Raw genomic sequence first — 72,089 nt, 5'->3', positions numbered from 1 at the left:
CAAAAAATGGAGAAAAAAGAGTGACTACATTAACAAAAGATAGATAAAACGACAAACAACTTTTATACTTAGCTAGTTTAAGATTCTGCCCCTAATTTGGAAAGGAAAAAAAAATAACAATAACAAATACCAACATGCTGAAGACCGAATGAGTAACCAGCTACATTTTCGAAAAACTCTAAGGTAGTAAAGAACAGAAAAAAGACATACTATATAGCTAAAACCAGCAGACCCATTAATCCATTTGAAACCTTTAAAGACACTCAAAGATGAATAACAGTCTCAATCAAGTTAAAACTTTCAATAAACTCGCAAAGAAGATTTAAAATTACCAACCATCACACTCAGAATACAGAGAATGTAGACATGGTGATCGAACTAACATCAAATATGATATTTCAATCATCCTAACAGGTATCAAACTAAACGAGAATGAAGAACGATAAGGAAACGAGCTACTGGGCATTATAACAGAAAGGGGAATCAAACTATTAATCCAAGGCATTCGAGGCATGAACCGCACATAAAGACATATTCTAAAGCTTCAACAGCTACAATAAACCAACTCGAGCCAAAATGACTGATCACTAAGTATCAATAGCAAACCAAATAAGAAGAGAAGCATTCGAGCAAGGAAAAACAAGAGGTAACAGTACACTTCAGTTTACAAACAAACGCCGGCTAAAACGAGTTAAGATTGTACATAATGGCAAACTATTAATTCAAATTAAATGGTATAATCACACTTTGATTTAATTGTGCCCTATAGCAAATTGTTTGCCAGTCGCCTCTCTCCCTCAAACTCTTGCTCGCCACTCTCCCTCTCTCGCTCGCTCTCTTTGTCGCTCGTCTCTCTCGCTTTATACAACATAAATGTATAAATTGTGTTTCTGTTTGTATAAAGCGAGAGAAAATTGTATATACACATGCAAATACATATATATTCGTCTTATACACTTATAATTATACAATAAAAATATTCCCCTGCCCAGTTCTCTTTTGCCTTTCTCTCTTTCTCGTTTTATACAAACACAGATTATACAAATATAATGTATAATTTATGTTTGCACAATGTATAATTTATGTTTGTATAAAACGAAAGAGAGAGCGATTTTTGATATACAAATATTTTTGTCAACGATTTATACAAACGAGAGGCTAACAACAATTTATACAAATGGCCTGCCAGCAAAATTATACAAATCTGAAGAGGAGCCAACGAATTATACAATTGCTTTTTTTTTGTATATATGTATAGCGAAATAGACATAGCTTTCAATTGTATATGTATAGCGAATTATACATATATATGTTTGCTATGGAGCGCAATTATGCAAATTTTGCTATAGCATACAAATATGATTTGTTTTATTTGCTATATGTGAAAGTTGCTCTTTGTTGAATTGGGCTATTGGGCCAAATTTCTCTTCAAAATTGATCCAAAAAGTGATTAGACAGGACACGATGCAACTCCAGATTACCGAACACATGACATTCGATGGGAGGTTGTGGAAATGGCGTATTAGGATTAAGGTTAGTAGGTATGGAATGTTGTCTTGATTTTTGAGGGATTTAACCGTTTTCTTAGAATGTTTTGCTTTTGATTCCACCATCACTTGTTGTTGATTGCATTTAGGTTATCGCATTATTTTGTGGTTGCTACTTGTTCCCTTATAATTAGTTCCTTTGTTTCTCCACTGTCATTTTCCTTTTTTCATTATTCTGATATGTTATACTCGAGTCGAGGGTCCTTCAAAAATAGTCTCTTACCAACTCCATGATGTAAGAGTATGATATGCGTACAATCTTCCGACCCATTTGTGAAATTTCACTGGGCCTAGTATCTTCAACTTCATCAAGCATATTTGATTGTGCTTGTTATAAGCTTGTATTAAATCTTCATTTGTCATCTAATTTATAATTCATACGCAATGTCAATTGGTTTAAAATACTTAGGGATCTACTACAATTAAGAACTAATAATTTTAATATTGCTAGTTTGTATTTTAATTTCAATCTATGTTTTTTAATTAAATAAAAAAAAATCACTTTGCCACAGTCATTTCACTTTTTCCTACCTGAAATATCATCATTCATACTAAAACACACATTAACTAACATTAACTATCAGTTGTTTATTTTTCTACTTGAATTATCACTATCAATCAAATAGGGAAACGGAATAATTGATATAAAGTTTATATGTGTTTTAATACCTACTAGATGACTATTGCTCACATGAAGAAAAAAAATGAACTACTGATGGTTAAAATATGAAACTTACGAAGAAATGATAATTCAAATGTGTTTTTTTATCGGAAAAGAGTGTTTGGTTGGCGGCTAAAGGAACTATATGTACGTAATATAATTGAAAAAGTTGAAATTCATCACAAGAAATTAGTGTAACCAGTCTTTTCCTCTTTAATAATAATTACATGCATGTAAATGGCCTTTGATTTGCCCTTCATCATCTAACTTGCACGTACAATAAACATAATAATTAATTAATCAATTATAAAGTTTCCAAAAATGAATGAATATTGATTTGACTTGTAGCTCCCTCAACGGTCTGCTCTTGATGTGACTTTATACAAAGTGTATTTATTTTCTCAATATGACAAAAAATATATATGTGATACTTTCTTTGTTCTAATTTATATGGTACAATTGAAAGTTTACAATTCAAATTTTCAAATGTGAGCCATATTAAAATTAATCATAGCATTACCCTTGTAATTGCTTTTATTCTTTGAGTTCGATTATTATATATGTGGTTTCTTTTACATTTTATATCGTTTTCTCTGTAATGATTATTGTTTAGAATGATTTGTTAGGTTGTATATGGTATTTTATCAAACTAATTACTTCATTTTAGTTATTTCTTCCCGTATATTGCTTTGGACTATCCCATATTATATGAAACAGTTTATCTATCTCTAAGATAATGATAAGATTTGCATACACTTTATCCTTCTCAAATTCCACTTGTGAAATTTTCCATGAGATGTTGTTGTTATTATTGTTACTATCTAAAGAAATTGATATATAAAAATAAAATTGACTCTTAAATTTTAATTATGTGCTACGTATAAATTGAGACGAAGGGAGTGAATATTAATTTGTCAATTGTCATGCTACAATAATTTGCTCAGTGCAAGTTGGTAGGTACTAGATGTAGGTCACGTTGCAATTTATTGTAGGCGTGATGATATCAATATTATTAAAACGTATATCATACATGGAATTATCATAGTAGAAAATAAATTAAAAATATAAATTCAGTCGTTTGATTCGAGAGATAAAATTGGACCTTTCTTTCGAAGAATTCAGACACATGATAATCCACCTATTACACATTACAACTTGGTTAATGGCAAGGATAAATACGAGATAATTTGCTATTTGCAAGAGTATGGTCATGGATGAATCAAAAGCTAAACGTTGGGTAAGACTAAACAATTTCTTGTGGTACGAGAGAAATTTTTACATTTTAAGGGCAAAGATATACTAGATTATTTGCTATACATTGACAAGAATATGAATGAATCAAAAGCTAAACATTGGGCAAAACTGAACAATTTTTAGCAATACTCGAGAATTTTTACATTTTAAGATCAAAGATATACTAGATTATTTGTTACTGACAAGTGTATGAATGAATCAAAAGCTAAATATTGAGTAAAAGTGAACAATTTCTAGTAGTACGAGAGAAATTTTAACATTTTAAGCCAAAGATATACTAGATTATTTGTTATTGACAGGAGTACTATGAATGAACTAAAAGCCAAGCGTTAGGCAAAACTGAACAATTTTTAATAGTATGAGAGAAATTTTGATATTTAATTTCAAGGCCAAAGATATAGTAGATTGTTTGCTATAAAGGCCAAACGTTAGGCAAAACTGAACAATTTCGAATAGTACTGGAGAAATTTTGACATCTTTGACCTACCATTAAAATGAGATTAAACCATGTCTTTTCTGTAAATAGTAAAACAACCTTAATTAAGTCCTAGTATACCTTGCAAATTTATTTCTTATTTCTTATTTCTATTCCTTTACAATGTAAAATTTGCCTAAGGTATTATATATATTCATTGATTTCTTTGAAAAATTATGCTTATCTCGATTTATATGATATCTTTTCGAATTTTGAGATATAAATAATTTTTTTAAGTATCTATTATTATGACTTACTCCCTCCGTTCCATATTATGTGGCACCATTTTCTTTTTTATCAGTCCCAAAAGGAATGTCACATTTCCTTATATGGTAAGTATTTAAAGGTACAATTCATCTTTTATCCTTGTAGGTCCCACTTAATCTTATAGATAGTATTCCAATATATTTATGAGGAGAGAGAAAAGTGAGTCTACTAAATATTTAGTCTTCATTTATTTTTTGAACTCCGTGCCCGATCAAATATTGCCACATAAAATAGAACGGAGAAAGTATAATACTTTTATGTGATTTTCAAATATATTAATTTTATTTTTAAAAACTTAAAAATTTCATATTCTAATTTACATATTATTTTCAAGTGACAATTTAATTGGTCAAATAACAACTAAAATCATTACCCCGCCCTAAAAATATCCTCTTGATTAATTTTTTAAAAGGATTTAAAGATTTGTACTATATTGCAACTACTTAACATAAGTAGAGTGGCAAGTTGGCAACTATAGTAAGAAAGGTCAAATGTGACTCTATACTATTTGAAGTTTCCTTCAAACTTGAAAAATTATATTGGGTATGTTATTTAAAAATTTTGATATACATAATACTCCTGTCATTTTAAAACAGTTTTCACATTTCGCTTCTTGAAAGTTAATGTAATTAAATTTTGTAAGATAATTTTGATCAGATTAATTTTATATTTAAAAATTAAAATTTAAATATTTTAAAAACTACTTGAAAAGTACTATAAGTTACAATTTTTCTCATATTTATATGGTGGAAAAAATGCATCAAAATACATTGGTTAAAATTTAAATAGTTCGACTCTCGAAAAATGAAAAATAACTAGTCAAAAGTATCATTTTTGTCACTAATCCCCTAATGGAGCTCCAATTAATAAATAAAAGTAGTAGTAATTTTACTATAGTCAAAAGTTTAGAACTACTAAGTTAAAATTGAACTTTTTTATCTCAAAAAAAATAGATACATTGATTTTATCCGTTACAATTTGAAGTTCCCTTAATAAAAAGGGTAAATATTAGATTGTTTTATTAACGATAAGAGTATGAACGAATCAAAAGCTGAATATTGGATAAAATTAAATTGTTATATTAACAATAAGAATATGAATGAACCAAGAACATTAAGCGAAATTAAACCATATCCAACCATACAAGAGAAATTTTGACATTTTTACTACAATTAGTTCCATCAACTTTGTGTACTGAATTTGTGGTCCTAGAACTAACTCACACCTATAAAATTTATTTATTTATTTATTTTTCAAAAAAAAAAAAGCAAGAATATATAATCAGTAGAAAAAAGTTGGAAAAAGTTGTCATCTTTGGCCTACCATTAATAAAATGAAATGAAGCCATGTCTTTTCTATGTTTAGTTTAATTATTTGTGTGTCAGAAGTTTGTTTTTTAGGAGTTCTATTACTTCAGTGTTACATAAATTGTCCGTTTTATTTCAATAGATATTACTGATTTATCTTCAATGTTATGTTATATTAAGATCAAAATAGTGTATATATATTATGCTTATTTTTCTGATCCTTTGCGACATAGAATTTGCTTAAGATTTCATATTTGTTCATTCTTCAGAAATTTTGCTAGTCGAAAAATTAAGTATATTAGTCATTTTCTTTGATCTGTCACAATCAATCCTTTTTTATTCATGGACATATAGACACCCTCATAGAGACCCAACGCCCCTCACTGAGATTTGCATCATCATTGTTCAGTCCTAATAGATTGATCGGTCTCTTGAGTTATGTCACAACAAATACAAAGGTGAATAACCATATTAACATATGTTTTGACTTTTTTTCTCTTTTTCTAATATGAAATTCATGTGCATGTACTCCTAATTTTTTTTTAATCATAATTTAAAACAATTACTGTCATATTGGAGTTTCATTAGTGGTTAAGAGCAAAAAAAGAAAAAAGAAAAAGACTATCGGAAGTAATATTAGACTCAAAGTTTAATGATGCCAAATTAAGTAATTTCGAATAGTCTAAACTCTAAAAGCAAATTTGATCCTTTTTCATTTTTATCGACAAAAACATGTCTTTTTGGAATATAGAGAAAAAGAAATGTTCCATTTCCACTTTTTTTAAAGAAAAATTAATTAATGAATCAATTAGTAGATATAACAACTTCATTTATATATCTCTTTCTTATAAACAAAAAAGAGGATTCCCATTTATCAATGGCAAAGAGAAATGCAAGGCTAATTTAAAGTATGGTCCATTATTATTTATGTTTCCATCTTACTTAACGTAGAAGGGTAGATCGTCTACGTCATAGTTTTCAAAGTATTATTTTTCTTCGAATTTTATTGATACAAAATACTGTACATCAAACTATTTAATTATTTAATTTTTTTTAATGTTGAAACATTATTTAGGACAAATTTTAGCCGCGAAACAACATACTAGGATGCCACATTTTGGTGATGCAATTAATGAAGAAATTAAATAAAAATTGGACAAAAACTAAAAAAGCATGTTATTATTGTAGATTTAAAGACACCACATGGGATGTAATTAATAAATTAAACACACTTAATTGTACGATAAGTACTCAAAAATCAAACCTTTTAAATTAATTACCTCCCTGTCCTTTGGAGATGATTAATTCCCATATCTAAACGTAACAATCTATAAATAAATCTGGTTTTGGTCCTTGTAATATTTTTCTAAGCTCAATTAACTTTTATTTAATTAAAATGTGTGCTTTTGCACCCCTTTATATAAGAATCATGTCATATTTAGCACTTTTTTGTATTATATCAGTATAAAAAATGGAGTAACAATACAAATTTAATACACTGCGTCAATAATTGAATGATAACACTTAATAATTCATTGAATTAGCGAATATTCATGTAGTTTGAACGATCAATATTAGTGCACCTATCAATTGATTGAAGGTGAAATTTGCTTAATTGGAAATTACAAGGACTGAAATTGAAATTTATCGATATTTAAAGAGTTAAAAGTGCTAATATTCCTTCGTTCTTATACACTTTAATCGGGTGATTTTGGTCCTTGTGATTTTTGGTTAAACATATTACACCTTCGTTATGCATTCTAAATCCCTCTATGTATGGATTTTCACAAATTTAATGAATTCTTAAGTGCTAATCATTCAATTATCAATATAATTACCCTAAACAATTACTATAAATTTGTATTATTACACCATATTTGAGGGTAGTATAATTCTAAAAATAATCTAAATTTCATATACTTCCTACATATAGCTAGGGACCAAAAACTACACCTTTTAGTTAATTAAATGTTAAATGTGCTTCATAATATATTATGAAGATCAAGTTAGAACTAATCCATAATTGAGGGCCAGAAGTGTAATGGTCCCTTCCATTAATATATGAAGTGACAAAGCCTAGTGAATTTTTCTAAAGATGCATTTTAATTTGATTGAAATGTTTCAACTAATTTACTGCCTAAAACAAAAAAAAAAAACTTGCTAATTTTTTTTTATAGAGTTAGACTTTGAATATCACCAAATTTTTGCACTATAAGACTCAATGAAAATATATCTATTTTGGGGCTCGACTAATTTGAAATAGCATAAAAAAGTTTTATCTTAAGATAAAACAATCTCTATCAAAGACGATTTTATACTTTGAATTTAAATCCAAAATCTCTAATTAAAAATAGAAAAGTATACTTACAATTTTATCACAACATGTAATAGTTAATTAATGTAATATATATCACTTTTTTCTCTTTTCTTTTATCACATAAAGTACTCCCTCTAATGAACTTAATAATTTAGTCTATGTTATGAATATGAAGCTTTATAGTTGAAAATAAATGTTGTACCAAAAATCTTAAATTCTTGATAAATCAATATTGTCTTTTTCTTTTGGTACAAATTCTAAGCTTATTAATTGTTATCTCAAGTGTTATACTCCTTTTATTTACCCTTTTATAGCTATTTAATATTCAAATGTACTTTTTTTTCCCAACCAATCATTTTTTTTTGTACTTTTCATTTTCACTTTTACCGATCGTACTTCAGTCTATGCGATAGATTTTCTCTTTTAAATTTGTCGCAAAAAGATCGAAGCATTTTATATTTAGAAACAGTTTAATTTTAACTTTTCATTTAGATGTTATACATTCATAAAATTTAGGTCATATAACTCGCATGATATGTTTAAAATTGTATGTTTCAAAAGTTTTATTTTTAAATTTCTGACTTATTAAACAGGTTCACATATGTCTGAAATGAATTGAGTACTCTCTCCGTCTCAAAATAAATATTTTTTTTTCCTTTTTAAGAGTTAATTTTGGTTAACATTTGAAGCTTAAATTGGATAGATTTTGAAGATCAAAATTTAGTCATTCAAAAGCTATACGAAATAATATATTGTATATAAGTTCAATTCTACTCACGTCAATATAATTTAACAAGTACATTTTAAACTATTGGTCATCTTTTCATATAATTTGAATTTTATGAAACAAAAAACGATAGATAATTTGAGACGGAGGAAATAATTAAAAAACATAAATCATTAATAAACAAACACATAAAAGTCTTGGGTAGTTGCATTATTTGTTATCTTGAGCCTCATTTTCTAACCATTAATTGCTAGTCAAAAAGTAAAACATATTGAACTAGAATATAGTAATTATTTTTAGAGTTTGTCAAAACCTAGTCAAAAGGCTATTACTAGAAGAGTGCTATTTTTTGTTACTTTTATTTTTGTAAATTATGAAAAAATAATTACTTTAATTAAGTGATTGTCTATCATTGTTAGCATTTATTTTCATAGTCACCAAATTTTCAAAATTGAACTGTATTTTTGAACTAATACATAAGTACATTTACTTTTACTAAAGAAAGAAAATAGAGACTTACTTGTTATTGGATAAAAGTATGCAACTTACTTGTCCTTGGAAGTTAGGAAGTCATTTTCTATAGAAAATATTGTTATGAAATCGATGAACTGAAAAGAAAATCAAAGAGAGAATAAATGATAATGTACTCACCGCTACAAATAGGAATTGATGATGGATAAATCCCGTAACTAAATAAGTATATTTGTTGTTAATTTTATTTAGTGATGAATTATCATTAAATTTTGTTAGTATTAATAGCTTTTGTTGAAATTTTATATATTCATAAAATATTTATTAAATATATACAAATTCTTTGACAATAAATTCAGTTATTATATATTTAATTTTAGTTCGTTATATGAACTCGTAAACTTTAAATATTAATTTTGTCTCTTATTATATATCAATAGTTTTCGAAAATAGTAATTGCTAGTCAAAGAACAAAACATTGTACTAGATATATTATTTAGACCATGTCAAAAGCCTACTCAAGGGCTATATCTAAAGAGTGAATATTTTTGGTTACTTTTAATTTGTAAAAAATAACTATATAAGTGATGATGATCATATTATTACTTGTGCTAAAAGTATATGAAACTTAATTATCCCTAATAATATGTGTTCTATAAATTTATATTGTTACTTCATGTTTGACGATAATTATATATATGATTCTAAAATAGTCTAAAAGAATTAAAAATATATATTTAAATTATTTAAAGATTAAATATGCTTAATTAGACATCTTTAACATAAAATTATTATTATATATCCCTAAAAAAAATACACAACTTCCATCATACCAAACACACATTCGAATGATAGAATCAACATATATATTCAAATTGAGAACAATACAAAACCGTGCAAAGCTTGTGTACATGAGCAGATCTAGCTAGCCTTTGATTGAATTAGTTACGATTTACGTGAACTCAAATTTTTTTGCTAAAACTCTATATATTATTATATAACGATATCGAACTAAAATTTTCAAAAATTTCTTTATTAATATGTCACTAAATTGCTCGTATCCAACGTACTTTTTTATAATCCTTTGTTAATATGTGTTGAATAAGATCAGCGATAAAGATTATTGTTTAGCCACAAAAAAATTTTTGCCGCAAACATATATACATATTTAAATGTGAATTTTCATTCATTATTACATATTAACTTTATATAGAAAATCATAAACTTCAAATCTCAAATTTAACTTTATATAGAAAATCATAAACTTCAAATCTCAAATTCATATCCGTGCAATAGTTTTTAGGTGATGCTGTTAATTGCTCTAGTACAAAATTAGTTCACCGACATAAAGTGTATGGTTTAAAACAATTGGCTATATATATTTATGTGGACATTTGTAGTTTTGCACAAAGTCATATCATATCATATTAATTCATTAGCAACAAATTTTTACATTTTATTTATATATCTTTTTTCTTCTTCTTCTTCTTCTTTACTTCACCAAAAATTCTTCAATCAATTCAATTATAATTTATTTTTAAAAAAAAAAATGGTACACTCAAAGAAGTTTAGAGGTGTGAGGCAACGCCATTGGGGTTCTTGGGTTTCTGAAATTAGACACCCCTTGTTGTAAGTTAATTCTTTCATGAATACTATTTTTCTTATTAACGAATCATAGTGAATCTCAATAAATTGTGACAGCAAGATCACTCTTATATGAATACATTTTTCATATAGATATACAACATCTCTCTTTTTCAATTTCCTTGCTCTTATCTAACTTAACTTATCAATGTTACAATGTTGGTATTGGGGGATGGGATGGGAGATTAGCCATTTATTTGTATACACTATCAGAAATCAATCAATTTTCGTTGAAAATAGCTTCATTGAGTGCTATGCTTTTTCCGATGGACGACTGATCATTTTTATAGTATATCTACTCATAACAATTACTTTGAATATGATAAAAGTCATTTTCTGACGTAAAATTTTATTTTGTAGGGCCGTTATAACTCTTTGTCAGACCTTTTAGTTATTTGTGTTTTTTTATCTAGTCACTTTAACATCATAGAAAATAACTTTTTTGACTTTACTGTTATAGTGAATAAATATCAACAATCAAGCTTGATTTTAACCCAAACTATGTTTTTTTTTTCTTTTCTAATTATGATATATATGTGTTATAGGAAAAGAAGGGTATGGTTAGGGACATTTGATACCGCTGAAGAAGCAGCAAGAGCATATGATGAAGCAGCAATATTAATGAGTGGAAGAAATGCAAAAACTAATTTTCCAATAACACAAGATTTGGATAATAATAAAGATGTAAAGGCTAAAGATCAAGAATCATCATCATCATTTTCATCACCAAAAGCTTTATCTGAAATACTTCATGCCAAGTTGAGGAAATGTAGCAAGGTGAGCACCCCCACCCCACCCCCCACACCTCCAAATTCTGGAGGGATATGACTTACATGAAAATGTCTATCGAAAAAACGTGTTTCAAGTAGTGATTAGTCCATTTTTTGTGATACTATTTTCTTGTTAGCATATTTTAAAAAGAATAATAACCTTTCTATTTCTAGAAATAATTTAACTTCAACTTTTTTATCCTACCTTTAATCACATGACTTTGTAGTCACACAAATATTGCATATTTTGATTACAAGTTTCAAAAAGTTTTTATTGAAAACTATATATTATTCCTTTGTTTCAAATGATATATGTGTCATACTAATTTCCTTTCTAATTAGTATGTTTCAAAAAATAGTATCGACCACTTTGTATAATTAGTAACTCTTTAATGTCAATATCTATTCCACATGGTTTATAGCAGTCACTACTAAAAATTCACTAAACGAATTTGGCTCATCGATAACATTTTCAAGAGGTAATTTTACATGGAAAATCACTTACTGATCCATATACTTCAAACATATTATTTTCATATAAAGATATTTCTAGTGAAATTAATTAATTTTTGTTTTTTTTAATCATATAGGTACCATCACCATCTCTCACTTGTTTAAGATTGGATATTGAAAATTCACACATAGGAGTTTGGCAAAAACGTGCTGGCCCTTCTTCTGATTCAAAATGGGTAATGACAGTTGAACTTCAAAAGAAAAATAATCCCAAAAATATTAATGTTCATGAAGGAGAATTAAATAATAATAATAATAATTCCAAGAATAAGTGTGGTGAAATAGTTGAAGGTATAAGTATTAGAAGTGAAATGGATGAAGAAGAAAGAATTGCTTTGCAAATGATTGAAGAATTGCTTCAAATATGATAAAAAGGAAACAAAATCGCGATGGGCAATTTCTGTTGCTAAACAACAAAAATCTGTTGATGCTGATCCTATTTAACGATGGATTATCTAACGGTGGATTTCAAAGCTAATTTCTATTTCTATAGTAGATAACTATCATTGTCTAATGTTTGCTTAATTATCATGTAATGTGTGATTAATTTTATGTTATTAGTTTGATTTCTAATAATAATTTGGGCAAGAAAAGGGCCTATGTAAGTAGTATTTTTATTTTTTTTTATAGAAAGAGACAAGTTACTAAAGTTGTATATCCTTTGTGTAGACAAAGTAAATCAACAATATTGTCATCTTCTTAAAAAAATAATTAAAAAGAAGTTTGATAAATAAAATATCTTGATTGTATATCATTTATCTTAGTATTATTTTTTGTATTTTATTGGTGCTTGTAGTGTGGATTGTATTGCTCTTAATTTCAATCAAATATTTCCCCTCTTGATTTTTAAATAAATCAACATAAAAAGTACTATTTATTAATTTTTCTTATAACAAGTTCTGTACAATTTCTAAAGGTTACTATATTAGAATTAATATATATTTACGTATCATTAATTGGGAATGCAAAATATTCTATTGAAAAAAGAATTTTAATAATGTACCGGTCAGAATGACAAAATGAACCTCTAGGAACAAAATGAAACAGAATAAATCATAAACTTCTTCTTTTTTTTCAAAATTTTATTTAATATTTTATACTTATATTAATGTTTCGACTAATTTGGATTCATTTAATTACTTAAGGTTTATTTAAAAGGAAAGATTGGTAGGTTAATCTCATTAATGTATAATGTGACATTGATATAATTGCTATTTAATCATTAATTAAATATTGATTGTACCTTTCATGGTTGTCAAAATCTGTCAAAACAATTTCTCTAATTAATTATCAATTAATTATTATTTAGGTACGTCATCCTATCTCCCCCCCCCCCCTCCCCACTATTTTAGAGCCGGTTTGATATTACGGCTAAAAATAACTTATTTTTATAAACACTTTTTCAAATGACTTTTTAAAAAATGCTTTTGAAAAAAAATAATTTGTGTTTAGCTAATTCATTTGAAAAATGTTTTTCATAAGCAAATTACGTTTGGATGATCTTTTTAAAAAAAGTGCTTTTGAGAATCAAATTACAAAAAAAAAACTTTAAGAATTATATTGTTCTTTTAATGATATTGTATAATAATGATAATGATTTTTCTTTTCACGTGTAGAAATTATAACGCTGAAAGGATCATTATATTTTGGTATAAACTTTATACATTTTGGAAATAGAAATTCACCTATGCCCTAAATTCAGATAATTTACACCAGAAAATCGGTCTTATATTGGAGTAAATTACTTTCTAACCAATATGACTTTGTACTTGAGAAAATTTGAAAAAATTAAGAAAGTGAACTAGCTAAGTAGGTTTATTTAATTATATCTACAATAAAAAAAAATTCTAAGTCAAATCCTTAAACACATAATTAATATAATTGTCTATGTTATGTGCAATATAATTTCTAACTACTATAGTTGAAAGTGAACTAGGTAGGTTTAATATTTTATTTTTATGCTCTACATTTGCTCTTTAATTATCAAAGACTAAGGGATGCATTAATTTTATTTTTTTTAAAAAGACCTTAGCTTACAATGCAATGAAATATCACCATCGTTATTCATTACTAATTCATTATTGAGCCTGTATGTAGAATATGCTAGGAATTGTCAATAATTAGTCTCAATCTTATTGAAAAGTCATAAAAAATAAAGTACAATTTTTGTATGAAAAGTCATCAATCATAAAAGAAAACTTTAATGTACATGTGTGAAAATAATATAATTACCTTAAAAAATAATATGCATACTTGATTTCATTTATTTATTTGAGTCGAGGGTTTATTGGAAATAATTTATCTACCTTCATACGATAGAGGTAAGGTTGCGTACATTCCATCATATTCAAACTCACTGATGAAATTACACAGGATATATGATATTATTATTTTTGTTAAAAATAATATGCATATATACAATAAATAAAAAGAGAGGTATGAAAAGTATATATCGATTTGGACCACAAAATAAAGCTTTAATAAAGCCACTATAATAATTTTAGAGCTAAATCTGCGATTTAAAAAAGTAAATTGTGACTATAGATCGATACTATTTAAACACGTCATGGATATGACACGTGTGGTACATAATTTATGTTTTGGCTTAAATATTTAGGACCATTTACAGGGGAGCGTAGGACCAATTTATTTTATGAGTAATGAAGATATAATTAAAGAATTAATTTTGGGGACACCAATTTTAGTTTTACCATTTACAATATATTATACTAATAATTTTTATGGTCCCTCTATTTATTTCTGCACTAATTGGAAAACCTCTTTTTTCTTTTTAGTTTTCCACTCACCTTTGGTATTGGAGTATAGTTTATGAAAAAGGTAAAGCATTCTCTATAAAAAAGAATATCATATTTCGAATTTCAAACATGAAACCTTTGATCAAAGATGAAAATACTACTATATAATTACCACTCATCACAATTCGTATTGGTTGGGAAAACCTCTTAAGTCTACTAGTACAAGCATTTTATGAAAAATATATCTTAGGTATATTTAATCGAAATCAACCCTTAAATTTCAAGTACTCATATGGTTTGTTGACTTTATGTATAAATAGATTCATAGTACCCGAAGCCGTAGGATGATCCAATAGTTGTGAATTGATGTAAAAGTTTCTAGCTAGAGACAGTTCCAAAATTTCAACTCGATGAATTTTCAATCTTAAACGTTTTTTACATTGGAATTATTGTACTTTTGAAATTTTGCGCACTACGCTCACCTCATACATATTTTCAGAGCTAACACATGTAAGTTCCCCGAACATCGATCGTGAGTAAATGGGCCGAAGTTAGCCCGAAAATTGGAATTAGATAGTACAAGCCCATTATATTTCATAATAGTAATTTGTTCATTAGATGCAAGAGAGGCCCAATTTACAAAAATCCAGCCCAATACATGTAGAAAATGGGGGCCCAAATATTGTTGGAGACCCAATTGAAGTTTGGGAGTTTACCTTTTTTTTTCTTTTCCAAATAATAATTTTTTGTTTCTAGACAATTGGTTACAAAGACATGACAAGTTTATATTTTATTTTTGGTAAGAGCATGACATGACAAGTTTATTGATTATATATATAATGTAATTTAACTGGTTATAATAGCGAGTTATTACTTTATTCCCAAAGTTATCGTATCAAATTTGATATAGTTGTCTTTGTGTGACATATAACTTACGGATTTAAGCCATAAAAGAAGCCACTAATGTTTGCATTACATTAGATTGTCTATCTCACGCCTCTGGAGGTGTTGAGATCATTCTCCGGACCCTGCTAACGTGGAGCCATGGAAGTAGTCACTAATACTTGTATTAGAATAGATTGTCTACATCATACTCCTTAGGGCAGCCTAATGCTTAAATTATCCCGCGTAAGAAGGATCACACCTTAAGGAGTGTAATGTAGACAACCTAATAAGCATTATTGACTGTTTCTACAACTCGAACTCGTGATTTGTATATCAAAATAATATAGAATTTGTTGTCTTTTTCAATAAACTCTTGGCTTTTTTCTTGAGAAAAGACTGAATAAACTGTTGGAAAATCATCAGTTGGTAGTTGAAACTTGAAAGGTCGTAATTGCAATTTGCAACCAAAAAGAGAAGTGAAGAAAAAAAAAACATAAATGTTAGATAAGTTGATAACAAAGAATAATAATAAAACAATATGGTCCATTCTTACTTTCTCTTTTGGCATAGTATCCTAATAGGGATAATTACATATTTTGATCCCTAAATTATTAGTAAATTTTAATATTAGTCCTTGAGATATTTCAATAAGCATATAATCTTATACTATTAAATAAAATGTACATGTTTAGTCCCTTAATTATATATTTACTATGGTCGTCTAGTACTATATTACATATTTCGTTGTGTTATATGTCGTCTTTACAGCCGCCAAAAGCTTACCCTTGTTTGGATATTGAATGGATTGACCCGAAGAGATCTAGTTATCAAATAATTGAGCAAATCGACAATAATATATTTACTTGCAGTACTCAATTGCCATTCTTAAAATAATAGTCTAGTAAATTATGATAAGTTCAATCGATCATATTTAGCAGAAATTAATATTCCTTGTCAAATGACAAATATCATGAGAATCAAAATAAAAATTTGTATATATTATAGGGACTAAAATTGCAAAATTCCCCTCCAATAATAATAAATAAAACCAGGACACTATCTCAAAGAATATGAAAATTTTAAAAGTGGCTTATTTCTTGGTTTTCTCTAGTGGGGGTAAAGCTCACAATTTTTTATCAAACAAAAAAAAAATAGAAACAAAGGGAATTAATTAAGATTATATCAAAGAATATGCTTTGTGGCTTCTTTTATTTTCCATCACTATTTAATTCTCATCCTATTAAACTTATGCACGTTATATTTTAAAGAAAGTTCCATGAGGATCTTTAGAGAACATGACAAATGGATAAAGCATAGAATTTCATTAATCTAATCCAACTTGTTTTTTTCATAGATATGGTGTTACAAGATTTTTTTTAAAAAAAAAATACAAATTTTAATAAGGTGTAACAACTTCAATTTCATAATAAAAACATTCAAATATTATAATTACTATACTCGAAGTTACAACGGAAAATGGAACTAACAAACAAAATTATTGTAGAAGATAACTTAGAAGGGAGATGAGAAACATTGACTCAAAGAAAGGGGATGAGAGGACTAGACATTTTTCTCAACAACTTGCATTTGCATAATCCCTAAATCACATATCACTACCCTTTTTGATGGAACGTTTCATGCCCACTACTCAATCCGAATCCCAAATTAACCTGGCCCTATTGCTCGTTCTCGACCCAATAACTCTTGTCAGCCCAATAACAACTTGTATGACATTAGTATCTACATTGGGCTGGACTTGGTTCATAACAAAGGCGATTCAGTAGTTGACTTGACTCGAGTAGTCACATCACAATTTACACGACATTTTTGTAGTTCTTTAAAAAAAGAATGACATAATTTTTAAATTAAGAAATAATTGACTTTATATTTCTTATTTTACTTCATGCAAATAATATGATAGGTTCAAGATCACATATTTCAAAAGTCATATAGCCATACAAATATTATGATATAATTTAAAAACTTCAAAAACATTCAATTTTTTTCTTAAATTTCTTGTTAATTCAATCTATATCGCATAAGTTGAAAAAGAGGAAGTATTTATAAGCTTTTGGAATTCATGATGATTTATTTTTTGAAAAGATTTTAAGTTAGTCTTAGTTATCATTTGAGTGGAGTTAATTAATCCTCACTTAACTAGTTAAATATCATTACTACAATTTACAAGATCATGCCCTTTTAACATCAATATGATTGTCTATCCCCCCACCCTCACCCCAACCCCACCCACCCCTTTCTTTTTGTTTTTTGTTGTCTTAACTTATCAAGTTTGATGATGTTGAAGCATAGAAATACTGCATTAATACAACAATCCAAGTTTTTGTATATTTAGTTCTATAAAATGTATCTGTCTAGAGATAGCTCTATATATGTTTTTATGATCTAGTGACATTTTTTAAGTCACATTCATAAGTGTTTTTTTTCATGGGTGTGCTATTCGTTTTAGAGCTCAATTAATTCAATTTCGTAATAAAAAATCTCACTTTAAAAACAAAATACTTCCTATCAAAGGTAATTTCATACATAAAACTCAACGCAGAATCATTAATTAAATATAATAAAGTAATTATATACCACTCCAACGCGACCATTGATCAGGATCACATTCATAAGAGTCAAACAAAGTATTTAGTGTCTCTAGCATGAGTCAACATATACTAAAAAAACTGCATCTCATTTGATAATTGAATTTGAAGGGTCGTTTGGTTGTGGGCCTTGGCCCTTGTGGCACTATATAGTAGTTAACATAAAATAATACAATATTTAATTGACAATACAAAAAAACAAGTAATTCATATGTAATAATCCATTCAATATTAAGGAAATAAGCCATCAATCTCTATGAGGAGAAGAAATTTCTAATTATTCGATCAGAATAGCAAGTTTTCTTCTAGTGATGATTAATTATTCTAACCAGACAAAATTATCGACTATTATGAATGACATACCTTGAAGACCATTAAAAAATATTTGGATAATAATTTTTTCATTATTAATTACATCATAAATATTCGTGGTACAACTAGTAATTGAACCAAAAAAAGAATATATATAACCTTTATTAAAGGGGAGAATTTTATAATAGTACCAAAACAATGAATTATGCTTCTTTTTTTAAGCATATACTCTAACTAGATACGAATCCTATCTTTTCTTGGGAATTGCCACAATGTCAAAGAAGAATAGTCAATAACATCAATTAATAACTAATGAAAAAACAAATCACAATTATTATGATAAGATAAATAGAATTGTTTCATTATTTTTAATCAAAAAGTCCAAGTTCAAATATTGAATATGAATAAAATCTTATTAGAGAATGTTTCCTCCTTATATATACTTACTACTGCTTGAATTTGAATTAGTCAAAGCAATAATATACTGAAAAAAATTTAATGCAAAAATTAATTGTTACGTAGAATTCTAATTTTACCCTTTAAAATAGAAAATTTGGTCTATTGTTGAATTTTTTTATTTGTCCTTTTGTGGATTTTTTTTTTAATAAAAGCTATACGCATATTCCTCAAGCTTTGGAATTATACCATTCTTCTTAATTACAAAATAAATTTGTGGAGGATATTTAATCGGCTCGGCTTCAGCAGCTGCTTTTAATTTGAGCCATGCTTTTTTAGTTATTATTATATTTAGATTAAAATAATCACACCTCAAACGTTCACTATCGTATGAGACTTGAAGTTTAATATATTGCAGTAGAATTCGAACAAACCATCACACTATTAGTATAAAGGGTATATATGTTCTAGATTTTTTACGACAGAGACATCAATATCCCAAAATATTGACGGAGGGTATATGCATACTATTTATGATAATTCGAGGAAATATTTATATTTTTATCTTTAAATAATAACAACAATATATCCAGTGAAATTTTATAAATGGATTTGAGATATATATATATATATATATATATATATATATATCTTACTTCTACTATTTCCGATACATTCTCAACTCGCAGTAACTTATTTAAATAAAAAACATGGTGAATTTTAAATTATTTTTCATTTTTTTAATAATTGAAATGGATAGGACTATATAAGACAGAGTATGATAAGCTATATAGCTCACCAGCTTCAACTATTAACTAACCGCCACGTCACGGTTGCCCAAATCAAAAGGGCCCCACCAACAGCCTACTTGTTAAAACAAAAAGGAATAAAGCATAAACCCAAAGATATCCTCTTATAGATATTTTTTTAAAAATAAAATGGCACCATAAAAGAATATTCCCAACTATACCCCTTTAACCCCCCCCCCCCCAAACCCCACGCCATTTTTCAATTTTTTTATTCGACGTTAGCTTATACTAAAGTTTGATTAGTTTGAATTTATACATTTCAAGATTCATTCTCCAGCGAATACGCTTCTAACAAGACATGCTTCTATATTCGAGATTCGAATTTAAATTTTTTAATCACAAATAAAAAATTTCAACTCCATCACGAGATCCGTATTGATCCTCACTCTCACCTTCCACTTTCACTCATAATATTCTCTGTCCAATTTCCTTACTCCACACATTTCACCTTTATATTAAAAGGGCCAAAAATATTCTATTTTTTTACTAATAGATATATCAAGAGTTATATTTGATTCTTTTAATTGCTCAATAATATATTTATATTGATAAAATAAAATATAACATTGGCCTTTTATGACTAGATAAGTTAACAAAAAAAATATTAAAAAAAGGCTAATAACAAACGGCTTATTTGGATAATTATTACATATCATTTCTTCTATTATTTCAATAAATATAATATTTAGATAAATTTTATCCTAAAATAAGATTAACAAACAAGAAATTTTCAAAATAAAAAATTATAATGTGATCGCACCAAATTGATTATATATAAAAGACAAAACGGTCAAAAACACGCTTAAATCATCTCAATTTTTTAAGTTTCAAATTTGATCTATTATGTGTGTGAGTTTCCTATCTATATTATCATCAACTATTTATTAAAAACGCATCTTAACTTATCAATTGTTCAATTTTCTTATATGAACAATGATAATATTTCAGATAGTAAACTCACAACAACTAAAAGTTTAAATATGAAAATTAAAAATCAAAATACTTAAATATGTTTTTATTATTAACTCGATATAATTTATTTTTTTTAAATGATGAATTTAGCATACTATAATAAATTTAAAATAAATAGTGAAAAGAGCACAAGAAGAGAATATTCCCAATTATACCCCCAGCTCACTCTTCATATTCTCTCACTTTTTCTTCACTCCACACACTTAATTTTACCATTATATCAACCTTTCAATTCCTTCATTTTTCTCTCATTTCTTCTCTAAAATTTGTACACTTCACATTTTCTGTGTGTGAATTTCTTCATCGGAGTTATGAAGTTCGGAAAAAGTTTGAGCAATCAAATCGAAGAAACGTTACCGGAATGGAGAGACAAGTTTTTATCATACAAGGATTTGAAGAAAAAGTTGAAGTTGATTGAACCGAAGAGATCGCTGAGTTCCGGTGATGGAGACGATGTTAGGGCTTCTAAGAGGATGAAAATGGCTGCCGGAGGTTTTGATAAGGTGCCGGAGAAGGAACCGATGACTGATGCGGAAGTTGAGTTTGTGAATTTGTTGGAAGATGAGCTTGAGAAATTCAATTCGTTCTTCGTTGAGAAAGAAGAAGAATATATCATTCGATTAAAGGTAAAAAACAATCAAATTCTGGTGCCTTGTGAGTTTTTTTTTTTTTAGGATTTTAGAAAAAAATTAGGAAAATACAGTTCTCGTCGTAAACCTTGTTTAAATTCCAAATTGTTTGGTTATACTTGCATGAACATTCCTAAAAATATTTTTTTTGGGCTAATTAAGCTTGAAGCAGAGGAGGATATTTGAAAAAAATAAATTAAATGATGTATTTGCCTTTAAATTCTGGATTTGTCTCTGTCTGGAAACTTCTGGAAGCTGATTTTTCTCTGATTAATGCATTGTTGTTTCGATTTTGGTGATATACAGGCTACAGCTCATTTGTGAAACTTGTTGATATGTATTTTCTTATGTTTTGTTGTTTAACAGACATTAAGCTCCCGTTTGGTCATAGATTTTTGATGTTATGGATTTTGAAACTTGAAGTTGTGTTTGGACATTCATTTTACGTGCGAGTAAACATCCAGTTTTTGGAACTTGAAATGTTTCAACGACAAAATTCTAGCTAAGAGATACCTATAATATTGATTTCTAGTGTATTACTCCAGCTGTATGCTGAAGGAAGAAAATAAAGTAATGGAATAATTTGCTTTTGACACTGTACTAATTAGAACCAAACACAGTGATGCAGGAATGCATATAATACTAATTGTGTAATTAAAGAACAAACATAAAGGAAAAGAATCCCACGAATCAATTATGTAATTCCTCCTGTGAATAGAGGCAGAGTAGTGAAAAGATGCTGGCTTTGTTGGATTGATGTAGAAGTATGCTTAGTGCTTACAAAGTCGGATCCAAAATCTGAAGTTCATGACTTTCTAGGATGACCTAAAGTTACAACAACAACAACAACAGACCCAGTGAAATTCCACTAGGATGACCTCATGTTACAACAACAACAACATACCCAGTGAAATCCCATTAGGATGACCTCAAGTTGATGTACAATGATAAATGGGTTCACAGTCAAGTGTAGTAATCTTTTTAATATATACATGGGAACCTCTAGACACCCACATAATTGAATAAGATTCCATGAAGTTCAATGAAAATATAACAATTCTCATAGGGATGACAACTGGGGCAGGATAGGGTGGGGCGGGGCAAAACAAGCTCTTAACTGGGCAAGGCATGGTGGGTTGAGTTTGTTGTAGGGCAAGACTTCACCCGCCCCACCCTATTGCCAATCCTATATTCTCTTAGTGAAGAGGTCCCCTGTTCTTGCCGAATTGTGTGTATATGCTTTATACAAGCATCATCTATTGTGCTAGGTATTTGCTAGTTATTTTTCAGGTTTGCGCTTTTGAGTATGAATTTGTAATAACAGGGCTAAACAGAAGTTTTTATCTGCATCCATGATTTGAATGTAGACATGCCATAGTGCATAATAAGTACAATCTCATTCTAACTTATTTCATTTTGTGACCCAAAGATCCTATAATTTGATTAGAAGCAGAATCTTGATGCCATAGTTGTGCTGGGATACAAAGAAATCATTGGTACTAGATGTAGTTCACACTAATTATTGGTTATGCATCTAGTTGTTTCCAAGAAGAAGAAAACAATCATTACCTCTCGATAAATAAAAAATGATTATGCAAGGTCTTGTTAGATTTTGATCCTGTATTTGACATGTTTCGTAAATTGGTAACAGGAGTTGCAAGACAGAGTGGCAAAGGCAAAAGATCGTAATGATGAGATTCTAAAGATTCGCAGGGAGATAGTAGACTTCCACGGGGAGATGGTTTTGCTGGAAAATTATAGTGCCCTCAACTATACTGGTAAATCCAATCTTTCTTTGGATGTATGAAATTAATTGTACCTCAGAATTTTAAGGGTACCTGTGAGAAGTCTTTGTAAATGTGCAAGAGTTGATACTCGGGCATGTGCTATATATTTGCATCTACACTCATTGTCTGATTGGTGTGCACTGAGATTTCGGTGTCTGCAAAGCTAGAAATGGTGCAGGAACAAATTGAGATAGGATATAAGTCACCTGTATTGTCTCATGAGCAGTGGCGGATGTAGCTCTTAGGCAACGGGTTCATCCGAAGTATATATGTGAAAACCAACTAAACTCTCAACAAATATTGAACCTGTACCCATAAAAAGTGCAAGTTCAGTGCTAAAAATCTTAAAAGGTTGAACCTATCAAGTTTAAATCCTGGATCTGCTTCCGGTGATGAGCCATTCTGATCTATTCCTGTTTTTGCTTATAGGGCTCGTGAAGATACTCAAGAAATATGATAAAAGGACTGGTGCTCTTCTTCGCTTGCCCTTCATTCAGAGGGTCTTGCAGCAGCCTTTCTTCACCACTGATTTGCTATACAAGCTTGTAAAGGAATGTGAGAATTTGATCGACCGCCTATTCCCCATCATTGACACCTCATGTATTACCGCGGAAGCCGATGGAAATGAAACTTCAACTAGCGGCAACAACAAAAATGATGGTCTACTTAGAGCCCCAAAGGAGCTGACAGAGATTGAGTATATCGAAAGCTTATACATGAAGAGCACCATATCTGCTTTACGAGCTTTAAAAGAGATTCGGAGCAAGAGCTCAACGGTTAGTGCTTTCTCGTTGCCTCCATTGCAAATTACTGGACCGGAAGATACTTGGAATAAAATTCCAATCTTAGAACAAGCAGCCAAGTAGTCTTAACTATATCGGGACAGTTGTTTGATGCCCCCTTGAATGTGTTCTCTTTTTATACACCAAGTAGTATTTATCTTTTTTCCTTTTTTGGTTCTGATAATTCACATGTTTTGCATGTATTAGATACTAACACACATGTAAAATACACAAATTTTAATCTCAAAAGTGTGTGTGATGAACTCCTCTCGTTCATCTCTTAAACTGATTATTCTGCTAGTATGTATCTTGTTTGCCTTTAAATGCCTTTTATCTTTGCTATGCACGCTATTGAATACTGTCTGCTTCGAGCCTGCCTCTGCCTAACTTGTTGACCTCACGGCGGTGAAGACAGTCATTATTTGTGTTACATCTTTGAAGTGAGGGCTTATCATAGGCATTGAAGCAACCGAGAGAAAGTAAGTTAACTATTGCACATTCCCCTACTTGGCATCATTAGGTCACTGTGGCTGGCTGTCGTCCTTGCTCGACTGGTGAGTTTTGTATTCAAGCTCCCTTCTGCTTTTGTACTCGAGAGTGTTAATATTCATCTGACTCGAGGAGAAACCTCTGTTCATTACCATTCGAGACTTTTATGCCTCTAGAAACTGTCTACCTGAGAATGTCCCTGAGCCAATATGTGTTGGTGACTTGGTTCTATCAGAAAACAGATTACCTGTTTAGTTGGTGTCAAAGAGAAACCCAACCCTCTTCCCAACATTCAGTGATCATAAAACTATTATTCTCACGAGTTTAACTTCTATGTACCGACAATTTTCAGCTTTAAGATTTACCTAAAGCTAGCAGCTATAGCCTATATAGGTAATCGACCGTAAAATGGATTCGTAACCTGAAAAATAAGGCAAGTTTTTGCTACAAGCAAATGTCTGGAAAGATGAAGATTTCTGAAGGCTAAAGTGGAAAATGCAGAACAAAACTGCTATAGAGGATTACCATAGAGGGACCAAATTAGACTAGAAACTGGAATTTCATTAATAACATTTAAGATTAACACTTTGCTACCATTGAAGGATGGCAAACAACAACATAATACCTAACATAGTTGATAGTACTTCCACAAGTCGGGGTTGGGAGGGTGAAGTGTACGTAAACCGTACCCTACCTTTGTGGGGTAGAGATGTTTCTGATAGACCCTTGGCGCTTAAGAAAATCGTTTTTCTGAACGGATTTGAAAGAAATGCTAGTGTAAAAAGTTGTGATGAAACTATTGAAGAAAGAAAGTACCGACAGTCAAAATCTAATCTTTCAATTCAGAACACACTACGTCTAAATTTTGACTCTGTTCATGCTTGTAATGTTATCGACATGGTAACAAACTAGCTAGAAGTAAGTCACAAGAGCACAATCACATTATTGTTTTTAGCTAATTTAATCATGAATAAACAAACTCCTTAATTACCTTTTTGAATTTGTCAATAAAATACGGGATTTGATATTTATGGGTTTGGACAACAATCTCAAGTCTATATATAATAACTGGATTTACAATCAAGTATTATGTGTGTTGAATATAATTATCTTTTAAACGTTTCTCAACATATGTTTTCTTCACTTGACAAAATTAGGGGTGAGTTCTATCCATGTCTCACTAAAATACCACCAAGTAGTGTTGAGGACAGGGTATACATAGGTCGATTTGATTTGATTATTTCAACAAGATTAATTAGTATCTACTGCATTTTCCTTTTCTAAAAACATTTATTTTTTCTAGTACTACATCCAATTCCTTCTACATTTTGCTTTGATCTTTTTAGTTTTTCGACGTCCTGCAAATACTATTATTGGATTTAAATTAAGAAGATAAATATAGCTTATAAGTTAAAAAAAAAAAGTCTTTACTAATATATGAAGGCACTTATCCAGACATTAAATACTTATGTCCTTAATATATTTGTCATTTTTTTAAAACTTTAGAGCAATGTTTTTTCTTATACTCATAGAAAAAAGATTTTAGTTACTCGACGTTAAATTCTTATGTTCTACCTTAATTTTCTTATATGATTTACGGATATGTGGATCCTTCGGAACATATTTTTAGTAAATATTTAACAAATGGAATAACAACTTATTTATCTAGGACATATTTTTTTCCCCCAATTAATTTAGTAACTTATTTTATAAATGGGCTAATAACTTATTTAATACATGGGTTAATGTATTTTTTTCCCAATAAATGGTCTAATAGATTTAATTGAAAAGAATATGTCCCATAAATCACATAACAAATTAAGGTGGAACATGAGGATTAATGTTGTCGTGATTAATATGACCCTTTTTTAGAGTATCAGGATAAATATGACTTAAAGTTACAAGAAAAGAAAAGGATAAATGTATTGAGGACACGAGCATTTAACGTCGTAGGGGTAAATATGACCCTTTCTGAGAGTATAAGAACAAATATGACTTTAAAATTAAATGAAAATAGCAAATATGTTGAAAAAGTATAACAAAGGCCAAATATAACATATTTATGGGAGTATAAGAATAAATATGATTCTTTTCTATATTGTAAAACTATTTTTTTTTCTCTGTTATTAAATAAACTCAATAAAAACCTGACTAAGTCTGAACTTACACCGAAAATTTCTAGAGTAAAGTGCTCCCTAATTTCAGTAAGCCATGTAAGTGTCCAAATTGCCTCAATTATTTTGTGTCCAAATTGCCTTATAATACTATTTTCTTATTTATATTTAAATATTGAAAGATGAAAATAATTGAGAATCTTAGCTTTTTGACAGTGGATGTTAGTTAATTTTATTTATTTATTTTTCAAATTAAATTATTTATGTCGATTTTTTAAATATATAGATCAAAACAGTTAACATTGATTTTTTTATTTCGATTTTTCTCGATTTGATTTTCTTAATCATAATGATCCATTTTTTTTTAAACATCAAATCAAAGTACCAATCAATTTCTTTCTTCATTTGATTTGATTTCTTTTTAACTCCCCTAATCTAAAATGATTGAAGTCTATCTACTTTTAATAGAAGATTTTGAATTAAAGAAAATAAATAATATTTTGATAAGAAGCATTTTATGATTTTATTATATTCGAGCTAACCAATTACTATAAAGTAATTTTATAGAATGCTTTGAATATCGATCTGTTAAATCGAAAAGGAAAATATCACACTAAAATAATTGTTTTTCAATTCTTCCCATGCTTGTACCTTGTTGTTATCCTCATTATTATTGGTACATTTTTGTTCTTCTTTATAAAATAATAAAAATAAAAATCAATCATATCTTTACTTAATATTATATTCATCGACTTATTCAAGATTTTGTAAATAGCAATTCTCGATCACATGCACAAATTTATTGAAGTTATGAACCACCAATAAAAACCTTTAAATATATAGTTACATGGCCATATGCAATATAAATCATTAAAAATCGAATCAGATGGAGATTTGTTGTACCAAGATTTGATTATCATATCATATTGAAATTTGAAATAACGAATTGAATATTAAACACCATTCAATCATAATGAATTATTTATTATATATATGAGTAAGATTAATAAATGATTTGAATATCTGATTGACTATGTCGATAAATCCACAACTCAAAATTTAAAAGTGGAGGTAATCTAACTTCTTTACATGATTTCTCTAAAAGCTAACATGTACCGTTGGACAAATTATGAACATATCTTTTTCTTCAATACGTAATTACAAAATCAAAGTTTGATTACCTTACCCGAGTTTAATTTGCTAAACTAAATATTTTAAGAGTTCACTATTTGATATTTACTTTGAGTTACGAATTATCAAATACTAAACACTAATTACTCTGTACTCATACAAGCAACAGGAAAATATTAAAGAGTTATTTTATGAAATAATGAAACTTGAATAAGAGATATTATAATTTTGTTTTACTAAAAGATGAACAGATTTTAATTTCATCAAACTATTATATATTTATATATATATATATCCCAAAGTCAAATTAGCAGTTAATCGTTAACCAAAACTTAAGTCTTACTAAAAGTTATGTCAACTTGGAATATTAAATTTTACTTTAACGTTAAGTATAAGAAAATAAAATAAAATAAAATAAAATTACAAGTTGACTTCTGGGTAGAAAATATAGATTTACTTTATATTCCTTCTTTTTATGTTAATAATAATAAATAATTAAATATTATAGCAGTAATTCGTGTTTGTCAAAGTTTTAAAATAATAATAAATTATTTATTTTTCTTAAAATTTGATCACAAGCTCTCTAAAGTCTAAACTAATCATTTTTCCCCTTCAAAAGAATAAATACTTATGACTTTCCAAAAAATTATAAAGCATGCTATTAATTATTTTCCCTTAACAAATATAATATCAGTGAAATACCAATGTGATTTATAAGTGAAATCTGAAGAGAATGATATATATAATTTTCGATAGATACTTGCCTCTTTTTCTTTAACAAATAACCAAAATAATTTTTACTATTTTTTTGGTTCCTAAGAATACTTATTAATGGCACTAGGAATTCCATGTCACCCTTTTTTCATATATATATATATATATATATATTTTTATTTTTTATTTATTTATTTATTTTTTTTATTTTTTTTTTTAGGAACTTATTAATAGGGCCACACAATAAGAATCAAGAAAACGTAAAGGACTTAAACGACGTCGTATTCATCAAATTCCTTTACTGTTACGAAATCATTTCTCAATTATAAAACAATAATTTCAGCTGTAAGAAACCCAACATTCAGTGATCATATAAAACTATTATTCTCACGAGTTTAACTTCTATGTACTGACAATTTTCAGCTGTAAGATTTACCTAAAGCTAGCAGCTATAGCCTATATAGGTAATCGACCATAAAATGGATTCGTAACCTGAAAAATAAGGCAAGTTTTTGCTACAAGCAAATGTCTGGAAAGATAAAGATTTCTGAAGGCAAAAGTGAAAAATGCAGAACAAAACTGCTATAGAGGATTGCCATAGAGGGACCAAATTAGACTAGAGATTGGAACTCCATTAATAACATTTAAGATTAACACTTCGCTACCATTGGAGGAAGGCAAACAACATAATACCTAACATAGTACTCCTACAAGTCGCGGTTGGGAGGATGCAATGTACACAAACCTTATCCTACTTTTGTAGGGTGGAGATGTTTCTGATAGACCTTTGGATTAAGAAAATCGTTTTTCTGAACGGATTTGAAAGAAATGCTAGAGTAAAAAGTTGTGATGAAACTATTGAAGAAAGGAACTACCAACAGTAAAAATCTACTCTTTCAATTCAGAACACACCACGTCTAAATTTTGACTTTGTTCATGCTTGTTATGTTATCGACATGGTAACAAACTAGCTAGAAGTAAGTCACAAGAGCAACAATCACATTATTGTTTTGAGCTAAATTAATCAATGAATAAACAACTCCTTAATTACCTTTTTGAATTTGACAATAAAATATAAGATTTGAAATTTATGGGTTTTGATAACAATCTCAGGTCAATGTACAATAACTGGATTTACAATCAAGAATTACGTGAAGTTTCTTCATACATATATAGATTTGAGTAAAAGCTATTGAGTTCCGTGAACTCGCAAATAACTCTCATATCCACTATTGAATATAATAATCTTTGAGACGTTTCTCAACGAATGTTTTCTTCACTTAGACAAAATTAGGGGTGAGTTCTACCATGCCTCACTAAAATACCATCGAGGAGGAGTGTACATAGGCCGATTTGATTATTTCAATGAGATTAACTAGTATCCGCGGCATTTTCTAAACACGTTTATTTTTCTAGTACTACATCCAATTCCTTCTGCATTTTGGTTTGATCTTCTTAGTTTTTCGACATCATGCAAATATCATTATTGGATTTAAATTAAGAAGATAAATTTAACTTATAAGTGCAAAATTGTTATTCTTTACTTTACTAATATATTGAACTTGTCTAATTTATTGAAAAAGTTTTAAAAATATTCTCTATAGCATTATCATTATACCACGTCCACTAAACTTTTTTTTAATGAGCTAATTGATGAGAGAAAACACTCTAATATGACCTTTTTTTAGAGTATCACGACAAATATGACTCTTAAGTTAGAAGAAAAGGACAAATGTATTACAAACATGAGTATTTAATGTCGTAAGAATAAATATGACCTCTTTAAGAGTATAAGAGCAAATATGAATCTAAAATTGAATGAAAATAGTAGATATGTTGAAAAAGTATAACGAATGACAAATATGACCTATTTGTGGAAGTACAAGGGCAAATATAACTCCTTTTTGTGTTGTAAAACTATTTTTTTATCCTATATTAAATACCCTCGTTAAAAACCTGACTATATCTGAATTTACGTACGCAAATTTCTAGAGTAAACCCCTCCCTAATTTCAGTGAGCCATGTTACCATGTCATACCCCGTAGAAAATAATTAATTAGTGTCCAAATTGCCTTAATTATTTTGTGCCCAAATTGCCTTATAACACTATTTTCTTATTTATATTTAAATATTGAAAGATGAAAATAATTGAGAATCTTAGCTTTTTGACAGTAGATGTTAGTTAATTTTATTTATTTTTTTATTTTTTAAATTAAATTATTTATGTTGATTATTTAAATATAAAGATCAAAACAGTTAACATTGATTTTTTTATTTCGATTTTTCTCGATTTGATTTTGATTTGATTTTCTTAATCATAATGATCCATTTTTTTCAACATCAAATTAAAGTACTAATCTGTTTCTTTCTTCATTTGATTTGATTTCATTTTATCACACCTAATTGTAAATGATTGAAGTCTATCTACTTTTAATAGAAGATCTTGAATAAAAGAAAATAAATAATATTTTGATAAGAAGCATTTTACGATTTTATTATATTCGAGCTAAGCAAATACTATAAATTAATTTTGTGGAATGTTTTGAATATCGAACTGTTAAATCGAAAAAGGAAATGTCACACTAAAATAAATGTTTTTAATTCTTCCCATGCTTGTACCTTGTTCTTATCTTCATCATTATTGGTACCATACACTATTGTTCTTCTTTATAAAATAAAAATAAAAATCGATCATATCATTACTTAATATTATATTCATCGACTTATGCAAGATTTTGTAAATAGCAATTCTCGATCACATGCACAAATTTATTGAAGTTATGAACCACCACCAAAAACCTTTAAATATATAGTTACATAAGCAATATAAATCATCAAAAAATGAATCAGCTTGAGATTTGTTGCATCTAATCATATCGAAGTGTGAAAATATGAATTGAATATTAAACACTACTCAATCATAATAAATTATTTATTATATCTATGAGTAGGATTAATAGATGATTTGGATATCTTAATTGACTATGCCGATAAATATAAAAGTGGAGGTAATCTAATTTGATTTCTCTAAAAGCTAACATGTACCATTGGACAAATTATGAACATATCTTTTCTTCAATACGTAATTACAAAATCAAAATTTGATTACCTTACCTGAGTTTGATTTACTAAACTAAATATTTTAAGAGTTCAATATTTGATATTTACTTTCAGTTAAGAATTATTGAATACCAACTCCTACAAGCAACCATCTATATGAAAATATTAAAATGTTATTTTATGAAACAATGAAATTTGAATAAGATATTATGATTTTTCCCTCTAAAAGATGAATAAAGTGACATATTTTATTTCCCGAAGACAAATTAGTAGTTAATCGTTAGCCAAAACTTAAGTCTTAATATGTCAACTTGGAATATTAAAAGTTGGATTTTACTTTAACGTTAAGTATAAGAAGAAAATAAAATAAAATAAAATTACAAGTTGACTTTTGGGTTGAAAATATAGATTTACTTTATATCCCTTATTTTTATGTCAATAATAATAAAATAATTAAATATTATAGCAGTAATTCGTGTTTGTCAAAATTTAAAAATAATAATAAATTATTTATTTTTCTTAAAATTGGATCACAAACTCTCTAAACTAATCACTTTTTTTCCCTTTAAAAAAACAAACACTTATGACTTTCCAACAAATTATAAAGCTGCCTATTAATTATTTTCCTTTAGCAAATATAATGACAATGACATATCTGATTTTTTAAGCGAAATCTGAAGAGAATGATAATATATATAATTTTCAATAGATACTCATCTCTTTTTCTTTAACAAATAACCAAAATAATTTTTATTTTTTTGGTTCCTAAGAAAACTTATTAATGGCACTAGGAATTCCATGTCAGCCTTTTTGCATATCACAATAATATATATATATATAATATTTTTTTTTGTAATAGGAACTTATTAATAGGGCCACACAATAAGAATCAAGAAAACGTACAGTACTCAAACGACGTACTCATCCAATTCCTTTACTGTTACGAAATCATTTCTCAATAAAAAAACAAATAATTTCACCGTTATTCTTTACTTGTTCATATTTGATTTGACATATTTATTTAAACACAATAAATAAAAAACAATTTTGTTATATCACTTCTGCGAAGTATAAATAAATTTAGATACAAAATAATAAATTATAATTTATTTTTATTTTGAATAAATAAAATTACTTTTATTCAAAATTACTTACTATTTTTAATATACTAAACAAAGACGGAGAGAATAGTATTGAAACCTATCCATGGAAGGACTCCAAGAACTTTTAGCCATTGCACTGTAAACACCATTGAAAATTGAAAAACTTCCCATACCTTCCATTAAAAAAATCATTTTTATATTCATTTTTCTACATATATATCATCATATAGATACACTGATTGTTGTATCTATAGCGTTTGCTTCTAAGAAACCCTTATACACATTAAAGAATACTAAAAGATTCAATTTGTTTTGCAATCATCACTTCTTTCTTGTTCCAATCCATTCAAGAAGAAGGTTAATCTGTCCTTTTCACTTCATTTTTTCAAATACCCTTCATCAAGACTCTTCCTTTAAGATGGCTTCTATAACACCCTTATCTCAATCTCAACCCCTTTTGGAGAAAACTCAGTTTACAGTTTTGAATAAGCCTCAAAATCAGTTTTGTTCAATACCCTTTTCAAGATTCACTCAAAGTTCTAATCTTTCTTTGAAAAAATCAAGGATGGTGGTAGTTTCAGCAACAACTGCTGCTGAGAAATCTAATAAGAGGTATCCTGGTGAGGCTAAGGGGTTTGTGGAGGAAATGAGGTTTGTGGCTATGAAATTGCATACTAAGGACCAGGCTAAGGAAGGGGAAAAAGAGCCTGTAGATCAGCCTTTGGCTAAGTGGGAGCCTAGTGTTGAAGGGTACTTGAAGTTCTTGGTGGATAGCAAATTGGTTTATGATACTTTGGAAAGAATTGTGGAAAAGGCTCCTTTTCCTGAGTGTGAGTTTTTCTTAACTTATGTGCATCTGTTAGAGTTCTAATATGTTGTTTTGTTTGGTTCATGGTATTGACAATTGAAAAACTTGACTGATTGGTTCTGCTGTGTGGGGGGGAGGGGGGTAGTATGTTATACTCTTTGAACTTTGGAAACTATGTGATTTTGAGATGAGTTTTTCAATTCTGTTGGTACCTATGCTGCTTTTTGGTAATTGATTCTTTGATATCCATTAAGGGTCTAATATATTGTTTTGTTTGGTTCATGATATTGATAATTGAAAAAGCTTGATGGATTTCTCCTTTTGTGGGAATATATTATACTTTTTAATCAGTTGAGGAGTAGTCTCCGAACCCTCATTTTCTTTTGTTGTAAACAGAAAGTTCCCAGTTGTATAGAAAATCATGTTTTGTAGATTCTTTACTTTTTGGTATATTCCATGTATATGGCCAGTTTGACCATGTTTATGAAGGAATATACTAATACTTGCACTTGATCAAAAATAATTTGCACTCTTTAAACTTTGGAGATCATTGTGGAAAAGGTTTTTTTGGTTTCTATTGGTATTTCGGAGCAACATGATAGAGCAAGGAATTGTTGATAGGTGATGGTTTTATTCAATGGGAGGACCGAGTGTTACCTTTTCTTTTCTTTATCTTTCTCTTTGGAGAAATTTTTCTATCAAGTTAACCTATGAAGAGAACATTGCATTTTGAGTGCCTTTTAATAACGCGAAAGAAGTTTTCTTTTCAAAATTGTATGTTATGCTTAGATGGCCCAAGAAGGATAGCCAAACCTCTGATTTGGGATCGAATAATAGTTAACATCGAGCTGCTGTGACTCATTATTTGTTTTCTGGATAATAGAGAAGCTAAGTTGTGAGTGAAGTACTGAATTTGCTGATGTTTTTATAACCAATCGGTGGCATTTCAGTTTTAACTAATGACCCCAGGGCTGGTCTTCCATGCTTCCTGTTTCTTTTGCTTTGGTTGCTTCAGCTTTATGTTTAGCAATGCTTTTTCACGAATGGAGTTTGCAACATAAATTAGTTTAACTTGCTCTACATACAAAATACTTACGGCAAAGACAACTGATCCGTGCCTTACAATTTCCAAGCACACACTCTCCACATAGATGCATAAATTAATGACTTGGTAGAAAACCAGAATCTTAGTGCTATTTCATTTGACTGCAGATGCTGAGTTCAGGAACACAGGATTAGAAAGGTCTGAGGTTCTAGCAAAGGATTTGGAATGGTTTAGGCAGCAAGGTCATGCCATCCCGGAACCGTCAACTCCTGGTGTCACCTATGCTCGTTACTTAGAGGAGCTATCAGAAAAGGATCCTCACGCATTTATTTGCCATTTTTACAACACCTACTTTGCTCATTCAGCTGGAGGCCGCATGATAGGGAGAAAGGTCAGTGATCTCTTCTTTTAAGTTTTTACTTTTTAGTATTATTCCGCATTGTTAGTCTGATACACGGTATATAAAGCTAGAATTTTATCATAGAAATATGGAATGAACAAAAGCTTAGATGGTTCTAAGTCATAATGAAGGGTATCCTCCGATGACACCCAAAGATGTGACTTTGACACTTAGTTGGTCAATGAGGTGGGAGGAGAACCATGAGGTATCAGGTTCAAATTCTAGCAGAGTAGAGACAAAATATTAGGACCATTTAAGCTTTAGTGGGCAGAGTTACCCAGTACTGTGCTAGTGGGAGGTAGCAGGTACTCGGTGGAATAGCCGAGGTGCTCGCAAGTTGGACCCGACTTCACCGCCATAAAAGGTTTTCTTTTTTTGAAGGGCATCTGAGGCAACTCAGGTGAAGAAGACATTATTTTTGGTTCTCAATAAACTCAAGTCATTACACCCGTGTATAGATTCATATCTTTTCCCCTCTTCGTATTCTGTTTTCTGTTTGCCACTTGAGTTGCCTTTCATAGGCCTTAAAATTTTCTTAATTACGTTTTTCTCTGTTTACCATACTTCCATTCATCCACTCATTCATCCACTCATTAGTACTTCAAATTTGATGGATAGTTGAAATGTGATAAGTTCCTATCTTTATCATCGCTTAGTCTCAAAATGGCAAAATCAACTTAAGTCTGTTGAAATTATGATTACAGTAACAACTAAACTAAACAATGCTGTAAAGATGAAAATTTGAGCTTTCATCAGTGTTAAAAATGCTCGGCAGATGATATATTCAGATTAGAAGAACTGTAAAAATGGAGGTAATCCTATACTGTGGATACAAATTCCTATGTTAGACTAGTACTGCGGTAGAGGTTGTTGTCTCCTTATTGCATAGTTTTTATTCCTTTCCTTCTTCCGTCCTTAGATCTATGAATGTTGCAAGGAAAAAGGCAGTTACTTGTCGACAATCATGCTTCTTCTTTCTTTATAGGTAGCTGAAAAGGTACTCGACAAGAAAGAGCTGGAGTTCTACAAATGGGACGGCGACCTTTCTCAGCTGCTGCAGAATGTTAGGGATAAGCTGAACAAAGTTGCAGAAGTAAAATCCTTAGCCTCCCTCTTGCCTAGTTTTCAACTTTTTAAAACAATAATCATTCTTTCATCTTACTCGTTTTCATTGATGGGGTTAACGACTTAACATGATCCATTTTCGATTCTTTTGCTCAGAACTGGACTAGAGAGGAGAAGAACCATTGCCTGGAAGAGACAGAGAAGTCATTCAAGTTCTCCGGGGCCATTCTCCGTTTGATATTCTCTTGATGCACAACTTTTCGCTTTGTTTCCTTGTTTTAACTTGTACGTTGGATGGTCGAAAGGTCAAATTTATGTGAATATTTGTTTTTCTTTTCGCTTTCATTCTGTCTATGGTGTATAAGAACTTGATTATAATTCAAGTATTACATCATTATTCAACTCTCAAAGTTGCTGCTGCTCAACAATATGGGGCTATCCAACCCATAGAAACTTGGTTGAAGGTATGAAAGTAGAAAATCTACATTTTCTATTTTCTCTATTAAAATGTGGTGCTTGTGTATTGTATTTGACCTAAGAAGCATCGGATAGGTTGGAGTTCTTACCTTCTTGGTGACTCGTTTTTTCAAGAAATATCGTCTTATTTATATGATCGAGTGACATAATATTGATATATTAAAGTACAAAATTAATTTTTAGCTTACATTGATGGGATGAAATTTCACATCTACATATGAGAACATAAATTAACAGAGTTAGCTAAAAAAATAGGATTTATTTTGCCCAAACCACCCAGATGAGCTATATGTTTGAGGCCAATTTGGCCTAATGCAAAATCATTTCATGCTTTATTTCGATGATGACAACAACATAGTTGGTGTAACCCCACAAGTGGATCTGAGAATGTGGTGTATATGCACTCTTATCTTACCAAATGAAGGTAGAGATGGTGTATATGTTGTCTTATATTACGAAGGTAGAGAGACTGTTTCTAGCGGACTCTCGGCTGGCTGACAAAAAATGGCTCTAATTTAATGATTTAAAATTGTTAACTTTCTGACCATTTGATGAAGAGCCACTTCTTGATTCAACTATAGATCAAAAGGCTTGTTGAAAAACTTATATTCCTATTAATGTTGTTTGACTGATTTTGACTTGACATGAAACTTAAAAATTAAAGAAGACTTTTGAATTATGTAATTCTATAATAAAAATACGTAGAATCTACAAAAATGTCTTTTTATCTTGTAGTCTTAAATATACCATCAGTCATATGGAAAGTTTAAATAAGAAGTTGCCCAAAAAAGGAAATAGACATTCTTTTTGGGACTAACAAAAAATGTAGAGTAAGAAAAACAAATTGAAATGGTGATCAGCTTGTGATGTTCAGATCAGCTTGTGTATATCTCGACTACTTCTCCTCGATCTCATATCTCACTGATAATGCCTTAGCAACAGTTAATGTTGGTCTGCAATTGCCCCAATGTTCATTCAGATAAACTCCAATTATGGAATAAGATAAGCAAATGATCAACAAATCAAAAGTCTGAAAGTCTTCAATCCTTAGCTAACATCAGTCTGAATCAGAATCACTTCCACTTAGTTCACATTCAGCTGTAGCAAAAAGAACATAAATGGTCAACTATACATTTGATATACACAAAGTTGAATCGATTTTGGTTCGTGTTTAGTATAGACGGAAGGGTCATAAACACACCTTAAATATTTGGTTTTTCGAATTTCATATCTGAACTATTCAGGTGTGTGAGTTTCCTATCTAAACTATCAGTTGTTCCCGTTTCCTACCTGAATGATGGGGATGTTTCATATAGGAAAAGAGAACAACGGATAGTTAAGGTGTGTGTTTTGATAAATAGTTGGTGATAGTTCAGGTAGGAAACTCACATATCTGATAGTTCATATATGAAACTCGAAAAATGGGGATACTTTAGGTGCATTTTTGACCATCAACTCTTTAATATATAACTTCAAAATTGTTTTAAGTTTCGAAGGAAATTATTGTACTAACCTGGATCGTTGTAAGAACGAACGTCCACAGCTTTGCTTCCTAGGGATTCTTGCTCTTCTTGAATAAGCACAGTAGAAGCCAAGAGTTTTGCAGTACAGTTCTGTAACTCGATTAGTTGTAGCGAGTAAATATCAGCAAACTCAATAGGGATCTCCTCCAAATGAAAGCAATGCCTGATCACTAGATGCTCAAGAGCAGGGAAATGATCATTTGTGGCTTTCCAACATTTCAGATTTGTACCTTCAATTAGCAAAAACTTCAACTGTGGAAATCTTCCTTCAATTGGACGCCATTCTAGGCCATGACAAGCATTTGGTTTCAGCTTCAACACCTCAAGGTTAGGCCATTGCCCTATGATGTTCAACTCCTCCCATGATAGACAAGTTCCGACCAGTTTTAACTTCTTCAACTTTATTGGAAAATGTAAAACAGGCGATTTATGGAATCTTGAACTCCCGTGACTTACCTGATAACGATCAACTTTAACACTCAATGTTTCTAGCTGATGCAGATCAACAAGATGACGGAGGTCCATATCTTCTTCGTGCACTCCATAGTCATACACGTACCCCCGAATACATAATTTCTTAATGTTTTGAAATCTTGAAAGGATCTTCTTAGTGCAACAATAAGGAATCAAGCCCGAAACAGACTGTATGTTTGGCCAAAACAAGTTCGTCTCTCCATCAATGGATGAACTTGGAGGATCTGGCAAATAAAAGTTCCTGAGTTTCAGGTGCCTTAATTGTGTTGTTTCCCAAATTAGTTCCGGGAACTTAATAAATGAGATAACTGGCCCTCGAACGATGAATGTTTGTAGATTCAGTAATCTGCAAAGTCCTCCAGGTATGCCAAAAGAATTACGAGTCGAAAAGGATAGGTACCTCAACAAAAAGAGAGTAAGTATCTGCAGGGGAAAGCTTGAGAAGTACATTGAACTCAAGTCCAAGACTCTGATTAAATTCAAATGACCAAGCTTTAAATTGGAATTGTTACTGAAAGAAGGTGCAGCAAACAGGAAAATTGATCGAATTCTTCTCAAGGGACTCTTATCATCATCGGTAGGCGTCCTAATCAACCAGCAAAGTTTATGTGTAAGGGACCTAAACCAATGCTCATCCTGAAACTCAACATCAGTTTGTTGACTTTTCTGTATGCTAATCCATTGACATCCCACACGAGGAACGGATTCTGTTTTATCATTTCTGATAAACAAAAAGTTTTGGCTTTGTGCTTCTCTCAAGCATAACTCATGGACCAGATCATGAATCCTACATGTCTTTATTTTTCTTCCATCTGCACTTCTTTTGCTAACTAAAACTAGACATCTATCCACGAGATCCTGCAAACGGTTTTTAGCCTCTTCTTCCAAGTCACCCTCCAGCTTCAAGAATCCCTCAGCAATCCATAATCTCACCAATCTCTTCACTGAAATTTCACTGTCTTCTGGAAATATTCCAAAATACAGAAGGCATGCTTTTAAGTCATTAGGCAAGTAGTTGTAACTCAATCCGAGCACATGTAGACATTGTTCATCAGGATCTTTCGTTACAAACGACTTAATATTCTCAGCAACATTCTCCCATTCTTCTTTTGTTCTCTTTGATTTGGAGAGAAGACCAGCAACCACGACAATCGTTAGTGGTAACCCTTGACATTTGCTTGCAATTTTCTCACCTATGGTCTGTAGTTCAGGCGGGAAGCTTTCATTTACAAACGCCTTGCTCTTAAAAAGGTTCCAACTCTCATCTGAATTCATGAGATTCATCTTTAAAAGAAGATTACTTGATCTAGCATAAATAGCTACCTCAGTATGACGGGTAGTCAACAATATTCGACTTCCATTATTATCAATTGGAAAACATTGTTTTGTGTCATCCCATGCTTTATTGCTCCATATGTCATCTATGACAATAAGATACCTCCTACATTTCAATTTTTTCTGTAGTAGGTCTGCTAGCTCATCCTCATCTCTGCTGTAGACTTTGTCATCGATATTGATTATCGACTGAAGAAGACTTAGCAGGATTTCTTTCACATTGTATTCTTTAGATATAGTAGCCCAAGCACGAACATCAAAACGAGACTTAATCGAAGGATGGTTGAAGACTTGTTTTGCTAAAGTTGTCTTACCAATGCCACCCATCCCAACAATTGGGATGACTTTTAGTTCATCTTTAGAGACTCGTCTGAGTTCTTCAAGCATCCTTTTCTTTTCCTTGTCACGTCCCACCATATTGTTCGAAACTTCCAGATTAGGTAATTTTTCTGAGCTACTTGTATCTCGTAACAGGGACAACGTCGATGCTTGGCTACCTTTATGATGTTGAATCTTTTTCGACTCTTTTTGAACACGGTCAATGTCCTTTGCTACTCGTTGCAAGCTCTCACGAAGTTCCTCATGTGCTTTTCCTCTCTGCATTTCATCCTCTGCTATCATAGCTTCTCTTAGTCCATATTCAATTTTGTCTTCTGCGACATTTGCAAATCCCTTTATCCGCGCTTCCAGCTCTGTCATTGCCCTATAATCACTGATTTGTTTCTCAGAGTTCTTGAGAAATGCTTCTATAGAACTGACTTTTTTATGAAGCTCTATGATTTCTTCTCTGTGGTCAAAAGTAAGGGATAACATTGGTGAATCGGACGTCAACAGCAGTTCCATTGTTCTTATAAGGGATGCTATACTTGCATAGGCCATAGGACTTGAAAGCTGCAAGTTGTAGGACAGTAGTGTTACAATAACACGATTTGCGAAGTTGTGAAAAGAACAATAACAACAACAACAACAACATACACAGTGTAATCCTACAAAGTGGGGTTTGGGGAGAATAAAGTGTACGTAGATCCTCAAAAATTAGTGCCTCACCAAATATATTTCTGAAAGATCTGAGCAACATAGATTAGTAACAAAGTGGATTCGTATCACTACCTCGGAAGAAGATTATACATAGCTACAAAAATTCATTTTTATTTGGGAAAATGCATAAGTACCCCCCAACCTATGCCCGAAATTCCAGAGACACATCTAACCTTTACTAAGGTCCTATTACCCCCGAACTTATTTTATATGTAATATTCTACTCCTTTTTGGCCTATGTGGCACTATCTTGTGGGCCCAGCGCATGTTGACAATTTTTCCAAGGATAGTGCCACGTAGGCCAAAAAGGGGTAGAATATTATAGATAAAGTAAGTTCGGGGGGGGGGGGGTAATAGGACCTTAGTAAAGGTTAGGTGTGTCTCTGAGATTTCGGGCATAGGCTGGGGGTACTTATGCATTTTCCCTTTTTATTTTATTTTTCAAGTTCAATCAAAGAGCGGATCTAGAGCACAACCTACAGGTTCACGAAACTACGAAACTGAGACGTGTTTCAGAAGAAATCCTACTAAATATCTATAAATATTTAACTTCAAACGTTAAACTCGCCTCTAATTAACCTTTCAATAGCAGATTAACAATATTGATGAAATATTTTACCTATCAACCAACAACAACAACATATGCAGTGTAGTCCCACAGAGTGAAGTCTGAGGAGGGTAGAGTGTACGCAGACTTTACCTCTATTCCAGAAGTGAGGTAGAGAGGCTGTTTTCAATAGACCCACGGCTCAATGACAAAAAATTTACCTATCAACCAAGTTAATATATTAACTTAAGATTACATACAATGATAAACTTCAAATTCTGAATTTGCCTTAATCGAGAAAAGAGATTGGAGATATGGCATACCTGTAATGGCGAAAAGTTGAAATGTTGTCTGCAATCAAAATTACCAAGTAAGTTCTATATAAAGAGAAAAAAAAAGAGTTGACTTTATAGAGATGGGATAACAAGAGTTGACTTTATAGAGAGGTGATAACTCCAATAATTCCACCTAGGGAAGTGTGTTAATCAAGAAATTAGAAACCAAAAATAAAATATTACAAAATTTATATTAAGTTTTGACATAAACGTGTAACACACGTTCCCAAAAACTAATAGTATATGTAAAATTACTTGAAAATTTTCACTAAATGTTTGACAAATGAATACACATGTATTTAGTCCAAAATACATGGATCATTTAGCAAGAAGAAAATATATTTACGTACATGGTATTATTAAAACAACAACATAAAGCAGTATAGTCCCATATACTGGGGTCTGGGGAGGGTAGAGCGTACGCAGACTACCTCAAAGTTAGAGAGACTGTTTCCGATAAACCCTCGACTCAAGAAAAACAGTTCAGAAAGAGATGCCCTATTATTGAAAATTTAGAGAAATTACATCTCCTTGGAAGCCACAGAATAATGCTAAAACATAGTAATGTAATGGCAAATTTAAAGTTTAAACAGTATGAAAATGAAATCCTTCAACTTCAATCCTTCTTCTCTTGAAGTACTCCTTAGCTAATGCCAGTCTGACTCAAACGCCACTCCCGCACTTTAGCTGTAGGAAAGAAACACAAAAGGTCAGTAGTAGTTTTACACAAGTCACAACTCACAAGCATCCAAAGGCGGATTTCAGTTATGCTTTTGATCATTAGTCATATAGGAAAGAAGCATCAACGGTCAGTTATACGTTTATAAAGCCACAGACATCTTATATCAGCCACAGGAGGACAGGTGTGAGGTGGAATGGAATAAAATTCAGTAACCTTAAGAAATATGTACTTACATGAGATATGAACATCCACTGGATTGTTTCCGATGTCTTCTTGTTCTTGTTGAATTCGTGTGGCAGAATCCTCGAGATGGGGCTTACAGTCCTTTAACTCAATTAGTTTCAGTGAGCTGGTTTCTGCAAACTCAATTGGTATCTCTTCCAACTCAGTGCAATCTATAATCATGAGACGCTCGAGGACAGGAAAACTGTCATTTGTGATGTTCCAGTACTTGAGATGACTGTTTTTAAGAAGTAGAATCTTCAAGCGAGAAAATCCTCCTGAAATCGGATACCATTCTTCGCCTGCAGCATCAAATATCACCTTCAGCACCTCAAGGTTAGGCAATTCACCTACTATATTCAAGTCGTCCCACCTTAGACCAGTTCCGTACAGCTTCAACTTCTTGAGTGTTGCTGGAAAAGCTTTTGCACTTGGAATGGTCACGGGTACGGAATCCTCAAGATCAGCGTAAATAGTAACACTCAATGTTTCAAGATGTTGTAGATGGACAAGATTGTCGAAAAGTCTAGATTCTTGAAAACATTCATAGTCATTATTATCTCCTTGAACTTTTAACTTTCTAACATTCCAAATACCTGATATGACCTCTTTTGTGCAACAACCATGAGACAAGCCCAAAATAGTGTGCATATTTGGAAATCCCAAGTACCTCTGTCCATCAACGGATACAGTTGGAGGATTTGGCAAAAGAAATGAACTCAGTTCGAGGTGCCTTAATTGCATTAGTTCCCAAATTTCTTCTGGATAGATGCCAAAGTCACCTGGACTACCATCAACAATGAATGTTTGGAGATTCCATAACCTACAAATATCTGTTGGTATGTCAAAATCTCCTAACAATTCAAGGTACCTCAACCAAACAAGGCATAGTATCTGGGGAGGAAATCTTTCAAGTAGTACGAAACTCAAGTCCAAGATTCTGAGTAAACTGAAATGAAAAAGCTTTGATTTGAGACTAAAAGTTTCAGAATAACTGTTATAAAAGAAAATAGAACGAGTTCGTTTCAAGAGATTGTTATCAGCATCATCTGTCTTCCTCCTTATCAAATGATGATGTCCCGGTGTAAGAAGGGTCCTATAACGACCAAAGCCACGTTTACCTTCTTTAATCTGTCGCTTAAACGGCCCCATTATATGCTTAAACGGACGGAATTTGTTCTTAAACAGCATTTTATCATCTTCATCTTCAGCCTCTAAATCATCTTCATTGACATCCGAATCATCTTCTTCATCTTCGTCATCATCATCATCCAAATCATCATCGTCATCTTTGTCAACATAATCATATTTATCTTCATCCAAGTTATGATATTCATCCCAATTATCATCTTCATCCAAATTATAATCTCCATCATAATCAACATAGACAATGTCATTCATGACAAAAAGGTTTTGCCTTTGAGCTTCTCTCAAACATAGCTCATATATTAGATCATGAACCTTACAATATCTAACTCTTGTTTCATCCAAACTTTTTTCGCTGACAAGAACTAGACATCTATCAATAAGATCTTGCAAACACTTCTCAGCCACCCCTTCCAAGTCTTTTTCAAACTTTAGGAACCCCTCAGCAATCCACAATCTCACCAATCTCTTCACCGACACCTCACTGTCTTCCGGAAAAATTCCAAAATACAAAAGGCATGCTTTTAGGTCACTCGTCAAGTGGTTGTAACTCAAACCAAGCAAATGTAAACATTGTTCATCTGGATCATTTGTGACAAATGACTTGACATCTTTAGCAACACTTCCCCAAACTTCTATTGTCCTTTTAGATTTGGACAAAAGTCCAGCAACCACGACAATAGTTAGCGGTAACCCTTGACATTGGTCCACAATTTGCCTCCCAACAGTCTCCAACTCAGATGGTAATGCTTCATTTACAAATGCAGCACTTTTAAAAAGGTCCCAACTCTCAACTGGACCCATGAGACCAATCGGCAGAGAGATATTCTTTGTACCAGCAGAACAAGCTACCTCAGTGTTACGGGTAGTCAACAATATTCGACTCCCATTGTTTTCACTTGGAAAGCATAGTCTCAAGTCATCCCACGCTTTATCGCTCCACATGTCATCCAATACAATTAAGTATCTCCGACTCTTTAAACTTTTTGTAGCATGTCTGCTAGCTTTGACTCATCTTCTGTGTTAACCGTGTCATCCTTTTCTTTTGTAGAGTGCAAAAGGCTTACCAAGATATCTTTTACATTATGTTCTTGAGATATAGTCGCCCATGCACGAACATCAAAATGAGATCGAATGAATGCATCATTGAAAACTTCTTTTGCTAAAGTTGTTTTACCAATGCCTCCCATCCCAACAATCGGGATAACTTTGAGTTCACCAGAGAAACCTCTAGTTAGTTCTGTCATCATCTTTTCCCTTTCATCACGACGTCCCACCATATTGTTCTTACCATTCAGAATAACTTTTGCTGAACTTGAAGCTTGAACAAAATATTCCTCTGATGATTGCTTCGCTTTATATTGTGTAGACTCTTCCTGTACGCGATCAATCTCCTCTGCTACTTGTTTTAGACTATCACAAAGCCTCTCGCGTGCCTTCTTCTTCTGTATTTCATTCTTCGCCATTATGATATCTGTTAATCGCAGTTGAATTGTAATTTCAACACCATCTGCAGCTTCTTTTATTTGTGCTTCCAAATCTGTCATTTCCCTAGAAACATTGCTTTTCTCAAATTTCTTGAGAAATTCTTCCAGGGAACCAATTTTTTCGCGAATAGGGTGAAATTCTTCTCCGTGGTCACAAATTTGAGAACGCATTTGTGAATCGGATGTCAAGAGTAGTTGTAGTGTATTTAGAAGAGAAGCAACACTAGCATAAGCCATATCTGCTGTACTCCAATTATCACCTGTAAGCAAAGCAGAGAGATCAGGTAATTTTTCAGTCATTGCCATCTCAAATTCTCAATCACTTAGATCATGTGCATTGATGCAATAACCGCGGTGTTCCACGCCAGCTTGCATGCACTTTAGCTAATTCCAGAGAAAACATGTTACCTCTCACCAACAGGTACTAGGTTATTCTATCCACCAAGGTTTAGACAGATGAAAAGAAATCACGTAATTATTGTCCCCTAAGGAATTTGAACCGGATACCTCATGATTCTCCTCTCACTTCATTGACTACTAGGCCACACCCATAGCCGCAGGTACTAAAATCTAATCGTACAACAAATGAAATATGAGATATCGTGATAGATCTAGCATAAGTTTCGACAAATATTGAAGAAACGAACACAAACAAATATTGAACTACAACAAATAATTATGTTACATCCGAGCTAGCGTTCCACCTGATTCAAGAATTGAACTACAAATATTGACTTTGACGTATTAATTCACAAACTAAAAAAAAACAAATCTACAACAGCTATAGAGATCTTGATAAAACTCGTTCGATCTCCATGTTTATGGATTTTCCAAAATTAGAATCATACACGTCCAAGGAGCTAAAACTTATATTTGTACAAGGCTATGTTGCTCAGACTCTTCAAAAATATTGTCATGTGTGTGTCAGATCCTCCAAAAGCTATGCATTTTTGGAGGATCTGAGACGGATTCGACAACATTTACAAAGTTTTCGAGTAATAAAATGACAAGGATGCTAACTAACCTTCAAATGACAGATAAAGGAAAACAGGTCTAGTGCTGAAATGTAGCCAGCTACTGCAAAAGAGAAGCATGTACTGCTATAATACTTAGAGAAAAGAATACAACAAACAAAAAATATGAATAAATAATCAATTGTTATTCAACAAATGAAGATCAGTACATGCAGAAGTGCTCTCACATGGGTGTTAATATATTATAAGCCACTTAAATTAGCTGTTTTTGTGTTGGATTTAGGATTTTAAGTTCATGAATTTCTATAACAATAATGACAAGTTATTATACAATAATAACTGGATAAGTGGACTGGATTCTGAGCTAAAAATTGTTATACATTTGATGAATATAAATACATGGTCTAGACAAAGTTAATTGAATTTACATAGAATTATTTCCTGCTATCTGAAGAGACCATTTCACCAAATTATTATTATTTAAAGGAAAGAAGACTTGGCTTTAGAAAATTAGATTGATAACTTCAACCAAGGAAATATAATATTATGTCACATGGATGTTATATGTATTATTATTATATGGTGTCTGCAATCATGTTATCCAAGTAATTAAAGTTTATACAAATAAAAAAGAAAGAGTTGACTTCACAGAAAGAGTTGATTTTAGAAGGTTGGCCAAATAGGCTACGAGTAAGGTAAAATAATGCTTATGTTACTTTAAGTGTCGGGGAAGAGTGTTTATCTTTTTTCATTTGAGGGGTGTACGATATGTAAAAATATGACACTTGAGCTTAACTCCAAAAACTAACCGAGGCTTGGGAGTTGACATCCAACGGCGGTGGAGGTGTGGGGCTTTCATACAGGTGTCACTCTTAAAAAGTAACATTATAGCTGCATTTTTAAAAGTTAAAAGAGTGAATTTTTAAAATGTTTTCAGCCGCGTGTATAACCTACCTTCTTTAGACTCTACACGTGAAATTACATCGAGTATGTTATTGAAAAATTTGAATTTGATGTTGGGAGGATGTTTAAGCTCAAGGTAAAGAGTTTTCCTGCATTTACTCTCTCCCATGGCTGATTTGACATTTTTCTGTACAAATAGTCTTTCTATGTGCTTGTTCTCATAATGAAGCCCTTGTGCTTTTCTTGGCGTCATTGGCGACAATCTACTTAGAGCCGGATGTAGCATTGCTTCTATAGATTCAACTGAACTCAGTACGTTTTACACGAATCATGAATAAATATATGTAAAAAGAGAAGGTAAAGTTTTAACAAATATCAAATTATGAAATCATAATATCAAAAGTACAATGAGTTCAATACTGAATTTTAGAAACTGAACTCATCAAATTTAAATTCTGGATCTGCGTCTGAACCTGCCTCTACCTGCCTTCGAGTCTACCCGAGACCAGTGCATCTGAAGTCTACTCATCGAACGTACTCATAAATCCACCAAGAAATCCAGCTCCATTGCAGTCACCACACAATATATCTTTTTTACCTCTGCATTAAAAGAAGTGCAAACATGAAAACATGGCATTGCAGCATTTTTGTTAACTTACTTAGTAACTAAATACTAATATGAAACCAAAAAGCACAAGTGATAGTACAAGTACCTGCACAGCCAACATAGCCCACCGGCTTTAAACCGTCCGTTGAAATGATCGACGGAGTTAACCCCAATGCCTTTACATTGTGGGCACGCCACTGCACCTGAGAGCGACAGTGTATAAGAAAAGGAAAGTTCTGAACTAAATCCAAGTTGAAATTGGATTATTTAAGGTCTATGTAAGCAATATGTATGTATCTACTTCTGATGAATTGGAAATTCGATACTGTAATAAGTATGTAACACAATGAATAATCAGCAAGAGTGCAGCATTAGCAAAAGTCTTGGAACTAGATACTTTTCACTCAGACGCATCGTAATTCTCACATAACTTTGATGAATAATTTGAGATAAGTTCGTAAAAGAGGTTTCTCCGATCAAGCGGTCAACATCAAGAGTCAAATTACTACTTGATGCATATAATCATTTCAAGGAAAGAAATCCTAGCAAAAGGTAAAATAGACATTATGTTGATAAAACATATAGCAGTTCTCCGGAAAATGCCGCTTCCTTCATGAGAATTCATTGAACCTGATGCAACAGTTAGCATGTAAACTGAATTGAATATAATCTCCATTGCTACAATGCAATGAACATCCACTAAACAGAAAGACATAATTACAATATTAAGAAATACTTATTAGTCACTTGGAGTTCAAAATGTAGGAGTGTGTTTGTCGAGAGAAGTCCACTGAACCTTATCATTAATGATGAGTGAAAATTCAAAATCAACCAAATATGCATAAATCACTTACCATTTCCTTCACACTTTTGACAGACTATGCTCTTTACTTTTATTTCTTTATCACTGTCAGCGGCCTAGAAAAAAGAGTATAGTGTTAATCTATGGCAAAATACAGCCGAAAGAGAAGCAAATATGGTATATTTAGACCATAAAAGAGGTGAAAGGAAATTTCTGGAGCAAACTGAAGTTTCTATAGAACTCAAGTAAGCCCTTGTGATAACAGGTAGCATTAAGCTTAGAATTTCCATCTTTACGAACTTCTCAATTCATTTATAAGAAATGAGAAATGGCAAAGAGATCCTCGTTAGGATTGGAATTATGCTGCTTGATCCCGTTTCACATAAAGTAGAGTGATGAATTTAATATGATGCAGATGCTACCACATATTCTCATTCAAAGAGTTTTACATAATTGGTTATTTACTATTGTGTGATTGTTTCTCTTCTAAGTTCCAAATCTTCACTCTTCATCTTCATCTGTATACTGTTTAATTTACTGTAATCATTCAGCTGAAATTTGTTGTACTGATTGTAGTAAGTTTTACATCAGACCTTAAAAATTTAGTCACAGTTCTAGGTATGCGTTGGACAAGCATACCATAGGGACACATTTTCACAATGTATCTACTTCTTCAATTAATTATAACGAACATGCAGCTCTTCACAAGAATACTTGTAACTATGCTCAATTGATGGTACCCCTCGTTTTCCATCTTTTTGGTGCTGCTACCCCTCGTTGTAACTATGCTCATATATGCAGCACTACCCTAGAAAAATGCCTAGAAAATATCCCAACTGTACCTAACTAAGTGTCATATAACCTCCACGCTTGAGTTATATGTCTAAAGGCATACTGGTTCTACAATTACCATCACTGTCTAGGCGTAAGGGTGGATTCATGATTTAAATTTCATCGGTGCAACATTTAAGTTCTTACTACTGACAATAACAGTTTCGAAATTATGAGTTCAAAATTTAATATTTTAAAATTTTAGTGATTTTTCATGCTCCATGTCTAGCCATTGCTTATGATTGAACACATTTCATTGTAACTTTGCACTAATATCTATCCATGGAAGTCCAAAATTACCTTCACTTCTACGACTCTTAAGTTACTCTTGGAGTTGAAGGTAACATCTTTGATCAATTGAATCTTTCTTCCAGCGCATTTCCCATTTCCATTAATTAAACCTGACAAGAATATAAAATCACAACTACATAAAGAATCGACAATAAAACATAGCTACCACTAAGTAAAAAGACATAAAAAGTACAAGAATAAATAGAAACAGGATCATACCTGGTTTATTGACAAGTTAAAGGAAGTTAAAGGGATGAAACAGAGAATTTGCAATTAAGACAGTAAATTTAGTTGTTTCTGAAAAAGTTCTCCAAATAAAAAAATTGAATCTTTTTTTTGGGATTAACAACATTGAACCCCGACTAAATCCGGATTCAAGCCTAGAAGTCTCACATTGGGGAATTTAATATTCTCTACCAAACATGACTTCATATCCAACCTCGAACCCAGGAGTACTTACCACACCACGACAACTTGATAAAAAAATTGGATTTTTGAAACAAAACACAATTTACACAGAGTTACAGAACCACAAACAAAAAAAGAAACAAGAAACCATAAAAAGGGTTAGCACCAAGCATTTCACAAAAAACATAAACACTCAGTTAGCAAAAACTCATAAAACCAAGAAGTACATGAACAAAGAGAAATTGAACTAATTGTTTCTGAAAAGGTTCTCAAATTAAAAGAAAGATTCAATTTTTTGTGGTTCCCCCCTTAGTGTCTGATATTCGCATTGAAGCCAACTACTGGATTCATGCCAAGAAGTCCCAAATTGGGAAATAAACCCGAGACATCTGTTTAAGTATGAATTACCACTCTTGTTGGTAAAAAAAATTGAAACTTTAAAACCAAACACATTATATTCTACACACAATTGCAGACTCAAAAACAAAATTGAACCAAGAAACCATAAAAAAGGCCTAAACATCAAGTAATTGACAAAAAACAGAAACACCCCTAAAGCAAAAAGGCATAAAAACAGCTACAAGAACAAAAAGAAATTGAGTATACATATATGTACCTGGTTTACTGAAAGAGTTCAATGATGCTAAAGGGGTGAAACACACAGAATTTGCCATTAAGACAGTTGAATTTCACTTCTTTTTTTATATTTAATCAGAGAATTTGCTAAAATTGTGTTGGTTTAAATAAAACATGTAACCTCAGGTTACTAGATAAGGCTCGTTCTTTTTTTTGGTCTCACTCTCTTTCCTTGTTCTAAATATCTAGAAGGAAATGACTGATATAACCTTTATCCTACCAAGGAAAGAAGTAGTTGCATAAAATATCTAACTCCATCGTTCATTTTAGTTATCGTGCTTACTGCTTATTGAAAATAGTTGATCCAAAATATTTCATATACAATATGTACCTGACTAATCGTTCTTTGCTAAAAATAAATGGTCTGATCTAGCTCAGTACCTTCTTTATATTTTGCTCTTGATAATAATTATTCTTTAAAAAACATTTATCGATTAGCATATAGACTTAAAGTAAAGAACTCATACAAAAAACCTTTTTTTTTTTTTGTTTTCCATCCGGTGTCCGAAGCCATATTGGAGCTTCGACTAAATTCGAATCGCGCTCTGCAGGGCCCATTCGGAGGTGGCGCTCCCAACAAGATTTTCTCCATACCCAGGGCTCGAACTCGAGACCTCTGGTTAAGGGTGAAACACTCCCACCAGTGCACACCACAACCCATGTTGGTAAAAAAACTTAATATTATGGTTGCTTAGATTAAGTATTTTCTTATTTATTGAAGAGAAATTAAAATAAGTATATTTATTAAAAAGAGATTAACATTTTAAATGTTTAAAGATAATAATATAAAGACGTGATAGTTAAAATACATAATTTCTTAAAACGAGTGTAAATAAAAAATGTGACAAGTAAAATGGTTCAAAGGAAATAATTGTCATTAGAAGATTAAGATATATTAATTACTCCTTCCGTTCTCAAATTATTTATAGTAATTTTTGAAAACAATTATTGCAAATTATTTTTCTTTTTAAAAACTCAATATCAAATTAATTATCCTTTTTTCAATTTACCTTGATAATAATTATTTTATCTTAAAGACAGTAAGATAGTCAAAATCTTTCTCAATAAGAATAATATTTATAAAAAAAAGGAATGTGTAAAATAAACTATAAATAATTTAAGATGAAAAGAGATGATGAGTATTTATTTTCACCATGACTCTTATATCTAAAGACATAACTAAGGCTAAGATAGTCAAAACTCTTCTTAATTAATGTTTTCAAAAAGCATGTAAAAGAAAAATATGATAAATAATTCGAATATTTATTTTCGCCTTTATCTTGATTTAATATTTATAAAGAGAAATTAAAATAATGAAAAGACATATTAAATAAATAAATATGAAGAGAAATTAATATAATGAAAAGAATTATTAAATTATAATAAATAAGGATCCAACCTCTTTAATGGGGAAGGTCAGCCAAGAGTCAGATGCAACATTTTTTATGGGTTCAACTGAAGTTATATTGTGACAAGAAATATAAATATATATGATTTTTTAGATTAAATATAAATATTTTTAGAATAATATTTTTTTTTTTGTTTATTTATTAAATATTAAAAAATAAGTAAAAAATTAACTTAATTTTTAAGAATATATTTTCCTTCGTGCTAAACACACATGGACACACATGGTTGTTTGGTGTGAGGGATAAGAATAAATAGTCATGGGATAAAAAAAATAGTCATGGAATAAAATTTTGGTGTCTTGTTTGGTTGTCATGTTTGGAATAACTTGTCCCACCATGTATTTGGGGGGGGGGGGTGTCACTGGGTTCACATGAACCCATGCTCCCCTCCTGAAATCATGTATAGTAATGTTATATTTTTAAAATTATTTGAATATAGATATGTGAACATATAGTTGAAGTATCATACCATGCGATTATGATTGGGTGCACCTCTTTAAGTGAAGTTAGAAATTTGTCTCTTTTATTTGTCTCGTTTTATTTTCCTTTCTAAAATTGGGTAACACCTCTCTAAGTAGTTTGGATAGGTAAAAGTAATTTTGGACCTATAATTTTAAAATTTTAATTATTTTTAGTGATAAGAACCTAAATGTTAAACCAATCAAATTTATATCTTATATTCATCTTTTCGTAATAGTGCACCCATCATCTCAAAATCTTGAATACATCTCTTATTATTTTATACCATAGTAATGAAATAAGTTATCCCATATATATGATAAAATAAGTTATTCAGAATAATTAATTCTAGAATAACTTGTTTCCAATCAAACGACTCCGATCCTTATTGGTCGTCTATTTTAACTAGTCTAATGATAACAGTTCATTTGACACCTCGACATGGAAGTAAGTAAAAGTCAATCCTTTGCTCTAAAACAGGTCTTACAGTTTGCTTTCTCAGTGTTGCCAATAGAAATTTATCATCTATGAATTAAGAGCTATCTTTTTTTTTTCCTAATCATAACTGTAGATATGACGACTTAAAAAAAATAATCTCTTTAAATTCATGAGGTAGGAAAGAAATCTACATATACTTTACTTTTTTCCAGATTCCACTTATGAGACTATACTGAGTTTGTTATTGTACGAAACAATGAGTCTTTATCAACAATAAAAATGCACTTTTTCCCAGTAATTTTTGCAAGTATCTAAAAGTACTTCTTGGAACTTGAAGGTTGTCTTATTTGAGTCACAAGTAAAAACTTAAAAGACAGTTTCTTGTGAAGTTCATTAATGTATTTTGACTGATATTTACAAATAGAACATGAAAACAAAAGTAATTGTATTCAGCTATGGTGAAGCAATGAAATTTTGGAACAAGTAATTTTCATGGTCAAAATCACAATACAAACATTTTTCCAAGAGCAGACATTGTAGCAAAGGTAATTTACTTGGATGTAATTTATCAATGTACATTCTCTTTCATGTTCTGTTCTGTTTATTTATTTATAAACCCTTGATAATCGAGAAATCTCATAAGGTCAGATAACACACGATTTGAAACTCGATGGATAATTATATCCACCACTCGATCATTTTCAATATTAGGCTTTATTTTAGTTCATAGCAGAGTTCTGGTGATGTTTGTCTAACCTACACATCACGTGTTGCATGTTTGCTACTTAACAAAAGCAATGCTTATTGCATGTATCTTGACAGTGTAAATACATATTCCTTTTTAACGAATAGTTCAAAACTCGGTGGATAATTAGCCCAGACTTCTTTAGTTCGTGACATAGTTCTTGTGACATGTGCCTAACCTACACATGAGGCGTTGGGCGTTTGCCATTGAACCAAAGGCCTGGTGGCATTCTCTTCTATGCTTATTATATATCTGAAAAAGTTAAAGTTGAAGCAATATTTATTGCATGTATCTTAATGGTATAAATACATGTTCTGTTATCCAGACTTGTAATTTACTTTACTTCTGTAGATGAATTGGAATATGAGATTTTTAGGTTTCATTGGAGTTGCATATAGAGTTAATATCCTCTTGATCAACTAAGTTACATCTCATTTGACATGCTAATCTGCCTATTGAGTGGATAATTACTCTGTACCTGTGCTGGTTGGAGTTAGAAGGTACTGGTGGATAAGTCGGCGTGTGCAAGCTAATCTAGGCACCACGTTAAATAAATGGTTTTAGCTATAAGTGGAAATGGCTAGGAAAACGTAGCAAGAGTTCAATGTTGAGGCATCATTGAAGGCAAATTGAAGATTCTGCAGGTTACACACAGAGGGCTGAAGTAAACAGCTTTAAAATTCTGCTAACAGCTTGCTTCCTTTATCATACATATGAGATGTACTGGTCCTTTATAAGCAAAAGGTGATCCACTATCTGTTGTAGTTTTCGTGACATATCAAAGTCAAGAGGACGAGGCTACTACCACTGGGGGGAAAGGGGAATGTCGCTGACAATGAAACCTTGACTTACTGGGAATATCAAGTCAAGATGGAGGTGCTGAGATCATGAGGTTTCAAATTCAGCACCCAAAGATGTACAGACTTATGATACAGAGGCCATGATCGACTTTTATGAGCACATTACCTCTAACGACTAAAAAAACTATCCATACTAGTACGTGCTTACGGTGTTAACTTACACCAGTGGTTGAGGCACTTTATAGCACTTGAACAACTGCATTGCAAGATTCTGGGAAATGATCAACTGTGAGTATTGAGTTTTCAAGATACCTCAAATTGTTTCAACCGAGAGTTTTACCTTGAAACTAGTCAATTTTGTTCCTGGCTTCAGATAACCAAGTTGACTATATTGCTGCATGAATCCATTCCCTGGCCAAACATGTTCTTACCTTACAATGCTGTAATTTCTGTCTGTGCTCTATCCAACTAATGAGCTAGTAACTTATGAAAATGTAAAGACTCTTTAGCTTGGTAGATAGAGTTACCTGGTATGTGCTGGTGGGAGGTAGTAGGGACCCCAAGGTATCAGTCGAGGTGTGTGCAAGCCAGCTTGAACACCACGGTTATCCAAAAACAAAAATGTAAAGGCTCTGTGTAGAAGCCTCAATCACACTCTCTTTCCTCCTCTTATGCATACTGAATGTAGCCTATACTGCTCAGACTCTTAAAAAATGTCGTTAGGTGCATGTCGAATCCTTTAAAAGCAATACATTTTTAGAGGATCCGACACGAATGCAAAAACATTGAAGAGTCCGAGCTACTTTAAATGTAGCCTCTCATAATAGAGAAGTAAAGGTGAATTAATGCCACAAAGCAGATGGAGAAAAAGCAATTAAGTGTTTAAGAGGACTTCACCTAACAACAAATTTGACCTCATTAAACAAAGAAGTAAAAGTTGAAAAAATGCTATTAATGAAAGTTTATCTTGAAACACCAACTAATCAACTTTTTCTCACGATCATTAATGTTATTTGACCTGCATACTTAGGGAGCATCATTCACACAGTTTCAAAGAAGTCTGTAAACAGAAAGGAGATAGTTGGTAGGAGGAAAGCTCCATCAAAGCATGACATCATCCATACACTAAATTGAAGTCATTAACGGAATTACTCCCTCAGTTTCATATTATTTGACCCCCGTAAGAAAGCTTTAATTAGAGATGTACAATACTAAACTAACCTCATTAATGATGCTTTCGAACTCTATATTTGACTACTAGTACTACTTTATGTAGTTATTTAATACTAAAGGTAGTACGAGAAAAGAAGTAATAAAACGCTGGTAAAATGGACAAGTAAAATGAAACGGAGGGAGTATATTAGATGTACTTAATGATCAACAAGTTCACCAATGGAAACAAAGAGAACAACACAGATCAAGCAACAACCTCTAAAAAAAAGTATTATAAATAGCCTGTGCACACATTACATATGGGGTAACCAGAAAGCAAGAAGTGGGAGAAAACATCCTGCCACTGTCTAAAAGTCATCAAACAGACAAATCAATATTCCTACCTTCTCTTTTCCTCTCTGATTTACCCAACCACAAACCTATCAGCAAAGTTAGCATTGTCATAATCCCCTCAACATGGTATCAGTCAGCCTTCCAATTCACACGAACTGAAAAGAGTAGAGCTCGACTTTGAACAACTGGCGCATCAGGTTTTGTTCGATTACCAATCATTCTAAGCTTATCGTACCCAAAAAAACATGATAGTTGATTGTTTAAATTGGTGTATAGCAGAAATTTAAGAATTTTAAGTATTGATGCTCCTTCCAGAGTTGTAGCAGAAGATTATTTGTAGATGATAACCTTGTCAATCTGTTTTTGTGCAGTGTGCATCTGTACCATGTTGAGTGCAATGGTTGTAGCCCACACTGTGTAGAAACTCCCGGATTTCCTTGGCGCTGCTATTGCTGGCTTGCAACAATCGCTCATCTTCCTCGTAGATTAGGTAAGGTGCTTCACCTTTCTTCCTTGACAATAACTTTGATGCTCCCTTAAGTACATGATACTCCCAACCTTGAACATCTATCTTTATCAGTAGTACACGCTCCGTTTCTTGGATAACCTCATCAAGAGGAATAGTTTTTACTTGAACTTCAATCTCTTCATTTGACTTAAAAGCCAACTTGGCACCGGTGGCAGATACTGCACTATTGTCGAGTCTACCAACCAACTAAAAACAAATACATGAACAGAAGAAATTTCAGCGGGTAGCCAACTAAATAACAAATAACATAATAAATAAATCTGAACACAAGGCATTACTCTCTTGATTTTTTTAAACTTCCCTTTTCAAATGTTAAAAGTCAAATGTAATCCCCAAAGCAGTCACTGAATGAGAGTGTCATTTATTTATCTCATTCAAAATCGTGTCATTTGGACTTTCATCTCTCACATAACTCCAAAATAGAAAGGAAAATACAAGTTCGGACCAGTAAATCGAGGAATGTTAATGGTAAAGGTCGAAACTTAGCTACATTATATCCAAGTTACAGGATTGCTATTTAGCAAATTAGTTATATTATCAAATTTTGCATAAATAACCAAGCTAGTAACATAACTGCTAAACAAAACCCAAGAAAAACAGCATCATTCAAACTTTAATCTAGCGTAGCCCCCAAAATGATAAAGGACAATACAAACAAAGAAAAACTACTCATGATTTCATATAACTTAATCAATTAAGACCAGTTAATCGATGAATGTTATCGCGTAAAGGTCAGTTCTTTAACTATGTCTGAGTTACATGAATTCTATTTAGCAAACTAGTTATACTATCAAATTTTACTAAAACAAGCTATAGACTACAACTGCCCCCAAAAAAAAACCAAAGACAAGCAAAAAACAGTCCAAAGAGTCCCCAAAAAAAAAAAAGTAACGGAAGTACAAGAAACAACATATAATAACAAAAATAGCAATAGTAACAGAACGGAAACTACAACAAAACAATACAATACGATACAAGAAACAACGGATAGTAATAGAAAACGAAGGACAAGAAACTACGAGAGCAATAATATGAACCCCAAATACTCATATACACCAAATTGAATTGAAAACTACCTTGTGAAAGGTAATGTTCCCATTATGATCTGAGACAGCTGCTTCATAAACCTCAACTAACTCTCCAACTCTATTAAAGTAAATACCTTCACAAATTTTCTGCAAATTCTCAAAAACAGGTTCAAAGGCCAAAACTTTAAACCCCATTACAGCAGCTGCAAAAGTAGCCATTCCTACATTAGCTCCAACATCCAAAAAAATCCCATTTTCACCCTTCATCTTTTCCAACAATTCTTGCACAGTCACAGATATATCAGGCTTTCTAAAGGGTTTTCCTTTAAGTACCCTCTGAATATTCTTATGAGGTTTTTCAGGCAAATTCCCAAAATCTGAAAGTGAAAAAAGAAAAGGGTATTTTACACCTTCAACTACACTAGCTATAACAGGGTAAGCTTGAGGTGAATTGTAACAATCAAAAGGCTTTATTGGAAGATTAAAGATTGGATTTTTAAGGGATTTGAGGGGTTTTGGATTGTGGGGTTGGGTTTGTGATGTGAGATAGAGGAAGATAAGGAGGAGAAGAGAAGTGAAGAAAAAGAGAAGGAGATTCTTGGGGGTGAAGATCTTGATTTGTTGGTTTCTTCTCCATGAATTTGCCATTGAAAAACTCACTTTTTTTTAAAAGAAATTAGATAAAAAAACTCTTCAATTTGTGAGAAATGAGAAAGATTGGATCTTGAATTGAAGTGAAAATTTTGGAAGTGTGATTTGAACTTTGAACACTATAGAAGAAGAAGAGGATTTAGTGTGACAGTAAATATTTCACTAAATATAATAGATTTACTACTTTTAATGAATTAATAATATATATTTATTAATGTTGCTATAATCTAAATTATTTACAACATTTTATCAGTTTAATACTTAAATTACAGAATTTTGCTATTATAATTATAATATATTCTAATCTAAAAAAAACATGTAGATACATTTGACTTTTTTGTAATGTGTACGGAAAATAAGTAGAATAAAAAATCTATATAATAACTAAAATATGTTCATCTTTACTTGTTTTATAATCAGTTTGTTCAAAATATTTAACTGATAATAGATGTATGAAACTTTTTAAAAAAAAAAAACTAACCCTCTTCATTTGTTTTTTCTTCTTCTTAATTAATGTACTATTGTGTTTCGAATTTATTGTAAGTTAATTGAAGTATAATGCTTGAATAAAATTTATCAAAAAACATTATACAAGATTTGATGGAGTAAATTATAACACCATCCAAACTTATGAATCACTCTTGATGTGTTTGTTGCACATTGAAGAAAGTCGACTTTGAATTTCAAGTATGAAAGATGTACCAGATAAGCTTGGTAAAATTGACAAAAATGAAGATTGATAGTTTAAACTTTAGAAAAATTAATTTCAATTTTTAATATATATATCTAAATTTTAGACACACATATATATATATTCAATTTCGATTTGGACAAGCCACAATTCTAAAATTTGCTTGTACAAGCAATATATCAAACTTCAAATAAAATTTACAATTTTGCATACGTGATTTTTTATTTTACTTTTAATTGAAGTAGCCAAATTTAATTTATGAACTTATTAGGTTGTGGCTTTAATAAGGTCCAAAAATTGTTAATTATGCACTTGGGCCAAAGCATATGGCCCAAGATCCAACAAATATAAAAAGTTCGGCCCAAATTAGTGTTAGCCCATAATCCAAAATTCTGAAACACATCATGGACCAGCCACGTGGAGACAAGTCCAAAAAGGGAAAGTGACTATATGAGTATTAATATTAATAATATTAAAATTTGATGATTTTTTTAATTAGTCGTTGTGTTCTAACTAACTTATAAGTAGAGCTGTCAAAACGGGGTTAGCCCATGGGGACGGCCTGACCCAACTCATTATTGGGGTAGGGTTGGGATAGATTTTTTCAAGCCCATTTAAAACTAGGGCTTATAAGCCCGGCCCATATACGCTCTTGACCCTTGAGGCTTGATCGGGGCCGGGCCAGGGTCAGCCCATAGGCCAAATTTTTTTATTTAAGGGTAACTTACAATTATCTCACTAGTACATAATCTAATTACTTAAATACGCGCTATGTTGTAATATTATGAATCTTACCAGATTTTGGTACGTCCAGATATATGAATCTCAGAATATATGAACTCAAAATTAGGTTAATTTGTTCTTGATACACTCTATCCAAGTAGATTCACATATATCTGAGATACATAGATAAATTTCGCGCCCTCGCTTCCCTCCCATCTTGCTTGTCACTCTCTTATCTCGCTCGCGTATTTGGTATGCGAGATACATGCTAATTACACTAGAGTTTTTGCTAGTGTTATTGAAACAACACCATTGTTTATCATATTTGATCTGAAAAATTTCTCATTTTCTTGATGTTATAGAATTATAAGTTTGAAAAGAAAAAAAAATTAAAAAAGAAAAAAAGAAGGGCTAGCCTGCCCCAGCCCTCGACCTTTCTAGGGTTGGGTTGGGTTGAGCATTTGCAGGCTCTTCCACATGAAGGGTCGGTCCGCCCTAGCCCTTCAAATTCTTTGGCCCGTGAGGCTTGGGCCCGATGGGGCTGGGCCGTCCCTTTTTGACAGCTCTACTTATAAGCATAATATTAATAATATTAAAATTTGATGATTTTTTTAATTAGTCATAGTGTTCTAACTAACTTATAAGCATATCAATTAATTCTATGGATAAGGGTCTGAAAAATACTACAATTTTGGTCGGATTTGTTGTTGCGATACTAAGCTTTCATAAGGACCTATAACCTCCCTAGACTATTTAATACCGTATTTTTTACCCCTAAACTATTTAATAGTATATTTTAAAGGTATATATGTGCCCACGTGGACACATTACTATTTATAATTTTGCATTATTTTTTATGTCCACGTGGACAAATATATATGTTTAAAATACGGTATTAAATAGTCTAGGGAGGTAATAGGTCCTCATGAAAGTTTAGTATCGCAACAGCAAATTCGACCAAAGTTGGGGTATTTTTCAGACTCTTATCCCTTAATTCTATAGAATACTTTTTATTTTTCATTAACAACTGATACTAAGTAACTTTATCTATCAAAACTAAAAACGATGAAAATAAATCATTTAATTTTTTTTTCTTTGTGCTAGATTTAAGTCAATCGATTTCATTGATGGTAAGATTGATTTAAAATGACAAAACTAGAAAGGGGATAAGAGGAGTTTAATAAAATAATATTAGTGGGAAAACATTTTTAAACCATTGAAGGAACAATTACTTGTCATACAAGTCCAAGCCATCTAAAAATTAAACCAAAATTTTTATGTACCTCCTCAATACCCAATCACAATCCTCCATAGTATATAATAATGCATTAATAAAAATAAATACATTTTTAAAAAAAATAAAGAAAAAATAAAGAAAAAAGAAGAAGAAATGATTGTACCTTTTTGGCACCTTATTCTATTTTATTTAATATTTAATTACTTACTTTGGAATTACTAGTTAAGTTCAATAGATAGTCAACATTAACCTATTTTAGATCGTTTCAATTTATGACAAATTTATAATTTAGACGTCTGAAGTTTGAATTAAGAGAGTGAATTTTGAAATACATATCTATATATGGTTGAATTTGAATATATTTTAAAATGTAGATGCATAAAACACCATTAGACTTTAATCCTCATTAAATTTTCCATTTTTTTCTTCAACTTATAATATAAAACTATAAATAAAGTGTTGGCTTTGCATGCTTGGATTGGCAAATTCTAACTATAAATCAAACTTAATTTGCACTCCATTTCTGACATATATTCTTATCTTAAATTGTTTCAAATTTGTCAACTTGTTATGTTGCTTTCTTTTCAATCTTTTCCCACAATGGAAAAATTCCCATTTATAAAATTAAAAAAAATATTCATTCAAGATCATATCTTAGCACATTTGCCATTGTAAGTTGTATATATGTATCTTCAACTTAGTTTCTTCTTTTTTTTCAATAAAAAAAAACACAAAATTAGCTACAAATTTCGTCTCTAACAAAGTTTTTCGATAATCTGACAGATTTTGTTATTTAGCTGTAAAAAAAAATCGTCACTCATTCCATTTTTATTATTAGAAGTGTTTATTTTCAAACAATATGTAACAACCATCCAAACAAGGTGTTAGTCTAAAGAATCAATACCTTTTCCAAGATTATACTCATTACTCCAATTTTATTTTTTTTGAGAAATGCAACGTTTTTTTTTCTTTTTCAAGAACTAATGTTATTAATTTTTTGGTCATGGCACAGATAATTATCAATTTCCAATGTGTTCCTCTATCTCTTCATATACTATGGTAAGGATTCTTGAAGCTCATTATCATCCTATTTATTTGATTTTATGTTCAGCATAAATGGTAAAATTGTTGTCACGTGACTAGGAGGTCACGGGGTTAAACTGTGGAAACAACGTAACCTTTTGCAGAAATGTAGGGCAAGGTTGTGTACAACAAACCTTCGTGGCCCGGTCCTTCGAAACCGCATATAGTGAGAGATTAGTGCACTGGACTGCTCTTGCCCTCGCGTTTATTAAATAACCATTTAGAATTTATATGACAATAATAATCTTGTTTTTTTTTTTTTTTTGTAGAAAATATTGGTTCTCTTGTTCATTTTAATTGGCTTGACAAATTCAAGAATATATAGTGCAAGTATATTTGGATATCCGGGAAGTTTTAATGTCCTGGATTATGGAGCTGCTGCTGATGGCATTACTGATGATTCTCAAGTAAGTTAGTTGTTATATATTTGTTCCTTTATTTGTCCCGATTAATCCAGATTCACACCACATAAGGCTTATTAAAAGAAGAAGTGCTCCTGGTTGGTGTCCCATCGGGTGTCTGGTACCTATACTGTGGCCCCCACTAATCCAGATTCACACAGGCTTATTGAAAGAGGAAGTGCTCCTAGTTAGTGTCCCACCGGGTGTCTGTTACCTATACTGTGGCCCCCACTAAAATGGATTCGTGTTGCATAAGGTCTATTAAAAGGAAAACACTCTCGGTTGTGGGCCCCGCCTAGTCCGAGCTAGTGCCATATATAACTCATAGAATGGAAGAAGCAAAAAGAATGTTTGCATATTTTCGTTAATCCATGAACATGATCTATAATGCCTATTAGAAGGGAAAACACTCTTGGTTGGTCCCCTCTTGGTATTCGGTAGCTGCATTGGAGCCTGACTAATCTGGATTTGCATGAAGCACCCCTGGTTCTGATGTCCACTAGCGGCATTGAGGGCCCGACCTATTTAAGGGCGAAACTTCTCCCTACTATGATTTTTTCCATACACAGAGCTTGAATCCAAGACCTTCAATCAACTCTTCTTGCTTGTGTTCCTTTCTTTTCCACTAAATATCAAATATATTTTATTTTTTGCTCTAGAAATTAAGGAATTTTTTTAATTTTTTTTTTTTCCAGGCATTACTTAATACTTGGAATGATGCATGTTCATCCTCAGCTGGATCTCCTCAAGTGATTATTCCTCCAAATATGATATTTTTACTTAGCCCTGTGACACTCACAGGCCCCTGCAATTCAGTGAACATCTATTTTGTGGTATGAAAAAACATAAACCGCTCTTTAATATTCGTAACGGTTTAATTTCTATACACTAACATTTAAAAATAATCATTACACTATCAAATCACTTAAAGTAGACAACTCGCTATGACAAACTAATCAGTGTATATAAGTTAAATCGTATTTGGGAAATGTTAGCCTAACTGAAATATGTGAATTTCCGTGGCTCTTGTAGATATCCGGTAGTCTTGTTTCACCGAGCTCACCTAGTGTATGGACCGGGCAAGACTCGAGTCAATGGCTAGCTTTCAGAAACGTTAGCGGTCTAGTTGTTGATGGCTCAGGAACCATTGATGGTCAAGGAAAAGGATGGTGGGATCAATCATGTAGATACCACCCTGAAATGGTATGTTCATAGATAAGCTAACTTTCTTTCTCGATAACTGTAATGTCTGGATCAGCTTGTGTGCACCTGTATAGACGGAACGGATATTAGTTCTATTATGGTCTTTGACATGGATTGATTTGTTTTTTTTCATCATTTTTTTTTTTTACTTTTCAGGAAGGATGCACAAGATTAGCTCCAACTGTAAGTACTTCTTGACAATAAGTCATTTTATATAAAGAATGTTTTCCGGTGGTTGGTTGCTGAGTGAAAAATATTTATTGATAATAGTTTTGGAAACCAAACAATAATGACTTTTGTTATACCAAAAACCCATGTTGCTCTAACGCTTCAAAAATGCCACCAAGTGCATGTCGGATCTTCCAAAATAATGCATTTTTGGAGGATCTGACAAGGGTGCAACAACATTATTTGTGAGAGTCCGAGCAACATGGGTAAGAAAAGATTTAAAGAGAAGGTAAAGAAAATTGTTAAACAAGTAGCAAGTTAACTTAAATTCTTCACTTCTTATTACAACAACTATGCCTCAGTCCCAAACAAGTTGGAGTCTGCTATATGAATCCTCATTTCTACGCTTGTTCCACAGGCGTTGAAGTTCATTCTTTGCAGTCAGAGTTCCATCAGTAACATGTACTTTGCAAACAGTGCGCAAACTCATATACTTATAGAGAGATGCAATGGTTTCAACGTGAACAATGTAATGATTCAATCTCCAGGAAATAGTCCAAATACTGATGGAATTCACATTCAATCTTCTCAAAATGTGGCCATTACAAATTCTAAAATTAGCAGTGGTACTCTTCACTTGTCAATTTTTCTAAAAATTTTGTGTTATATTTTAATTATTAGTGATGTTTTTTTGACTTGTTTTAGCTTTGTGATTAACAGGAGATGATTGCATTTCAATTGGAGATTACTCTTCTAATATCCAAATATACAACATTCAATGTGGACCAGGTCATGGTATAAGGTTGTCTCCTCATGATTACTTTATCCTGTATCCGCAATCCATTGGCCTGACTAATTTAGATTCGCGCTTGGTAGGTTGACTTAGGGGGGGGGGGGGGGGGTTAAGAACTCTTTACCAAGAAGTTCTTTATTTCGGGCTCGAACTAGAGACCTTTGGTTAAGGACGGATGGATCCAAACCTATCTCACCACACTCTTTGGTGGTTTTCTAATCTTCTAATAATAAACTATATTATGATACAAAAAATAGTTACAATAAGGTGACAAAGACTATAAGAACTCCTAAAGTTTAAAATGTCTTGAACAAAAGAAGTGATCTTTGTGCTACGCTGCTCTGACTCTCCAAAATTGTTGCCACACCTACGTTGAATCCTTCAAAAAACTATTATTGGAGGATCCATTATACATCTATCAGCATTTTTGAAGAGTCCTAGCAACATAACTTATGGGATAAATGATTGACTACTTAGCATTAGTTCGATGAGGATTTTGACATAGAGACTTCAATTAGGCTGAGATTAAAAGGTTTGACTCTCGAAATATGAACTGTGCCACATAAACTGGGACAGAGGGAGTAGTATGTTTTAACTTCTTAACACTAATGAAATCTTTTTATTCTGCTTGTATTCAGTATTGGAAGCTTAGGAAAAGGTGGTCATTCTGCTCAAGTAGAGAACATTCATGTGAACACTGTTTTCTTCTATGGAACTACAAACGGAGCTCGTATCAAGACATGGCAGGTATATAAATCAGACTTAGCCAATGAAATAATTGAACTCAACAACAGAACAATACTATTGAAACATCAAACATGATCATTTCACTATGTATCTATATTACCTGTCGAAAATACTGGATTCAGTTGACCTCATATAGTATATATGCTCCATTCGTCTCTGGCTATTAACTTCTTACGAACGTCATGATGTGAATAGGTTGGCAGAGGCTATGTCCGAGATGTCACGTTTGAGAATCTTCAATTCAACTCTGTCAAGAACCCCATCATAATTGACCAGAATTACTGTGATGTTCGAGGGGCTTGCAAGGAAATGGTAATACAATTTAACACAGCTTGAATTACATATTCAGATCTTCAATTACTCAGACTCTTCAAAAATGCTGACGGATATACCTTATCAATATTGTTTCAGACACTAGTACATTTTCCAAAATCACAGTTACTTAGATATCTATCCCCTTGGACAAAATCCGTGTCGGATCCTCCAAAAATAGTGCATTTTTTGAGGATCCGATACGGATGCAACAACATTTTGAAGAGTCTGAGTAACATAGATAAAAAAACTTACTTATGTTAACACCAAATCAATAAATGTATGACACATATCTTGTGGCAGTAAGTATTTTTCTATTCAGTAGATGAATCAACTGTATCATTAACATTTTCATGATAGGGAACTGGAGTGAAAATCAGCAATGTTGTTTACCAGAACATATACGGAACGTCGAGCACGGATATCGCGATAAATTTAAACTGCAGCATGTCTGTGCCATGTACAGATATAACAATGCAGCTTATACAACTAACACCAGCAACACCAGGAAGGCAAGTTAAAGCTTATTGTAGGAATGCTAATGGCCAAGAATATGGAATCGAACCCGGTCCTTGTCTCTCTGGAGTTTGAGATTTTACTTCTCTCAGAATTCTTTGTTGTGTGCATAACTTGAAAAGCAGAGGAAAAGTGAAACAAAATGAAGAAACTTGTCAGTGTTGCAGCATAGTATATATGGTCAAGATCCATTCAATCATACTAACTATTGTGTATTTCAATTTTTTTGTTTGGTATTGGTAATTGTCGTCTCTATTGTAACGTTTGGATATTTGATGAAAAAAATAGACTTGCAAGTGGTTTTCAATATGATCGTGCACAGTTTTTAACATTAATTATCTCAAGTGTAGTGAATTCTGCAAAATAATGAGGGATTGAGTCTAAACACCAGCAATGTACAAGAAACAGTCGTTCAAGGCAAGGAAAGTGATCACTAGTGCCTCTCCAATACCGGATTTTATGAATATTTCAGTCACAAGAACTTCAAGTGAGGAAATCCTTCCTCAACTACTTCCTACTCATCTCCTTTGTAGGCATTATATGATAGTTTAAGGGACTCGAGTTTAGGCAATTTACCAAGCACTCCAACTGAAACCTTAACTTGGTCTCAACTGACAACTAAACACTCTAGCTCATCCCTTTTGTGTCTCGTGGACACCTGATGTTGACGTGAAACATAACTATTGGAGGTGTCAAGATGATTATTCGGTAAAATGGAGTGTTCAACTGACATAGTAGAGACGAGTTGAGGTTTCTAGACGTGCATACTCAAAGTTGAAATGTTTACTTGCCAACTGACCAAGTTTGAGTGCCTGTTTATGTATTATGCCAGTGTAAAAATGAGTACTTTAAAAGTTCATGCAATAAAGTTTACTATTACTTCTTGCCTTCTGCTTCCAAGCTTGTTAATGCCTCAAGATCGCCTGTTATATTGCGAAATTTCTCCAAAAAAGCTCTCAAAGATTCAAGCTTTTCATAGAACAGTTGCAAATCACATCCACTGAGTTCCATTGATTGATACATGGATCAAAAACACAACGATACGAAAAAATAGCTAGAATAACCAAGAGGCCTAAGTATTTTTTGAAAGTAATCACATATCAAGGACTCTATAAATCAAAGAAGAGAAGGCTCTGATACAATATCGAGAATATGTTAATGTAGATCATATAAGATACTCTATGATCTGTCCATCATGCTAACATTTCATAAGACAAGTAATAGCAGCATATGCCATACCTCTTAATCTCTCGCTTGCTTCTGTGACAAGAAAATAAGAGTTTCTACACAAAGAAGAAGGCAGAATATCTCAGTATCAATTGTCACAATTTGTGTAAATTTCTCAATTTAAAAAGCAGAAAATGCAAACTTCCACCACATTTCCAGCTAGGTCCACAAGTTAATGAAATCCCATGTGAAACATGATATTGTTCTTTCTTGTATTCCCTCCGTCCCATTTTATGTGAAAACAATTGAAGTGGTTGTAAATACGTAATTTTTTACCGAACTTAAGTGTTACACCCTTTTTAAAGCTTAAATATTTTTAAAAAATATAAATTAAATATTTTGACTTTTACCTTATTTTATTAACTTTATTTTTAAAGATTTGAAAACAACAAAAATAGAATCACATTTTTAGATAAAATTTTATTTTTTCAATGGTTTAAAAAGAAATGAAAATTTACAAAAAATTATGTGTTCTTTTAATTTAGATTAATAAATAAACTAGTATTATCTTTTTCAAATTGGTTATTTAACTTTTTAGTTCAAAATAATTAATTTGATTTTTATATATATTTAATTTATAAAATAAAATAAAAAATAACCTAAACTACCCATTACCCACCCCTTAAACCTCTCTTCCACTCTCCACTCCCCCATATCCCACACCTCTCTACACTACCCCACTACCAGTGGCGGATCCAGGATTTTCGTTCAGGAGGTTCGAAAAATAAAGTATAAACGTGTAAATAAGTCTTTAGAAATGGAAACCTTGAATTCTTTTTGGTTTAAAACCAAACTTTTAGCACATTTTTTAAAGTAAAAAAACAAAACTTAAAAAAACTTGAAAAACAGAACTGAAAATTAAAAAAAAAAACCCTAAAAACTGAATAAGAAAAAAATAAAATGTTTTCACTGGGATTTGAACTGGTGACATACAACTTAATTTCAGGAGTACTTGCCACTGCACCATCAATTTCTATTTGTTATTGAGGGGGTTCAAATTTTATATATCTACAGAAATACAGAAAATTTACCTTATATATACCGTGTAATTTGGATACCACGTGGGTCCGTCCCTGCCACTACCCCATTTCACCCCACTTCCCCCTAATATGCACCTACAACTACAAACACTACACACAAACATCAACACTACATATATACCTACACTACTCTAGAAAAAAGAAACGGACAAAGACAACCAAAAAAAAAACACACGTAGAGAACCCAAAAAAAAAAAAAGATAACCAAAAAATCATCTGCACATTTTCCTTTTCCTTCATACAAATACCCACACAGAACATACAATATACACACCCAACCCATCAAAAACAATTTGTAGATTGACGTCAACAAAAACGCATCAGCAAATATACTCAAAAAAAAAAAAAAAAAAAAAACATACACCAAAACAACTTTTTTTGGTTTTCTCTGAAAACACAAACACACGCAGACAACCAAAAAATCAGGTTATATTTGGAGGCTCCGATCAAAATTAAGGCTCTTTTTCATATTCAAATTCTTTTCTTTAGGAAATTCTCTACGGATTAAGGTCCAACTCTAGCACTTTATCTTATTTATTTGGGTCTTACATAGAGTTATATAAATGCATAGGAAATACGGATTGATTTAGTTTCATGGCTTGTTATTGTATTGTTTAATTTTTAGGAAAAATTATGTAATTTATTTTGCATTGTTTGATTTTTGGAATAACTTTATAATTTATTTGGTCTATTATTCATGTCATTCTACTAATATCTTTGCTTAGATTTAAAATAAATAAAATATAGTGGATTAAGATTGATTTTTAGGTGTTTTTTAGAATATTATTGTGAAAGATGAAAAAGAATTAGCTTAAGGTTGCCAGTTGAATATCAATAAAAAAGAGAGCTTTATGTTTTAACAACATTCACATTATATATATATATATACTAGATGAGTTTTGCCCGTGCATAGCACGGGCCCAACATGATAATTTTAATTTCAATAAGTTTCCCTTGTTTTTAATTTAATGAAAAAACAACCTTCGTTTTTTGAACATTAGGTTTAAAACTTAGAGGGTGTTTGGATTGACTTAAAAGTTGATCAAACCTACTTTTAAATCAGTTTTTGATTTCTGAAAGTATTTGACAAATAGAAAAAATAACTTAAAATGATTTAAAATAAGTTAGGAAGTTTTTGGCAATGTCAAAAATGACTTAAAATAAGCTAAAAATGACTTAAAATAAGTCAAAAACCAAAAGTTGATCTCTCCCTACTTACTATTTTTTGACTTAAAAATCATTTCAATTTGACTTTCTATTTTTTACTTAAAACCTATTTTTTTCAAGTCAATCCATACGGTTAATTAGAATTAAAAGAACTAAGGGTGACATAACTAAAGTTGAAGTGGATGAGACTATGCAATCGCTTAACATCATACAAGAGTCGTCTATGCAATAAATTTGATTCTCCGTGGTGTACATTTTCATCCTATATATATAGGTTAGCAACTATTTGGCTTGTGAAGGAAGTGAATCAAAAATAGGGTAAGGTCGTTGTTGTTTTGCAAGGTTGAGCCTACCAGATTTTATTACACCTGCATAATTTAAATTTATACTGAATATTTGCTTCAAAATAACAAATCTGTCTTGAAGAAAATAGCACTTTCCATCTTGTACATACTACGAGACAACAATGAAATGAAAGAAGCTTCAACAACAATATTTACAAATGAAATGAATAGGAGCCAGCGGAAGTGTTGCGCAAATTAGCTCAAGTTAATGATAAGGTACAAACACAGACAATCAATATCAGTTCTAACCGCACCTACAGCCACATTGCAATCGTTCGTCTGATTGTGTAATCGCATGTATGAAAAGTTGTAGAATCTCAGGATTAGATATGAGGAGGTTTCATCTGAAATGAAGTCATTATTAGCTGAAACACCCACACATCCCTTTGGTATTTTTCTCATCATTTATCACTGCATTGCCGATCAGTTAGTTTGTTAGTTACGTTCAATTTAATCTGCACAACACAATATCATAAACATCAATGACTTCAATATTGTAGTCAGGACCATCTCCAGAATTGACATGATTTGTTGGTTTAACCATGTCTCAATTTTCCTGCAAAATATTTTAAAACATATAAATTTTTCATTATTCTTTTATTGTCTAAAAATACTTTAAAACGTTAAGCATTTTTATGTTTATATAATGTATGTATTTTGCAGTTTTCCAAGTCTTATGTCCATCTTCATCTATTGAACATAATTTCCTTTCTTAAAGCTAAAGATTTCACTTCAGTTTTTGTACAATGTCTCATCCCAAATGTAAGGTTCATTTGTGTACCAACATGTTTTCAACAAGTACAAGAACTCTAATGCTGCTCCATTTGAAAATGCATTATTTTTTGTTATGGAAGTATTACCTCAGATCTATTCATTATATTGAAGAATGAAGAAAGTCTCACATTAACCATTAATGAGATTCTCACAATGCTTGAACAATTCTTCCTTCGAGCTAGCTTTTGAGATGTAAGTTAAGTCCAAAACCTAATTTTATATGGTATCAAAGCAGGGCACTTGTTGATGTTGGGCCCCATATTAAATATTGGACCTGAGATGGGAGTTTGAAGAGTCCCACATCGAATAGAAAAAGAGATGAGTGGTCTCCTTATATGGAATTGTGCGAATTGTGCTATCTCCCTCAAGAGCTAGCTTTTGGAGTTGAGTTAGGCCCAAAATCCACTTCTCAAAACAATATTCAAAGCATTAAGAGTAAGAAAGCTATATAAACTATTTGATTACTTCATATATTGCAAGTCATACTTTCAAATAGAGGTCTAATAATGACAAGCATGGTTCCTGGGATACTATCACAGTAATCACATCGACATATCTATGAACTGATCAATATCTAAAAAGAGATATATATATCATAGAGTAGTATGTACCAGACATGAGAAAAAGAAAAGTTTTCAGGTTTATTTTACCTTGGAAATTTCAAATTTTATCATTGAAAGCTTGTCAAAGCTAGGATCCAATAAATGGCGAAGAAACCTCAGGAGATTAAGGAACATAAATTCTAATGCCACAACATGAAACTGAAAAGTGGAGAAATTTGATTTTGTAAACATAAGCCTAGAATATATCTTTTTACAACATTACAAATCATATATTTCAATGATACAAAACTTCAAGTAATCAAGTCAGTTGAGCATGTCATAAACAATGATCGATACATAATACATGTCTTTGCTGTCTTAACAGATAATAGAGATTAGCAAATCGATGATTGCAAGAGACTGAACCTATTAATTAAAACAAAGAACAAGAATTTTGATACAAATTTCCTATCACTTTCTCCAGTACTAATGTCACTCCTGCAAAATCCGTCAGAAATTCAATACCACTTAATGTTCTATTCCTTTCCTGTGAAGAGGTATAAGTTCCCGTATCAATAATTATTAATTGAGTTTTATATTAAATTTTCTATATTTTATCGTACTCAAAATTCTGAATCTAATTAGAGCAATGGAGGCGGCAGAACTGACCGACACAAAAGACAAAAGAAAAACAAATGAAATCAAATAACAGAGAGGAGATACTCACCTCAATTGTTTAACACTGCATGGGAAGACCAATGATTGGAGAAATTTCAAAGATAGAAGCTATGTCATCGGAAGAAAGAGAAATAGCTCATGTAAATGCCTCTAGGAGCAAGTGTGTGAAGGCAGACAAATTAACCCTAAAGAAGTTGAACAAATGACATGAAACAGAGATGTCGAACATGAATCTTACCTCATATTTCCACATATTGCGACAATATAGAAAAATTGACCCGTCCATTAACGACAGCGCTAGGAATTACAGAGAAAGATAGCAGTGAACTTCAATTCTGGTGTCC

The 72,089-nt window shown here is 31.5% G+C and overlaps 7 protein-coding genes and 1 pseudogene across 7 annotated transcripts; 4 read left to right on the top strand and 4 right to left on the bottom strand.

The window, feature by feature from the left end:
* Positions 1-10,451: 10,451 nt before the first annotated feature.
* On the top strand, positions 10,452-12,321 carry LOC125811894 (ethylene-responsive transcription factor WIN1-like). Its single transcript, XM_049491442.1, has 3 exons — positions 10,452-10,655; positions 11,216-11,447; positions 12,031-12,321. The coding sequence occupies exons 1-3, from the start codon at positions 10,576-10,578 to the stop codon at positions 12,319-12,321; spliced, it is 603 nt and encodes a 200-aa protein (XP_049347399.1). The 5' UTR covers positions 10,452-10,575.
* An 8,571-nt stretch (positions 12,322-20,892) lies between these two features.
* LOC125811758 (SPX domain-containing protein 1-like) lies at positions 20,893-24,179 on the top strand. Its single transcript, XM_049491296.1, has 3 exons — positions 20,893-21,315; positions 22,970-23,096; positions 23,535-24,179. Exons 1-3 carry the CDS (start codon positions 21,001-21,003, stop codon positions 23,969-23,971), a joined length of 879 nt encoding a protein of 292 aa, XP_049347253.1. The 5' UTR covers positions 20,893-21,000; the 3' UTR covers positions 23,972-24,179.
* Positions 24,180-32,735: 8,556 nt separating this feature from the next.
* LOC125811722 (heme oxygenase 1, chloroplastic) lies at positions 32,736-36,226 on the top strand. The gene is made up of 4 exons (XM_049491260.1): positions 32,736-33,328; positions 34,519-34,742; positions 35,737-35,844; positions 35,973-36,226. Exons 1-4 carry the CDS (start codon positions 32,917-32,919, stop codon positions 36,063-36,065), a joined length of 837 nt encoding a protein of 278 aa, XP_049347217.1. The 5' UTR covers positions 32,736-32,916; the 3' UTR covers positions 36,066-36,226.
* Positions 36,227-37,328: 1,102 nt separating this feature from the next.
* LOC125811637 (putative late blight resistance protein homolog R1A-3) lies at positions 37,329-40,512 on the bottom strand. Its single transcript, XM_049491161.1, has 2 exons — positions 37,807-40,512; positions 37,329-37,391 (listed from the first exon to the last, which is right to left on the bottom strand). The coding sequence occupies exons 1-2, from the start codon at positions 40,502-40,504 to the stop codon at positions 37,351-37,353; spliced, it is 2,739 nt and encodes a 912-aa protein (XP_049347118.1). The 5' UTR covers positions 40,505-40,512; the 3' UTR covers positions 37,329-37,350.
* Positions 40,513-42,347: 1,835 nt separating this feature from the next.
* Positions 42,348-45,319, bottom strand: LOC125811893 (putative late blight resistance protein homolog R1A-10; annotated as a pseudogene).
* Positions 45,320-47,317: 1,998 nt separating this feature from the next.
* LOC125811544 (protein BUNDLE SHEATH DEFECTIVE 2, chloroplastic) lies at positions 47,318-50,677 on the bottom strand. The gene is made up of 5 exons (XM_049491049.1): positions 50,515-50,677; positions 49,500-49,600; positions 48,421-48,484; positions 47,673-47,769; positions 47,318-47,559 (listed from the first exon to the last, which is right to left on the bottom strand). The coding sequence occupies exons 1-5, from the start codon at positions 50,570-50,572 to the stop codon at positions 47,481-47,483; spliced, it is 399 nt and encodes a 132-aa protein (XP_049347006.1). The 5' UTR covers positions 50,573-50,677; the 3' UTR covers positions 47,318-47,480.
* Positions 50,678-55,818: 5,141 nt separating this feature from the next.
* On the bottom strand, positions 55,819-58,151 carry LOC125811766 (uncharacterized). Its single transcript, XM_049491304.1, has 2 exons — positions 57,497-58,151; positions 55,819-56,606 (listed from the first exon to the last, which is right to left on the bottom strand). Exons 1-2 carry the CDS (start codon positions 58,094-58,096, stop codon positions 56,244-56,246), a joined length of 963 nt encoding a protein of 320 aa, XP_049347261.1. The 5' UTR covers positions 58,097-58,151; the 3' UTR covers positions 55,819-56,243.
* A 3,614-nt stretch (positions 58,152-61,765) lies between these two features.
* LOC125811665 (probable polygalacturonase At1g80170) lies at positions 61,766-66,123 on the top strand. The gene is made up of 10 exons (XM_049491190.1): positions 61,766-61,809; positions 62,103-62,240; positions 62,930-63,067; positions 63,267-63,437; positions 63,594-63,620; positions 64,024-64,231; positions 64,326-64,407; positions 65,037-65,145; positions 65,341-65,457; positions 65,818-66,123. The coding sequence occupies exons 1-10, from the start codon at positions 61,780-61,782 to the stop codon at positions 66,046-66,048; spliced, it is 1,251 nt and encodes a 416-aa protein (XP_049347147.1). The 5' UTR covers positions 61,766-61,779; the 3' UTR covers positions 66,049-66,123.
* The last annotated feature ends 5,966 nt before the right edge of the window (positions 66,124-72,089 follow it).

Source organism: Solanum verrucosum, unplaced genomic scaffold, assembly GCF_900185275.1.
Source record: "Solanum verrucosum unplaced genomic scaffold, falcon-dt-bn FXZP01000238.1, whole genome shotgun sequence".
In the NCBI taxonomy this organism is placed as follows: Eukaryota; Viridiplantae; Streptophyta; class Magnoliopsida; order Solanales; family Solanaceae; genus Solanum; species Solanum verrucosum.
The sequence above is the reverse complement of the archived record's forward strand: the minus strand, read 5'-3'. Positions and strand labels throughout refer to the sequence as shown.

Excerpts from the sequence above, each read along its gene's own strand:
- LOC125811894 (XM_049491442.1), top strand. The coding sequence starts at position 10,576 with ATGGTACACTCAAAGAAGTTTAGAGGTGTGAGGCAACGCCATTGGGGT. Across the intron at positions 10,656-11,215 it reads GAAATTAGACACCCCTTGTT|GAAAAGAAGGGTATGGTTAG; the intron begins GTAAGTTAATTC and ends TATGTGTTATAG. Across the intron at positions 11,448-12,030 it reads AGTTGAGGAAATGTAGCAAG|GTACCATCACCATCTCTCAC; the intron begins GTGAGCACCCCC and ends TTAATCATATAG.
- LOC125811758 (XM_049491296.1), top strand. The coding sequence starts at position 21,001 with ATGAAGTTCGGAAAAAGTTTGAGCAATCAAATCGAAGAAACGTTACCG. Across the intron at positions 21,316-22,969 it reads AATATATCATTCGATTAAAG|GAGTTGCAAGACAGAGTGGC; the intron begins GTAAAAAACAAT and ends AATTGGTAACAG. Across the intron at positions 23,097-23,534 it reads TAGTGCCCTCAACTATACTG|GGCTCGTGAAGATACTCAAG; the intron begins GTAAATCCAATC and ends TTTTGCTTATAG.
- LOC125811722 (XM_049491260.1), top strand. The coding sequence starts at position 32,917 with ATGGCTTCTATAACACCCTTATCTCAATCTCAACCCCTTTTGGAGAAA. Across the intron at positions 33,329-34,518 it reads AAAGGCTCCTTTTCCTGAGT|ATGCTGAGTTCAGGAACACA; the intron begins GTGAGTTTTTCT and ends ATTTGACTGCAG. Across the intron at positions 34,743-35,736 it reads GCCGCATGATAGGGAGAAAG|GTAGCTGAAAAGGTACTCGA; the intron begins GTCAGTGATCTC and ends CTTTCTTTATAG.
- LOC125811637 (XM_049491161.1), bottom strand. The coding sequence starts at position 40,504 with ATGGCCTATGCAAGTATAGCATCCCTTATAAGAACAATGGAACTGCTG. Across the intron at positions 37,392-37,806 it reads TCGTTCTTACAACGATCCAG|CTGAATGTGAACTAAGTGGA; the intron begins GTTAGTACAATA and ends TTTTTGCTACAG.
- LOC125811544 (XM_049491049.1), bottom strand. The coding sequence starts at position 50,572 with ATGGCAAATTCTGTGTGTTTCACCCCTTTAGCATCATTGAACTCTTTC. Across the intron at positions 49,601-50,514 it reads GAACTCTTTCAGTAAACCAG|GTTTAATTAATGGAAATGGG; the intron begins GTACATATATGT and ends TATTCTTGTCAG. Across the intron at positions 47,560-47,672 it reads GGGCTATGTTGGCTGTGCAG|AGGTAAAAAAGATATATTGT; the intron begins GTACTTGTACTA and ends CTTTTAATGCAG.
- LOC125811766 (XM_049491304.1), bottom strand. The coding sequence starts at position 58,096 with ATGGCAAATTCATGGAGAAGAAACCAACAAATCAAGATCTTCACCCCC. Across the intron at positions 56,607-57,496 it reads GGAACATTACCTTTCACAAG|TTGGTTGGTAGACTCGACAA; the intron begins GTAGTTTTCAAT and ends ATTTGTTTTTAG.
- LOC125811665 (XM_049491190.1), top strand. The coding sequence starts at position 61,780 with ATGTGTTCCTCTATCTCTTCATATACTATG. Across the intron at positions 61,810-62,102 it reads CTATCTCTTCATATACTATG|AAAATATTGGTTCTCTTGTT; the intron begins GTAAGGATTCTT and ends TTTTTTTTGTAG. Across the intron at positions 64,232-64,325 it reads AAATTCTAAAATTAGCAGTG|GAGATGATTGCATTTCAATT; the intron begins GTACTCTTCACT and ends TGTGATTAACAG.